The sequence below is a fragment of the Castanea sativa genome, chromosome 1, assembly GCF_040712315.1.
Source record: "Castanea sativa cultivar Marrone di Chiusa Pesio chromosome 1, ASM4071231v1".
Classification (NCBI taxonomy): domain Eukaryota; kingdom Viridiplantae; phylum Streptophyta; class Magnoliopsida; order Fagales; family Fagaceae; genus Castanea; species Castanea sativa.
Genome location: NC_134013.1, coordinates 32966618 through 33038706, shown reverse-complemented (window position 1 = coordinate 33038706; position 72089 = coordinate 32966618). Strand labels below are relative to the sequence as shown.

General features: G+C 36.1%; 3 protein-coding genes across 5 annotated transcripts; 1 reads left to right on the top strand and 2 right to left on the bottom strand.

Annotated features, from left to right (window-relative positions):
* Positions 1-27895: 27895 nt before the first annotated feature.
* LOC142622743 (caffeic acid 3-O-methyltransferase-like) lies at positions 27896-36793 on the bottom strand. Its single transcript, XM_075796269.1, has 4 exons — positions 36278-36793; positions 34878-35188; positions 28446-28510; positions 27896-28339 (listed from the first exon to the last, which is right to left on the bottom strand). The coding sequence occupies exons 1-4, from the start codon at positions 36751-36753 to the stop codon at positions 28043-28045; spliced, it is 1149 nt and encodes a 382-aa protein (XP_075652384.1). The 5' UTR covers positions 36754-36793; the 3' UTR covers positions 27896-28042.
* A 16103-nt stretch (positions 36794-52896) lies between these two features.
* On the bottom strand, positions 52897-60674 carry LOC142621585 (uncharacterized). The gene is made up of 7 exons (XM_075794880.1): positions 60068-60674; positions 58149-58934; positions 56394-56749; positions 55286-55497; positions 53876-54132; positions 53603-53781; positions 52897-53436 (listed from the first exon to the last, which is right to left on the bottom strand). Exons 1-7 carry the CDS (start codon positions 60345-60347, stop codon positions 53353-53355), a joined length of 2154 nt encoding a protein of 717 aa, XP_075650995.1. The 5' UTR covers positions 60348-60674; the 3' UTR covers positions 52897-53352.
* A 2110-nt stretch (positions 60675-62784) lies between these two features.
* LOC142643468 (uncharacterized) lies at positions 62785-69233 on the top strand. 3 transcript variants are annotated; one of them, XM_075818128.1, is made up of 3 exons: positions 62785-63039; positions 65243-65317; positions 68509-69233. In XM_075818128.1, exons 2-3 carry the CDS (start codon positions 65249-65251, stop codon positions 69091-69093), a joined length of 654 nt encoding a protein of 217 aa, XP_075674243.1. In that variant the 5' UTR covers positions 62785-63039; positions 65243-65248; the 3' UTR covers positions 69094-69233. The 3 variants fall into 3 exon arrangements, with proteins under 3 accessions (XP_075674243.1, XP_075674250.1, XP_075674233.1); XM_075818135.1 differs by having other exon boundaries at positions 65216-65317; XM_075818118.1 differs by having other exon boundaries at positions 62787-63039; positions 65247-65317.
* The last annotated feature ends 2856 nt before the right edge of the window (positions 69234-72089 follow it).

The following is a 72089-nucleotide window of genomic DNA, read 5'->3' as shown; positions in this document are numbered from 1 at the left end:
AGACAACCCCATACTCTCAAATATCCCAAATTTGGCTTATGTACTTTCCACATCTCAAAAGGTGTGGTGTGTGACTTTTTATGTCGCACCCTATTTAAAACATGGCATGCAGTTAAAATAGCTTCACCCCAAAAATGTAAAGGTGCACCAAATTTAATCAACATGGCATTTGTTAACTCAATTAAAGTTCTATTTTTTCTTTCAGCCACACCATTAGAAGCAGGTGAATATGGTGCAGTAGTTTCATGGATAAGTCCCAAAGACTGAACAAATGAGTTGAATGCACTTGATTCATACTCACGGCCTCTATCACTTCTTATTCTTTTTATTTTTCTACCGAATTGATTTTCAACTCCTTTTAAAAAATCTTGAAATTTTTCAAAAGAATCACTTTTATTTTTCAACAAATAAATAGTTGTATATTTTGAGAAATCATCAATAAAAGTGATAATATATCTATTTCCTCCACAAGTTAAAATTCCCTCAAATTCACATAAATCGGAGTGAATTAACTCAAGCAATTCGGTATTTCTTGCAACACTTTTATGAGGCCTTTTTGTAATCTTAGCTTGACTACAAGTTTCACATTTTTCAAAATCTTTTGACAGTCTTGGAATTAATCCTAAACTACTCATGATTCCCACATATCTACTATTTATATGACATAAACGAGCATGCCAAAAATTAATAGAAGAAAACATATAAACTAAACTGGTAGATGCTTTATTACTCTCAACATTCAATTTAAACATTCCATCATAAGCATAACCCTTGCCCACAAATAATCCATTTTTAGTGATTACATAATTATCAGATTCCATAATTTGCTTGAAGCCAGCCTTGTTAAGCAAAAAACTTGACATCAAATTTTTCCTCATGGACTGAGTGTAAAATACATCTTTCAATATTAGCACACGTCCAAAAGTGAATTTCAATTCAACCTCACCACTCCCAAGAACCTTGGTTTTGCTAGAGTCACCAAGCATAACAGTTTTTTCTTATTCAAAAGGAGTGTACAATTTGAACCAATTTTTGTCATAGCAGACGTGCCTATTAGTACTAGAATCTGCCCACCACCCTTCAACATATTACACTATATTGATGTCTGTAATCATAGCCACTAAAGGCTCTTCGGTTACGTTAGCCTACGGGATAGATTCACATTTCTGAAATTTGTAAAATCAAGCAATATGCCCACTCTTGCCACAGACAAAACAGGATCTATTAAATTGATCTTGTGAAGGGGGTCCTTGGTTCTTATTGTAATTTTATTCGGGTTTCCCCTTCCTTGAGGTGATCTATTATTGTTTTTAAAGGCTTTCTTTTTTTGCTTCAATTAACCATTTCTAGGAAAATGATTTTTGGGCATATTATTATTGGATGAAATAAGGTTTACCTTTATGGTGGAATTACCATTGCTCTCTTGTGTCATGAGTGCATCTTGTCCTCTAGCCTCCTCCTCTACATGGATGCTTGTGATCAAGGTCTTCAAGGATGTCTCCTTTTGTTTGTGCCGTAAAGTCTTTTGGAACTCCCTCCAAGATTGTGGTAGTTTGTCAATTATGCCAACTACCACCAAATTGTCTCCGATCTTTATGCCTTCAGATCTCAACTCTGCTACAATCATTTGGAAGTCTTGTGCTTGATCCACTACCAATTTTCCATCCACCATTTGGTAACGAAAAAATCTACTAGCAGCATACTTCTTTTCACCTGCCTCCTCGGTATCATACTTGCTTTGTAAAGCTTTCCAAAAAATTTTAGCAGACTTGTAAGTTGTATCATAATAATCATAGAAATGATCGGCAAGAAAATTCAATAGATAAGAGCAACAATTATATTCATCTTTTGTATACTTATCTATTTTTTCTTGATGGAGAATATATTCTTCGTCACTCATCTCATCGGTAGGAACCTTTGACGGATTCTTCTCAGTGAGGATGTAGGCAACTTTGAGAAGGCTCAAGTAGAAGAGGACATTTCATTTCCACTTCTTGAAGTGGGCTCCCTTAAAGCAAAATGGCTTGTTAAGATCTCCAACAAGCTCATTTGGTTTCTCTTGTGTAGACTCCATGTGTTGATTCTCCTTAAAATTGTTGGTGCAAACACAATGATAATGGGAATAACACGAAGAGAAATTAAATAATACTTCTGAATTTTTTATTAATTTAAAAAAAGAGATTACAAAACACTATTTGGACTGAGGCGCGGCACTTGCTCTCTTTAAGGAGATTCAAGCCCTTGGATTTGACACCTCCACCCTTCACCTCCCCCTTGCGCACGTATTTGGCCCAATATTTGAGACAATTCATGTTAGCCCATTAATTACCATAATTAAAAAGAATAAAATAGTCTCTCTCCTTTTCAATATGGGATTAAACATTTTCACTAACTTCTCATCTTCCACATTTACTCCCACATCTTTACATTTATGTTATAAAATTTATTCATTTTAATTATTTAATATTAAAATGCTCCAACACATTAGTAATTTCAGTGTATCGACATATGAAAATCCATTATGCGTAACAGCATAAGCAACAAATTCTGAATTATTAATAGAAGAAAAGTAATCTAATGTGGTACTGGTCATAGGTTTGATATTTAATGTGGTTTGGTTGGGTTTGAACGGACGCCAATGACGTAATGGTGTTTCTTTTTTCTTTCTTTTTTAGGTCATTTTGTATGATTAACAGGTAAGAGCATTATTTTGTTGATATTTGTTGTTTTGGAATAGTCTTCGGCCAGCTATGAATTATCATATTATAAGTTGCTACCATCTCACACGTCAGCCACCAAACTAGAATAAATCAAGGCTTTGATACTATTTAATGTGAAATACGGAAGCGTCAAGAAATAGAGAGCACATTTATCTCTAGAAAACAACAAACAAAACACGTTTGCTTCTAAAAATAATCTCAAATCCACAAGGGTTCCCTGAATCCACAAGAGTTCCTTGAATCCATGAGGAGAAAGGGTCTGGAATCCAGTAGAAAAAAAAAAATCTAAATTTTATTGATTAAATAATTTTTTAAACAATGTGTACAAACTTAGGGTTCTATTTAAGGGCTCCGTAAAACTTGACAGACAAGAAAATATATTCTAAAATAGCTCATAATTGATACCTAACTATAACAGGAACCAAATTTGACCTAAAAAGTATTAATAGCACCTAAAAACAAGGAAATAAATCACCTAAACCTTAAACAATGTTTTTTTTACATAAAAATATCAAAATTAAATAATTACAAAAATTAAATTGTAGATTCTGTCCTACATCAGACCCCTCCACTTGAAACAAACTCGTCCTTAAGCTCATCTTTGAAATCTGAAATCTTCCGCACTAAATAAACAAATACTTTGAATGCTTGAGCCCCTTGATCTTCTTTCCATACTTGCAACTCATCAATGGAATAAAAAAATCAACTTGAATTTCTTTTTCCTTGGAATTCATGAAATTGTAGAGATTTACCAAATAAAAACCCACAATTAAATCAAATCTATCAACCCCAATAAAATCAATAAACTTTGTTTCGATGTCTCCCACCAAAATAATAGGAGCTTGAACATTGCAATCATCTAACTTAACTTCATCAAGATTATTGACAACTTCTCTATAATTTCTTCTTTAATGATCTCTACTATCTCGACCTCAAGATCTTTCTCTATAATAGGGTCTTCATTAATCTCCTTCACAATCTTGATATCAGGTTTTTCTTCTATAACAAGACCTTCATTAATTTTCCCAAAAATTTCTATATTTTCTTCTTTGACTTCTACATAATATTCAAGAACAATTTATTCTTCAACATGCAATTTTTCCTTTAATGGTTGAATATATGGCTTTTCAAAATAATTCAAATATGAACTTTTTAGCCAATAATAATTGATGAGGTCGAAAATATCACCAATAAGTTGCAAGTACTCTCCAACTCGAATCAAACCTGCAAAAAGAAAACAAAGAGACCTAAAAGAGAGCACCGGTGTGGTGCCGGCCAAAAACCCTCCGAAGGTCAAGTTAGAATTTCTTTTCAACCCTAAAGTGCCAGAGTTGAGTCAAATGTGTGTACCTCGAGTCATGGGGATTTTGGATGTATTTATAGGGGTGTAGAGTCGACTTCCATCCCTTGATTATCAAGCTCTTTCCTTTTATGATTAAAACTCTTTCCATTCTCATACCTTCAAGAATTCCTTTCCTTATGAAATTCCTCTGATTAAGGCTAACGTGTAGTGCAAGAATTCTTCGTATTTATGTTTGCGTGAATCACACTCAGGGCCACGTCAGCCCTAATCACATAGCGTGGTTTGAGGTAGCCTGGAGAGCGACGCATGAGTTCTTCTTGTCCGTCTACCACCCATCCGTCCTCTTTGAGTCATATTGCCCGTCACCTTATTGTAATCATACCGGCCATACCGTCATGTTGGTTTTACCCTTATCAGTTGCCCCCTCATTCCGTGATACCGTCATCTCTACGAAGCGGTTTCATGGAATGACGGTTAGAGTCTCTGACGGACAGGCTGGATGCTATCATAAATGCTCAGGGACACGTGGGGAGATTTCAATGGTTGTTTGCTGGAATCGATGCGTCACTTTGTTTACCGCGCTATTACCTCTATATATATCACCCTCAGTATTCACTTTTACACTTTTTAGAAATTTTTCTGCTGTTCAGAGCGCTACCGTCGACCTTGTTCAAAGGGTAACTGTCTCCTTTGGGTAACCGGGAAACAACGTACCGATAATTTCTCCATCGTGTTTTTCTCACCGTTTACTAGTAAGTTATTCTTATCCAATGTTTCGTTATTTATTTTTCTTGTTGGTCCCGTCGTCGGCACAAATCTAGAGCCTTAGGTTTCCTTTACCCGTCATATGTAGGTGTCAGATGTCTAGTGAGGCGTCAAGTAGTCAGTCTTATGCCCGCGAGGGAGCGGGTTACGAAGAGGTGTTCCCGTCAGGTCAAGCAGACCAAGACACCTCCAGTGGGGAAAGGGAACCGTCAGCCAGCTCTCCTTCCCATGAGGAAGATGAAGGGCAGGATGGGGACGGGTCAGAGTATGACTCGACTGACAACCTAGATGGTGTCAACCCACCGGTCCAATCCGTCATAGGTCCTAACGGCTTCAGGGAGTTCGTCCTGCTTCCTTTGTGGAGGGTGAATGACTTCGTGTCAACCATCAAGCCAGCGCATTTCAACACGCTGAGGCAAAAATACCAAATACCCGACACCATATCCATCCGTCTACCATTCAAATCAGAAAAATGCTATTACTATGGTCTTGAAGATGTCGGTGTCTACGAGCAAATGCTAAAAGCGGGTCTCCGATTTCCCCTAAGTACATTGCACCGTCGTCTCCTCCAGTACCTGGGTCTGGCCGTCACCCAGATATCTCCGAACGCATGGAGGATTTTCCTGAGCGTCGAGGTACTATACAGCGTCATGTCTGATGGAGCTAGACGGTTAACAGTGGAAGAATTTTTTCATTGTTACCGTCCGTCCGAAATTACAAAATCAAGGGGGATGTACAACTTTGTGCCGAGGAGTCCGGTACTTAGGTTAGTATCCGAGACCCCAGACTCCAACTGTAACTAGAAGGGTCGTTACTTCTTCCTTCGAGGAGATAACTGGATGTGTCATCCAGGTGACGACGACTACATGCCGGTAGATAAAACGTGGGGGATAATGCCCCCGTCTGGTACGAGTCCGTCAACTCATTAACCGTTATTCATTTTCATGGATTTTCTCTTAACCCCCTTTTTTTTTTTTTTTTTTATAGCGAGGGACCGTCCACCTTTCTCAACCGAACAGTTTGGTTTTCTAGAGAGAATTTTCCAAAAGACGAAGTTGTCTGAACGGACCTGGTCGAAACTCGTCACATTGGACACGTTACATTGGTATTGTGACGGTCTCGAACCTTCACCCGTCGCCAGACGATACGACGCAGGTGTACGCAAACGTAAGTTCTGGAATCCTTCTGTCGATAATCTGGCTTTATGCTATTCCTTTGTTGACCGTCTTCTTTTGTAGAAATGGATGACGCTAGGAGACGGGCTATCATTAAACAGCAAGCAGCAAAAAAGAAGCAAGGGGGCGACGCTTCAAAGGTGGATCCGTCACAGACGGCTCCTAAAAGGCCATCTTCTGAGAGGTGGGACCGTCACTCCAAGAAGCAGAAACTTGTGACGAGTCTACCCGCCGGTCAGGGGTCCGGCATGGCAAAACCAGTTCCCAAGCTTGGAATTGGCAAGGGTAAGGGTTTGATGACCAACCCGGACCCCGTGAAGGAGAAGCCCCCCTTCCTGCTTCGTGAAGACCCCCAATACGCTCTCCATCGTATTAGTTCCCTCATAACCGATGAAGACTATGAAGACTTGGGGAACACTGCCACCGAGGCCATGGGGGAGACATGTCTATTCAGCTTAGGCCAGGTTCGCTTCCATCATAGGCCCATTCCGTCATTTTAACTTCGTTTCGTTCTTTTCCATCCTGAATTTATTTCTATCCGAACCGTTGCAGGGTGTGTTAATGGCCAAGGGCTTGTCAGACCGTTGCCTGGCCCAGGAAAGAGCCCTTGAATGAGTACGTGCTAAGGCAAAGGCGACGGCGGAAGAACTGGACGAGTTGAAGCTATGGAGGGTCCGTCATGAGAAGAAGCTGACGCTCTCCGAGCAGGCTCGCGAGAACTTAGAGAAGGAGGTGGAGCTGCTCAGGAAGACGGTGAAAGCCCATGACGACAATATTCTTCAAACGAAAATTGATGCCGTCAAAGAGTACCGAGACTCCAACGCACTTCTGACGGAGCTTGGTTCCTCCTTTAGCGACGGGTTCGATGACTGCATCCGTCAGGTGAAGGCATCATTCCCTGACTTGGACTTAGCTCACATAACCATAGATGCTGAGGCCCGAACCCCTACTCACCCCGTCGACTCTGAAGGGACGGAGGAACTCTTTGGCGAGGTTCCAGGTGATGACGAAGTCGCTAAAGCTACAGAAGAAACGACCGTCATTAATTCTTTCCAGCCATTGCCTGAAGGCCCTGAGGAACCCGTCAAAATTAAAGACTAATGTAATTTGTAGCGATAGGGAACAATTTCACTTTCTGTATTTTGTTCAACTCTTTTGGACTTTTTGTTATTGAACTGCACTGTATTATTGATACTTCTTGGGTAATCTGTTCATACTTGGACCCGTCGTTTTATGCTTTGCATGATCTCTTTAGTATGTCTTGGACTATCCGTTCACTTTGATTGAACTTTGCTTTTTATTTTGCTTATTTATTTAGCTCTTCCGTGGATCTGTCCACTGTATGGACAGAAGGTTTTTGTCCTTCTGTATGACCCGTCCACTGTATGGGCAAAGGGGTCTGTGCGCTTTGTGGACTCCGAAATTTCATCCTTTGGGATGGTCCGTCCACTTTGTGGACTTGTAGGGTTTCATCCTTTGGATGATCTGTCCACTTTGTGGGCTTGTAAGGTTTCATCCTTTGGATGATCCGCCCACTTAGTGGACTCGTAGGTTTTTCATCCTTTGGATGATCCGTCCACTTTGTGGACTCGTAGGTTTTTCATCCTTTGGATGATCCGTCCACTTTGTGGACTCGTAGGTTTTCACCCTTTGGATGATCCGTCCACTTTGTGGACTCGTAGAACTTCCAACAGCATGCATTTCGTATTTTCTAAATAAAAATTCCTCTCATAAGTTCAACAAACCAAATTTTCAATGGAAAAGAAAACTTGAGTTCTAAAAAGTAAAAGCTATGACTGTCTAAAATTAAACTGAAAATAAGGCAGTAAGTATCGTCTTATGACTGCTGCATTACTGCCAGTACTTCTTCAGGTGCTCCGTGTTCTAGGGATGGCCCAACTTCCTTCCGTCTAATGTCTCCAAGTAGTACATTCCTTTCCTGTGCCATGAGATGATTCTGTACGGGCCTTCCCAGTTAGGACCCAGCTTTCCCAGGGATGCATCCTTCGTAGCGCCAAGCACTTTTCGTAACACTGGATCTCCAACCTTGAAGTCCCGGTGCCGGACCTTGGAGTTGTAGCGTTTTGCCATCATGTCTTGGTACCGCGCCAGTCTCTGGGCTACTGCTGCCCTGACTTCATCTACAAGGTCAAGCTCTAGACGTAATGCTTCAATGTTCTTGCTCTCGTCATAGCTTTCCACGCGGTAGCTCGTCAATCCCACTTCTGCCGATATGAGGGCCTCAGCACCAAACGTCAATCGAAACGGTGTCTCTCCTGTTAGCGTTCTTGCCGTTGTTCTGTACGCCCATAGTACACTTGGTAGTTCGTCTGGCTACATGCCCTTTGCCCCCTCGAGCCGGGTCTTGATAATCTTTAACAAGGATCGGTTCGTGACTTCAACTTGTCCGTTGGCCTGTGGGTGGGCGGGTGACGAGTAGTGATTCTTGATTCCCAGCTGAGAACAAAAGTCTTGGAATGCATCGTTGTTGAATTGCTTCCCATTGTCTGAAACGAGCACTCTCGGGATCCCATATCGGCAAATAATACTTCTCCATACAAAGTTGCGAATGTTTTTCTCCGTGATAGTAGCAAGAGCTTCTGCTTCCACCCACTTGGTGAAGTAGTCAATACCAACCACCAAGAACTTCAGTTGTCTTGCCGCTATTAGAAATGGACCCATGATGTCTAACCCCCATTGTGCGAACGGCCATGGGGCCATCATGGGTGTGAGTTCCTCCGTTGGCTGTCTAATAAGATTGACAAACCGTTGACACTTATCGCAGGCTCTAACGTACATATGGGCATCCTTCTGCATTGTCGGCCAGTAGTACCCTGCTCGGAGTAGCTTGTGCACCAGAGACCTTGATCCCGAGTGGTTTCCACAAATTCCCTCATGAACTTCCCTCATCAGTAGTCTGCTTCGTCATGGCCAAGGCATCTTAGATATGGTCGGGAGAATCCTCTTTTGTAGAGGACGTCTTTAATCAGTATGAATCGGGCAGTCCTAACTTTCAATTTCCTTGCGTCTTCCTTCCTGTCTGGCAGCTTGCCGTCCTTGAGGTACGCCACAATTGGAACCGTCCAATCATCTTTAGTGCTTAATTCCTGCATTCGAACATTATCTAGTAGCGATGAATGTTGGACGAAGGACAATACCTATTCTGGGACGATCATAGGTTCGGCCGAAGCAGCCTTTGCGAGTCAATCCGCCTCTTGATTCTCTTCTCTTGGGATCTGAGCTATCGTGAATTGGAGGTCACTCGTTTGACCCTTCACTTCTCCAAGGTACCTTCTCATTCGTTCATTCCTACAATCATAGCTCTCATTAACTTGGCTGGCTACGATTTGGGAATCGGAGTAGACTACTGCCTTCCTGGCCCCAGCCGCTATTGCAAGCTCCAATCCTGCCACCAGGGCCTTATACTCCGCTTCGTTATTTGTAGTGGGGAACTCCAGACGGATCATGCATTCAATCTTATCTCCTTCCGGGGTGTGGAGTACAACTCCGACTCCTCCCGCATGCTTATTGGAGGATCCGTCTATGTGAATTCTCCATGCGGGCGTCTCTTCTGCCCCCTGCTCCTCAGGTGTAGTGAATTCCGCGATGAAGTCTGCCAATATTTGTCCTTTCACAGCTGTTCGTGGCTGGTATTGGATATCGTACTCACTCAGCTCGATAGCCCATAAAGCCATCCGTCCGGCTGTTTCAGGATTGTTCATTGCTCTCCGCAGGGGCTGATCCGTCAAGATTATTATGGTATGTGCTTGAAAATAGGGCTTCAGTTTTCGAGCTGCAGTTACAAGAGCGAAGGCAAGTTTCTCCATCCGTGGGTATCTCTCCTCTGCGCCTCTTAGCGCCCGGCTAACAAAGTATACAGGTTTTTGTATCTTCCCTTCCTCTCTGATGAGAGCTGCACTTACCGCTGCTGATGAGACGGCAAGGTACAGGAACAATTCCTCCCCCAGCGTGGACGGACTAAGCAATGGCGGGGCAGAGAGATATGCTTTTAACTCCTCAAATGCCCTTTGGCATTCATCCGTCCACTCGAAAGATCTCCTTAGTGTTTTGAAGAAAGGTAGACACTTGTCCGTTGCTCTCGATACGAACCTGTTTAGGGCTGCTATCTTCCCTGTCAAGCTTTACACTTCCTTCACCGTCCTCGAAGGAGATAGCTCTATAATTGCTTTCACTTTCTCGGGGTTGACCTCAATGCCCCGTTGGGACACCATGAATCCTAGGAATTTCCAACGGTCACTCTGAATGCGCATTTGCTTGGTTTCAGCTTCATTTTAAACGTTCGAAGAGTGTTGAAAGTCTCTTGGAGGTCCCTTAGATGATCCGACACCTTTGCGCTTTTCACCAACATATCATCTACGTAGACCTGGACGTTCCGGCCAATTTGGTGCGCAAACATTTTGTTCATTAATCGCTGGTATGTGGCTCCTGCATTCTTGAGCCCGAATGGCATCACCTTGTAGCAAAAAAGCCCTTGGCTTGTCACAAATGATGTTTTCTCTTGATCTGTTTTCTCCAACTTAATCTGATTATACCCTGAGAAGGCATCCATGAAGCTCAACAACTCATGTCTTGCGATGGAGTCCACTAAGGCGTCAATGCGTGGGAGTGGGTAACTGTCTTTAGGGCACACTCTATTCAGATCCGTGAAGTCAACGCACATTCTCCACTTCCCATTTGAATTTTTAACCATTACCACATTTTCCAGCCAGTCTGGGTAGTACACCTCCCGTATAAAGTTCGCTTCTCGTAGCTTCTGCACTTCCTCTACTGTGGCTCGATCCCGTTCGGGGGCAAACACGCGCTTCTTTTGTCGAACTGGAGAGAAAGAAGGTGACACGTTCAATTTATGAACTATGACTGCTGGATCTATTCCCGGCATGTCGTCATGGCTCCATGCAAACACGTCTTGGTTCTCTTTGAGGAATAGTAGGAGCGCATGTCGAACCGTTTGGTCAACCAAGGTTCCTATCCTGGTGGTCCGGTCGGGCCTCGAATCATCCAGTTGTACCTCTTCCAATTTCTCCACGGGTTCTGCTACTGTTCTCTGTTCTTCGATCTTCATTGCCTGTACATGGTCATCCATCTCCATCATGGCAACATAACATTCCCGCGCAGCCACCTGATTTCCGCGCAGTTCTCCAACTCCATATTCGGTGGGAAACTTGATCATCAGATGGTAGGTAGAGGTGACGGCCCTCCATGCATTGAGAGTGGGTCGTCCGAGTATGGCGTTATACGCTGAGGAGCAATCGACCACGAGAAAGGAAACATCCTTGATTATTTGTTGCGGGTAGTCTCCTACTGTCACCGCTAACGTGACGGATCCTAAAGGATAGACCCGAGTTCCACCAAAGCCAACGAGGGGCGCGCATGTCGGAATTAAGCGCTCTTTGGCAATCCCCATCTGTTGGAACGCGGGGTAGTAAAGGATATCCGCCGAGCTCCCGTTGTCCACTAAGACTCGGTGGATGTTGAAGTCCCCTGCCTGTATGCTAACTACGAGCGCGTCGTCATGGGGGTGGTAAAGGCGCCGGGCCTCCTCTTCCGAAAACTCGATGCTGGAGCTGTTCCGTCGTATTTCTTCCAATGAGGAGCCCGTTGACTGGACACTTTGCACCGTCCGTAAATAGGTCTTTCTAGCTTTTTTAGACGACCCTGCTGAAGTACTGCCCCCTATTATCATCCGTATGTCCGCTACCGGTGGTCTGGGCCGTTCGTTTTCCCGTCGGGGATTTTGTTCATGGTTTTGATCCGTTCTCTCCTTCCTGACGAACCTCTGCAACCTACCCTGCCTAATGTGGGCCTCAATTTGCTGTTTCAGATCATAGCAATCCGCCGTATCGTGACCATGATCGCCATGAAAGCGACAGTACCTATCTCTTGGCCTTTTATTAGGATCTCCCTTTAGCTTGCCAGGGAACGTCAAAGTCCCTTCGTCTTTTATCTGCATCAAAACCTGGTCAATTGGGGCGGTTAGGGGGTGAAGTTTGTAAACCTTCCCGTAGGCGGCTTGGGTCGCCGATCCTCCCGTCGTTCTGCGGTTCTTGCCCTTTTGTGCCCCTTGTTGGGTTGCATATCTTCCGGTATTTCCCTCTTTTTGGGCTTGTCTTCTCTAGAGAGCAAGGTGTCCTCTGCGTTCATATATTTTGTGGCCCTGTAATACACGTCGGACATAGTCTTTGGGTCATTCTTGTGTAAAGAGAACAGGAACTTACCCTTCCGTAGCCCGTTCGTGAATGCTGCCACGAGTATCTTGTCATCGGCCTCGTCTATCTGGAGGGATTCTCTGTTGAATCGGTCAAGGTATGATCTCAAAGTCTCGCCCTCTCGCTGCCGGATGTTCAACAAACACGCAGTGGATTTCTTGTGCCGGTGACTCCCAATGAAATGGGATACAAACTGCGCGCCGACTTCCTTAAAAGTGCTGATGGAGTTAGGTGCTAGCCTACTGTACCAGTCCCTTGCAGGTCCTTTCAATGTGGTGAGGAAAGCCCTGCACATGACTTCGTCTGGCACACCCTGAAGGTGCATTAGGGTCTTGAAAGATTCCAAGTGATCCAAAGGGTCTTTGGATCCGTCATAGTTCTCGATGTTTGGCATGCGAAATTTCGCAGGAAGGGGGCATGAAGTCACGGGCGCTGTGAATGGCGAATCTGTTCTATGGACTAGGTCGTCCAAGTCGGTAGATATTCGTCCCTTCAAGGCGCTCATCATTACGTCCATACGTTCCCTCATCTGCTGCATCTCGGCTGCGATATGAGGTGGTAGGGAGTCCGAGACGGATGGCGGGTTTGTCTCCGGCCGCTCCGGCCTTGTCGGTACGGTGCTACCTTCAGGCCCGACGACGTTCCTCCCCTCCGGGCTCGCGACTTCCTGGTCCTCCTCTGGTGCACTTTGGTGCGCATTCCTCTGCCGTAGTTACTCTTCTAAATCGCGATTCTGCTTAGTGAGGCGCTCAACAGCAGCAGCAAGCGTCTGAACTTGCCTTTCTAGCGCTGTAGCATGCGGTTCTTCGCCTTGATTGTTGACTGTCACCATCGATCTGGTGAGTACCATGCAACTTTTTGTCTTTGGAATAGAGCAAAGGCTGAATTAGTTTTCCTTTCACTCTCGTTTCCCACAGATGGCTCCAACTGATGAGGTCAAAAATATCACCAATAAGTTGCAAGCACTCTCCAACTCGAATCAAACCTGCAAAAAAAAAACAAAGAGACCTAAAAGAGAGCACCGGTATGGTGCTGGCCAAAAACCCTCCGAAGGTCAAGTTAGAATTTCTTTTCAACCCTAAAGTGCCAGAGTTGAGTCAAATGTGCGTACCTCGAGTCATGGGGGTTTTGGATGTATTTATAGGGGTGTAGAGTCGACTTCCATCCCTTGATTATCAAGCTCTTTCCTTTTATGATTAAAACTCTTTCCATTCTCATACCTTTAAGAATTCCTTTCCTTATGAAATTCCTTTGATTAAGGCTAACGTGTAGTGCAAGAATTCTTTGTATTTATGTTTGCGTGAATCACACTCAGGGCCACGTCAGCGCTAATCACATAGCGTGGTTTGAGGTAGCCTGGAGAGCGACGCATGAATTCTTCTTGTCCGTCTACCACTCATCCGTCCTCTTTGAGTCATATTGCCCGTCACCTTATTGTAATCATACTGGCCATACCGTCATGTTGGTTTTACCCTTATCAATAATCTTGTTTTGTATACGACAAAAGTTCGTCACAATCCAAAGGATAAAATTTGATAGCAAGCATCTTTTTCATCCTTGGCCATGAACGAATTTTGCTTTTACCTTGTCGGATTCTAACAGTTTGTATTCGTTCCCACCAATGTAAGACATACTCTCTAAGTTTATACAAAGCGAGTTTAACTTTCTCACATCACAAATATTCTCATAGTCAAATAAATCCCCTAGATCAAGTAACCAATCAAGAAAATCTTCTTTATAAAAATAACCATTAAAACTTGCAATTATTCTATAAGGTCTATATGAAATTTGCTTACTAATAGGTTGCCCATGAATTATGTCTCCATGACAGTTATCCCTATTGTTTCCATGCTCCAACGACAGCATTCTAACAAAGATATTTGTGAGTGCTAATTGTACGTCACGTAATACTTGCTAAGTTTTTGTCACCAGATATGCTATTGTCTCATACATTAGTCACCAGACCAAGATAAGTCAAGGGTCTGATACCAATTGATACGGGATGCAGAAGCGTCAAAAAGCAGTACACGTCTACCTTTCGAAAAAAAAAAAACAAAACATATTTGCTTCTGAAAATAAATTCGAATACACGAGGGTATTTTGAATCCACAAGGTGAAAGAGTCTGGAATCCACCAAAAAAAATAGAAAGACAAAAGTCTGAATTTTATTGATTGAATAACTGTTAAAAAACGTGTACAGACTTAAGTGCCTATTTAAGGGCTCTGTAAAACTTGACAGACAAGAAAATGTATTCTAAAACAACTCCTAATTGATACCTAACCATAACAAGAACCAAATTTGACCTAAAAAACATCAAAACACCTAAAAACAAGGAAATAAATCACCTAAACCTAAAATAACATTTTTTTACATAAAAATATCAAAATTAAATAATGACAAAAATTAAATTGTAGATTCTATTCTACAACAGATTTGGTTGGGTTTGAACCAATGTGGCTGATACCGTACCGATACCGGGCGTACCGGCCGGTACATACCGTACCGGCCAATGCACCGGTACCGGTACACTTCTATATTGTACCGAAAAAAATACCGAGCGTATCGGCCGCGTACCGGCCATACCGGCCAATTTCGGGCAATACCGGGCGTACCGGCCGGTACAACAAAAAAAAAAAAAAAAAAGCTTTTTTTTTTTTTTTTTTTTTTAGTTTTGTAATTTTTGAATTTTTGTAAAAGCATAATGGTAACTTATTTACATTAACTTCTTAGTATTATTTGTTTTCTTAGTATGCAATGAACAACTAAGCTTTCTATTTCTTATATTGTGTTTTTTTTTTCTTTTATTTAATACTAAAGTCTAAAATTATGAATAATTTATTTTGAATTGAGATAATGTTTTATAATAAACTTTTATATTTACTATAATAAGTGAAATATTATATGTTTATAAATATGGTTCTAGAGATTTTGGTGTGTGTGTGTGTGTGTGTGTGTGTGTGTGTGTATATATATAAAAAGTAGCGGTAAACCCGAAACGGTACACCGGTATTGACTGGTATCCGAAATATATCGTACCGGTGGCCAAACCGGTACAGCTTCCGGTACGGTATTGACTTCCTTGGTTTGAACTGAGGCCGATGATGTAATGGAGTTTTTTTTATAGGTTATTTTGTATGATTAGTGGGTAAGAGCATTATTTTGTTGATATTTGTTGTTGTTTTGGAATAGTCTTCGGCCGGCTATGAATTATCATATTACAAGTTGTTTTATTTATTTTACTCTTCCGATGTATAAGCTTTTAATGAATTGCTTTGCAAAATGATTCTACATTACTGTCTTACTTCTTGATTGTATTGTTCTTTTTAAAGTTCTAGTTTATTGCTTTTCATGGCCAATTCTACACTGCCGCTGCTATTTTCTATTGACATTGCTTGAGTTATGGTGAAGATGAAATATTCTAGCCTAAACAGATACTGAGTTGGTATTAATGAAACATGATGTATTTCCTTAATTCTACCAAATACGTTGTATATGGTGACCCTTTCGCTGACATACCTTGCATCTATTGTCTCTGTCCATGTAATGTGTTTGTTATTAATGGATTTTAAATAGTTTGGGATGAGGGAATGGAATGGAATGAAATAATAATTTTATAATATTCTTCATTTTCCTTATTTGGGAGTTTTAATAGAGAGAATAGAAAGTGCATTCCATTGTTTGGAAGTTCAAATGGGAGGGAATGACATGGGTAGGAAGGAATGCTCATTCCTCTTTATTCTCTTAAAACCTTAAATTTTCATTCTCCCTGAAATTGAGAGGAATGAGAGAGAATAAAATTATATTTAATGATTTTTTTTACTAAAACTCTCAAAATACCCTTATATATTTAACCATTTATTTTAAAATATGGATCCAATAGTAATATTTAAATAAAATGATTTCATTCCTTTTCCTCTATGCTATTCCCAAACAAAACTACTTACATTAAATTCGTTTTCATTTCTTTCAATTCCTTTATTTTAAACTTCCAAACAAGATTACTTAATTCCATTTCATTAATTTCTTTTCCATTTATTTCCCCTACTTAAATACATTTCATTCCATTTCTTTCATTTCCTTCCAATTCCTTTATGATCATTCTATTTTATTCTCTTATGAACTCTGAAATGAAGCTTTTTTTTTTTTTTTGAGAAAAAATCACACACACATACAAGGGATGTGAAAAGGGGTTCTAACACAAGGATACATCACAACTCCACTCAAAAGCCATAGTAACTTTTAAAAGAGAATGTGGCAAGTTATACTACACACAACATACTCTTAATTAGGAATGACAATGGGTTGGGTTCGGGCTGGGTTTTTGCATACCCGAACTTGACACGAGGGTCCGAACCTGCAATCCGAACCCAGCCCGATTATTAAACATATTTTTTTACAGGGCCCAGACCCGCCCCGCCGGGTCCCGCGGGCCCCTTTTTTGAAACATGCCCCAAACTCAACATCAAACCCACGACCAAACAACCAATCTCAAAAATCCCTTCTTTTCAGATCTCCACAACCACACTAAACCAACGGAGGAGATTTCGGATCAAACAAAAAATAAATATAAAGAAGAAGATAAAAATAGAAATGGAGAGAGAAGAGAGTCGTGGCCCTGAGTTGGAGATCAAAGAGAGAGAGAGCTTGAGATCCTCGACCTTGGGTTTTAGATCTAGAGATAGAGGGAAGAGTGCTTAGGTTCAACCATGGAGGCTTAACCTGGGACTGGCTATTGAGCGAGAGAAAGAGACGGAGCTGCCTTAGATGGTGGCTTGTAGCGACGGCTTGTGGTGGCATCAAGTGGGGATGGGACAGCAGAGAACAGATCGGCGGTGCAGAGAACTTGGACAGTGCCGCGGTAGTGCTTGAGAGTGAGTGTGTGAGCTGTGAGATTGAGAGTGAGTGACAGAGTGCTCTTGTGTGAGGCCGTGTGCTGTGTGAGGTATGAGGCCGTGTGCTGTGTGAGGTTTGAGGTGTGTACTTTTGTGAGGCAGTGAGGGTGAGAAGCGTGAGCTGCTACTGAAAAATGAGAGAGTTAGGGTTAGTAAAGCTATATATATATAGGGGGTTTTTAGTAATTGCATAATTAATGGGCCGAGTCCGGGTCCGGGTTTGGGCCGGATTTTTTATAAAACCTGGACATGCTTCGGGTTTTTTTTTTTAAAACCCATATCCGACCCTATTCCTTATTGGACCGGGTAAAACCCGACCCATTAGGGTCCGGCCGGACCGGATACCCACGGGTCGGGCATAAATTGTCATCCCTACTTAATTTTTTCCTAATATCTATGATTTATAATACTATTTCTTCTCTACAAAAAGGACAGGAGATGCCTTGTTTACGTATCATTGGGAAGTACATTAACTATACAACAGGATTTGACCTTAACTAGTTGCTAATCCTTAACCATACTTGATACTCCCTACCAAACCTAGATACTTAAGTAAATATATATATATATGAACAAGTTTGGCAGGTAGGTTTTAACTAATTTCAAACGAATTTAATATTTAGTATGGCCTGTGGTAGCATGCAATGATTCGAAACAGGTCATTCAGCACCCAAAAATAAAATTCCAAACAGGTCTAGCCCAATGGCTGAATTTAGGACCAAATTAAGGAAACAGTGTTGCGCTGGAGAATAGCATGGCCTGGATCTTCTAAAATATCTCGAGGTACCCTGTATGTTGATTATGTGATGAATTATCTCATGCACTATTTTAATTTTTTAATTTTTTTACCTAGTTGAAATAAAATTTAAATTTCAGTTCAATAATAATAGTGCATGAGTTGGAGAAAAATAAAGAAAACCTCCACTACCAACCAGAGCATAAGCACAACAAAACTATGGAATGTATAGCTATTAATATGTGTTTATTTATGAAATTCAATAACCACATAGAGAGTACACGCACAACCACCAACTATATGAGATGGAGTTCGTAGATATAAAATACTATACCAATAAAGCATAATTGTGGCAAAGCTACGGAAGGTAAAATTATTTATGGAATTCCATGACTGCCCAAAGAATACAAGCACAAAACACAAATTGAAAGTTTGAAAATCCAGATTCCTTGCACAAAGCCTTAAATTATTTCTCGGTTCTCTCCTGACCTTCAAGGTTCAACAACATGCCACTGTCAAGACGAGAGATATATTGAGAAGCTATACGTGACTCTGTGGCTTCTGGCATGAGTAGTTCAATAATAACTACCGTCCCATTATCTGGTAGTGCTCTATATATAGCAGGTCCTCAAAAGTTTCTTGCAGTTTTCGTCATTCCAATCATGGAGTATATTCTACAAGTGAAATGCATGCACAAAAATGATTAGTTTTGAAAATATTTACCTAAAAATTTCAGTTATTCTTTATCATATGCATCTACTTTAAACATAAGTATCCAAATTCTACCTTCATTATAATTGCATCCCCTTTAGGTACATTGTGAAACATAACTCCTCCCACATGCTCAATACCTGCATAGAATATGAGTTGTGCTCTTCATTTAGGAAGAATCCATATGAACGTGGTCAGCTTGATAAGAGCATAAGACGATAACTTTAAGTGATATATATATTCATGAATTGTTGTATTCAAATCTTTCTAATATTCAAGTTTCAATTGATTATATGATTAATTTACTTAAGTATTCATGTAATAAAGTTAATCTTAAGTAGGATTTCATAAATTTTAATCGTAAAAAGCTTCTTTATGTATAAACAATTGTAACAAGTGTTATCAATAAAACTTTAGTGATACAGGCATTTGGAAAATAATTAATCTACTCTTTTTAAATAATTCACTTCATCAATTGGAGTATTTTCTAGTATTTGTAAAACTTCTTTAAAACTTATGGTTTTGGAAATAAATATAAACCATCAAAATTTTCACCTTGATTTTTTTATTATATTTAGTTTATTGTAATGAATTTCTCAACATATCTTTTGAGATTCAATTCATTCTTCTATTTTTCTTATTTTTGCTTTTAAAATTTTTCATATCTTGATTCTTATATTTCATTACTTTATTTTCAAAAGAATATTTGCAAATAAAAAAGCACTAATTGCAATATAAATTTATAAAATGACTAGAATAAAATAAACTTTAAAAATTAAAACAATATAACATGACTTATCAAATGCAGTAACTTATCAATAGAATCACTCAATAACCCCAACCTTCGCAAGATAATCTCAAAGCCCTTCCATCACTTTCCCTTTGCACAACAAGCACAATAAGTTTCTTAACCCTCTAATAATACCTTTTTTTGGGTAAATTACAAAGTTGATCCTTATCCTCTAGGGCATATCTTATTTAGTCCCTAACTTTTTAATTGTGTCAATTTGGTCTCTAACCTGTTTAATATTGTGTTAATTTGGTCCTTACCGTTATCCTTTGGATGAGAAAAACTGATGTGTCAAACAGAATAATAAAAAATAATTTTTCATACCACATCAAGTGCTAACTACACCGCCATGTCAGATTAAAAGAAAAAATCAAATTGAAATGTTAAATGACACATGGCAATTTACTAATCCTACGGTTTAAAAAAAGCCCACTTAATCTGTGTAATTTCCTCATCTTCTTTTCCTTACCTCACCTCTCTCTGCGACATTGCCACCAACACCTAAGCATGAGAGACCCATCGATGCAAGCTTTGATTCAACCCAAGATTCCAAAGAAAATAAATCCAACACCGTCTCCCTTCTCTAGACCTATTACCTAGTAAGATTAGAATTTTAAATAAGAAAAACATTAAAAACAAATTTCCAGATCTGTTAATATTAATCATTATTAAATATAACAATATAAAAATCTGAAGACAATACTAATATCAATTCATTTAAATCATATATACATTTACAAATATAGATCACAAACAATAGGGAATATCACTACATTGCAGAAGCATTATGCCTAATCTCCAACAGCAAACAATCCCAATCGGCAACCTTGTTGCTCTACTTTGCATCCTATCGTACTAGGTAATAAAGTTTAGCTACCTAATCGGCTTTTTGGCACCTTCTATCTCTAGCCGCAAACCTAGCCACACCATCTTATAATTTCCACATCTTCTTATGATCAACCCAATGTGTGTTTCGAAATTTCCTGGCATTGGTGAAGTGGACGATGGGGGTGGACCGGCGGAGGACAAAAACTTCTGAATTACTAACTTTAGAATTACTAATTTTAATTTGGTTTTTTTTTTTTTAATTTGATGTGGTGGTATAGTTAGCAGTTGATGTGGCATGAAAAATTAATTTTTATTATTTCATTTGACACATCAGCTTTTTTCATCCAAAAGATAATGGCAGGGACTAAATTGACACAACATTAAATAGGTTAGGGACTAAATTTACACAATTAAAAAGTTATGGACCAAATTGAGATATAGTGTAAAGGATAAGGACCGACTTTGTAATTTACCCCTTTTTTATCATTTGAAGAGTTTTTTCCTTTTAAAACCCATTTCACTCTTAGTTATTACTATCTGATCCCCTACTTGGCACCACAAGCATAGTGAGCTTCTTTTTCTTCTTCTTTTTTTATATTTTTTTTTTATACAAGATAGAATTCTACTCTACCCTAATCTAAGTGTATATGTGTGTGAAGCTCCCTCCTAGAGACTTGAACCCCGCCCTTGCCCCCCACACTCCACAAGCACTTATACTTGTGGAGTGACCATCGCACCAAGGGTGTGCAGTGGTCATAGTGAGCTTCTTAACCCTCTAAGAAAACTTCTTTTTTGAATTTATTTTTTCTACTTAATTAAGTTTCTTAATCTGTTTCTCAAAAAAAAAATTCTTAATCCTTGAATAATTATTATTTTTATTTGTTATTGTTTTATGATTTTTTTTTTGTATCCACTTTTTTTTTCTTTTTTTATAGGAGATAGTTCATACGTTATCATAATGAATGGTAAGGCATTATTTTGTGCATTGATGGTATCATTTATTGCAACAACAACAATAATATTAATAATAATAGGCAAGTTTTTTTTGTCATTATTATTATTATTAATAGTATACTCGTATGACAACAAAATTATAAAATGCCAATAATAATAACAATAAATTATTGAATAAATGATGATTATATACTTCATATACTTTTTTTATGTTTTACGCTTTTATTCAAAGGTAATTAAAACCTATAACAGTGTCTTTATTTTTATTTTTTTGTTGTCCTTTAGCAATCAGCAGTATAATAGAATCTGACACAGTCTAGTTGCTGAGCCTTAACAGCACTTCCTTCCAAATAGTAGGGTTGTACACGGTTCGGTTCAGTCAGTTTTGGAGAGGTTTTTTGCACCACACCTATAGGGTGCAATTTCACCCTATGCTTGACCACACCTCACTTTGGAAAGTAGAAACCGATCTACATAAGGTGCGGTTAATCTTAGTGGCTCGGTGCGGTTCGCTCGGTTATATGAGCTGGACTTTTAAAAATTACTATTCTAAGTTTTGGGCCTTTAAAAAATAGCATTTTGAGCCCATTTTGACTTTTTTTTAACTGAGCCTTTCTTTATCAAGTTTCAGCCACAAGAACACAAAATCTCAATTTGTCACAAGATTCACAACGTACCAAATCAAATACACAATTATCGAGTATCAAGTCTTAACTATAATATGACTTAAATCTCAACCTGTCAAATTAAACATGTGTTTATTAAACATATTAACATATATTAATAAATCTAAACCTGTCACAAGATTCTAAATCAAACTCAAAATTATAAAGTATCAAGTCTCAACCATAACAAGAGAAAATAACCTTTAAAACAAAATCAAATAGCATAGAAAAAAAAAATCAAACATTAGTGAACTAAAAAAAAATTATAAATAGTATGAGAAAATACCTAAGAACTCTTTAAGCCTTTGAGATTTAGTCTTTTACTAGGCTTTTACTAGGCTGAAGCTGAATCTCTTAAATTACCCCTAAAATTATAAGAAAATAACCCAAAAAAATTAGAATCAACAAGAAACATTCAGTGAACTCAAAATAAAACCAAAAAAATTAGGGTTACCAAAGACAGAACTACGTAGTGGCAGAGCCATGGTGGAGAATGGAAATGAGAAGGAGACAGACTGAGGGCAAAAGATTAGAGAAAAATGGTTAGGTAGGAACCTGAGAATCTGAGATTGAGAGAGATACTTTACTATTTGTTCGGCAGGATTAGGGTTTGGAAGAAAAATTACGAACTGAGAGCAAAAGAGGAGAAAAAAGGTTAGGTGGGAGAATGACATTTTGAGATTGAGAGGGAAACACTAGACTTTGTTTGGCGGGATTAGGGTTTGGAAGAAAATGAAGGTGAGTAGGTGACTGAGTTGAGTAATTGAGTGAGTTGAGTATGAGAGCAAAAGTCTAAAAAAGAGAGAAAGAGACAAGTTAGACAACTCAATCTCAGGATACCGGGTACGTGTGTGGCTGAGAGTAAATAAGAAAAAAAAAATCCTACACAATGACTTTAACACTAACCAAATGGCATCATTTTTTTCTTTTCAGTTTTTAAATGCCAGACAACTATTTAGACTTTAGGACTAACACACACTAACACTTTTTATTTATGGATAGGCACACTAAGGTTTTTTTTTTTTTTTTTTTACTTTGCACGCAAGTGAGAAACTCATCAAAAAAAAAAAGAAACTGAGAGTCTGAGATGGCGTGCTTAGCACGCCATATATTTTTAAAAAAACAAAATTATATATATATTAAACATACTCGGTGTGGTTCGGTTCTCGGTGGTGTGCACATCTCGACGCCGATGGCCGCACCGATCTGACGTCGGTACTGAAGAGATGCCGCCGACTACCGTGTTGGAAACCTTCGGCGGAGCCCTAAGGGGGGTGGATCAGTGCAGTCAAACCAATTTCATTCGGTGCCAGTAGATCAACGAACAGGCCTACCAAATAGATACCATAAGTTTAATAAGTAGGTTTTTAATGAATTATAAACAAAATTTAAAGTAATATTATTGTTCGGGGGCCTTTTTCGGTTGCTTGGCCACGTGTGGTCCTTTGGAGGGGTGACCTTGCTAGACCCGGGTTCGTTTGGAGAGTTGCATCCCAGAACTCAACATTGGGCCATGTGGTCCAACGGCTACCGGTGTACTTTTAAGCCTACCAAACCATTAAAGCCAAAGTCTAAGAATCATGATAATGGTCGAATAAATATACAATATGTGTTTGATATGATAGCTTTGATTAGTAGTTGAAATAAAGTAGTATTTATTTAGAAGTAAAGTAATCATGTACTCAATGATGTAAATTTAAAAATATGGAAGCAAAGTCACTTATCTTCACATGGTTTGTAGCCCAGCTGTGTAGCATCAATGAGCTGATAAGATTCCAGCAGAATGCCAGCGGTAGAGGCTAGTTAAGCTTGCCCCTCTTATCATGCATTTAAATGAGTTTAAGTCTTAGTTAATAGTTGTAATAGTAGTTAGAATAAAGTAATACGTATTTAAATGTGAAGTAATCATGTACTCAATAATGTAAATTTAAAGATAAGGAAACAAAATCACTTATCTTTGCATGGTTTTTGTAGCCCAACTGTACAGCTTCTGTGAGTTGACGATATCCCAGCAAAGTGACCCCAAAGGTAAAGAGGTAGTTTGCCATGACAACTTCAAGATTGAGGGGGAAAAATGAGTGCAACTGGAGGAAAAGATAATATGCCCAGCTGTGTGTAGGGGCTGGTTAAGCTTGCCTCTCTTATCATGCATTTAAATGAGTTTTTCCCTTGACAATGCTCTTTTAGTTGTTGTGAAGTTATGAATAGTATTGCCTTCCGTGAGAAGGGTTTTTGTATGAAATATTTGTGCCTTCTAAGAAAAGGGCTTTATGTAAGATGGATTTGTGCCTTCCATGAGAAGGGTTTTGATATGAGATCTTGGTACCTTCTAGGAGAAGAGCTTTAATAATAAAAGTTTATACCTTCCATGAGAAGGGCTTTTATAAAGAGAGATAAAGAAGAGTATTGATATGCGTTTATGAGCAGCAAAATAGTAGAACTTCAAAGTGAGAGAGTATGAGAATGGAGTTTAGAAGAGTGTAGTGAGTCATATGAAATGGTGTAGTAAATGTGTATGAGATTGTGTAAGAGAAGTGGAGAAAGAGATGTTTTGTGGGATGTAGTATTTGTAATATGTATATTATATGGAAGTATGAGATATGTGGTGGTTAAATATAGTAAAAATATGAGATTATAACCATTATAGAGATTGTTTTCCAAGAGGAAAGATTTTGTAAGAGAAGAGCATGGAGGTGTTTTTAGGTATTTGGAGATGAGAGTAGTAAGATAGGTGTATTTTCAGAATATAGAGAGTGAGAGAATGAGTATATGAGGGGTAATAGTGCTGCAATGTGTTTAGCAATATTGCTGGAATTTACTACTGGGCTTTTCCGCTTGTATGTACTGCTGGGATTTTCTGCTGGAGGATGGATGAGGGCTTATGAAGGCATTTATGAGCTAAGGGATGATTTTGAAACTAAAAACTCGGAACTTCATTAAGAGCTTAGGGAGAGAGAATAAAGAGGTTTGTGAAAGAGTTTTTCTCCCTTTGGTTCCCCCCTTTGAGGTGTTGATGAGGGTTCCTATTTAGAGCTAAGTTTAAGGGGGTATTTTAGCAAATAATCTCAGCCAAAATCTGTCCCAAATAGCAATGAATCTTCAGAAAATCCATCTTAAGATTTGGGCAAAAATGGTAGGCTTAGCTTTAAGGTATTCTTGCTATTTTTGGTAAAAGCTGCTAGGGAAAGAGCAGCAGAAAAGAAAGGTATTTTGGCAAGAAAAAGATTGTTAGTTTAGCTGGTTTTGGTTTTAGCCAAATGTGGAAAAAACAGTAATACTCAAGCTGTTGGATCAGCTGTCACAGCTGTTCTGAAAAGGCTGTCCCAGCTGTTAGGAAAAGTTGTGACAGCTATCATGAGACAGCTGTCACAGCTATCATGAGACAGTTTTCACAGATATCATAAGACAGCTGTTACTTTGGGTAGAAGCAAATGAGGTCAGCTGGGTGGTTTCAGACTGTTGGAGAGGACATTCAACATTTACTTTATAGATTTGGCTGAAAATAGTAAGATATCTTTCAAGGGAATCTTGCTATTTTGGGTATAACAGCTGGTAGCTGGGATTTTAGCATTAAATGGCTGATGATATCACTCTTAGCCAGGTGTCAAGTGTTGAATACACTGCTAAGGCTCTGCTGGAAATGTTTCCTCTTTTGGGTGTTTGTGTTTTTGGTGCAAGGTTCCATTACAACACATTTCTAGTAAGTAAGAGAATGATTGGTTGAAAGTTAATGAAGCTTTAGAGATTTAATCAAGGTCTCATTGTGTTGTGACATAATCTTGGTGAGCAAGATGAGTATTTAATGCTCTGCTCTGGCAACTGGCAGAGAAATAAATGGTCTAATTGTGGCAGGCAGCAGTTGGAGATTAAAGATATCATGAATATTTTGCATATAGTTGGAGATTAAAGATAGCCAATCGGATTAGGCCATGTGTTTGGGTTGGATTTTAGCTGAAAGTAGTAATAAGATTTATGTAGAATAATATAATGAAGTTTCCAAATTTGTATAGCAACAACTGGAGATTGAATGAATAGTTATTTTCCTAGCAGTTAGATGGTTGGGGATATTGAGCATTTGTCACATGATAAACATTAAATTTTTAGGAAAAGAGCAATGGGGAATTTATCATCTAAAGTGCAATGTGATAAGGGATGTTTACCATATGTTACCTGCTACACACAGACTCGTCAAAGTTCAGGGAGTTGGAGAAGACACGCCAAGCAACATGCGTCTTTTATCAACTTTAAACCGCTGGAGCTTTACTGAAAATACCTCTTGACCCTCCAAACCACGACTCCCAAAGTTTCCCCAAAGAGACTTATGAACTTGGAACATCAGCCAAAGATGAGATGACGTACCTTGGGTTTTGTTGTCACTTTGTGTAAATATTGGCTCTTGTTGAAGAAGCCGCTGGTCATGAGTGTAAGAGAGGTAATATGGGCCGTGAGCTTTGATTCATTGCTTAAGCTCGATCCATATGTTGATGTTGATGATGTCGTGGGGTTATGATCCCAATTGATGAAAAGGAAATGTAGACCATGAATTTGTCTCTTGAAGTAAGGATTTTATGGGCCATGTGAGCTCAATCCATGAGATATAAGCTTATTTTGGGCTTTAAAGAGATTTACCCAAAAAAATCAATAATATTTTGATATGGCATGGGTTGCCAATGAAGTAGTGCCACGTGGGGCGAAAAAAGAGTCCTCAACAATTATTAAGTAGACTAATCCTACTAAAGTTTCAACTTATAGCATTTAATTCTATGATTTTTGTTTCTTTATAATCAAGCTAAAACATAAAAAACTCCACTTATATCAAAAACCAATTGGTATATTGATCTAATGATAAAAAGTTATTATCAAGAGAGATGTTATAGGTTGAAACTCTAAAAAAAAAACATTTTGATATAGATATGAGGTATAGACCTCCAATTATATATTTTTTTTATCAAAAAAAAATCCTACTAAAAAAATTAAGAATTTTACCGGGATAGCTGGATCCTTGTCCATATATTGGAATATGGACATTCCATGTACTTTTTCAAATTGATTACCACCTTCAAGAATGGAATCCTTGAGGTATAAACCTCCACTTATAAATTTTTCTCATTAAAAAAATCCTACTAAAAAAATTAAGAATTTTACCGCGATAGCTGGATCCGGGTAAGGCTTCTGTCCAGTGGAAATTTCCACTGGACACATCCGGATTGGACACGTGTCCAAGAGTGGACATGTGTCCACCGTCCAACATGTCCAGTGGAAACTTCCACTGGACACAAGCCACACCCGCTGGATCCTTGTCCATATATTGGAATATGACATTCGATGTACTTTTTCAAATTGATTACCAACTTTAAGAATGGCATCCTTCATATGCAGGCTATAACGTAGAAACAAAGTAAATAATAGGAGATACAAACGTATGGAAAAATATTATTCATTTCTCCAAATATATCATTTATCAAGGATTAACAAATAATATTTTCTTTTATCTAAACTATAGCGGACGTCAGAGGTTGAAATTCTCTAAAAAAATAAAAAATAAAAAAAATAAAAAACTATAGCTAGTATTGCTAGGGACACAAATTTTTTTTTTTTTTTGGAACTTTTGAAATGGTATGTTTTAATAAGAGTAACATCATTTCTACCTATGTATACCACGAAGTCCGCTTTTATTAAGTGTTAATCACAATAATTCATATTTGTATATTGTTTGTCTTGAAAAATAATGTGGGCATGGGGGGAAGCTCTAAAGCCCTATCCATAGGTGTGGAGAGCACGCGTCGAGGTATTGACAACCCACATATGCAAGTTTTTCATGTAACGCGTATAAACTAACTTATATACTAAGTTAATAAGGATTATATTAGGGATACAAATACAATGATTTCTAGTTTTCTTTTCAGGGTTCACATAGACAACCAACAATATAAAAACTAAAGTAAAAAAATTCAACATTAATCTCCACACAGGAAAAGTAGGACAATAAATAACTACCATAAAACCGGTGTTTTGGGTTTCTGCCTTTCTAAGTTTCTGACATTGTGTATGCAAGAAAATAAAAGTACATGACTTGGAGCGAGGAAAAATAAAAGAAAAAAAAAATTAAACTTTCACCACCAATAGAAGCATAAGCGCAATTATACAATGAAATGTATAATAATTATTTATGAACTTTCAGGCACAACGAACATCTACGTGAGATGGAGTGGACAAAGAGACGATACAATACCAACCAAAGCATAATTAAGCGCAAAAAACTAAGGAGTGTATAATTATTTATGGAATTCCATGACTACCCAAACAAGATAGGCACAACAAACAACCTTAAACTTTGAAAATCCAGATCCCTTGCATAGAGCCTCAAATTCTTTCTCAGTTCTCTCCTTCCCTTCAAGGTAAAACAACATGACATTGTCAAGGCGAGAGACATATTGAGAACTCATACTTGAATCTGGTGCTTCTTGCATGAGTAGCTCGATAATAACTACCTTCCCATTATTTGGTAGCGCTTCATAGCAATTTCTCAAAAGTTTCATGCAATCCTCATCACTCCAATCATGAAGTATATACTACAAGTGAAATGCAGACACATCAATGATTTCTTATGAAAAATTTTGCCAAAATGTTCCACTTTTTGTTTATTATCTAATTTAGACATTAGTATTCAAATTATACCTTAATTATAATTGCATCTCCTTTAGGTACATTGTGAAACATATCTCCTCCGACATGCTCAATACCTGCATAAAATATGGGTTATGCTATTCATTTAGGACTCCGTAAACATGGCTACCTCGATAGGATAAATTTAAGTTTTATATATATATATATATATATATATTATTTATTGTTTCCATTTAAAATCTATTTTTCTAACCTTTTGAAATGCTAAATTAATAATTAAGATTTTGCATTCAAGTTTTGTTAACATCCATATTTCAATTCATATAAAATGGTAATTTTCTTGCCACATGGTCAATTAAGTAGGATTTTTAAAATTTTATTTTTGAAAAAAATAAATTATGTATAAGCAACAGTAACATGTACTATTAATAAAACTCTAAGCGATAAATTCATTTGGCAAATAGTAATCTACTCCTTTTATACGTTTAGTTCATCAATTAAAGTGTTTTTCTCCATTTGTAAAAGTTCTTTAAAAGTTATAGTTTCAAAAGTAAATCTATATCACTAAAATTTTCACTTAAATTTTTTATTATATTTTTTTTGCTGGTAAAAAACTTCTCAAGAGATCCTTTGGGGATTCAAGTAATTCTTCTCCTTTTTTTTTTTTCCTTTTTAAATTTTCACATTTGGGTTCATATTTTTCTAGTATATTTTTTAATTAAAAAAATATTTATAAATAAAAGAAACACGACCTACAATATAAATGTACAATTTGATTAAAATAGAATAAAGTTTAAACAGTAAAACGCTAGAACATGATATATCAAATACACTACATTAGTTTTACTTATCAAGAGAATCACTCAAAAACCTAAAACTTAACAAGAGAAGACAAATTAAAATCAAATTAATATTAGAAATTTTCACAACAATTGTAATTGGGTAAAATAATATTTTAGTCCCTAAACTTTAACAAAAGTCTATTTATCCCTAAACTTTTTTTTTTAAATCTGATTTTTTTTTTGTCTCTAAACTATTGAAAATTTCATTTTCATCCATAAACTACTGAAAATGTTTATTTTATGTCTTTAAACTCTTTTTTTTTTTTAACATTCCTAAAATATTGAAAAAAGTTCATTTTTCATCTTTATTTTTGTCTTTAAAATATTTTATATAAAAAACCTATTTATAAAGTTTAGGGATGAAAGACCATTTACAAAGTTTAAGGATGAAAAAAAATAACTTTTTAAAATTTAACAATGAAAAAAAACTTTTTATAAAATTTAGAGATCAGAATATTATTTTAGCTTAAATTATATATATAAAAACAAAATAATTTATTTACGTTAAATGTGGCTCTTGACATTAAGTTTAGGAAAAATACAAAAAGTGTGGGTTCTGTGGGGAGTAAAAGGACATGAGCAAGTATTTGGGCATTGGGCTTTGTTGACGGGTGCCAATCCATTTATGACTAAAGGCCTTTAGGACTATAAGTCGGCCCACAGAGCGAAGGTTCGAGGATTCATCCGAGGATGAATTTTCCCTTGGACAGACCCGTGATGACCCTGGGATTGGCAAAGAAGATTAAAGGCAGAGTATTAGAAAAACTGTTGGTTAAGAGGGGAATCCAAATACCTTCTAGACGCAACAGTGTGAGAGAAATATCTCAGAAAAAGGCTGCTACCTCCACATTAAAGACGCTGCACCTACCTCCCTGACCGCATTAATGGGGAAATGACCCCTGAACAGTAGAATTCACCTTCCTGCTATCATTTAAAGACTTCAGGAAGGTGGTGGAAGTAGGGGGAATCTAAGGATAAGAATTGTGTGACACGTGGACAAAGAGGGAAGAAGAAGAAATATTTAAGAAGAGAGGGCAGAGAAAAAATGGGATCGGTCAGTTAGTTGAAGGAGGATTAAGAACTGTAATCTTTGAAAGAAAAAGAGAGATAATACACAGATCGTCCTCGGCTTACGTCCGAGGAGGTTCATTTGTCATACTTGTTTATTATTTGCAAATACTGTAACACTCAAGCCTGTTTACTACGCTTCTCGCCTCCCTAACCTAGATTTCAAATCCACACTCTAAAAATCTTATTGTTTAAGGCTCATTGGGCCTGAGCCCACGTTTGTCTTTGGATCCAGGCGCAATTGTGCACTTACAGGTTCGATATTAGAGCATCCACATCAATGGAGCCAAATTTTTAGCTTTTTAGCACCACAAAAAGTCACTTTATCTATTTTAGCTTCTCACATCCAACAGTAGTAGTTTTATTTTAGCTTTAAATGCAATAAAATAATATAAGCACTACAATAAAATAATATTTTATTCAACTACCAAAACACAACCACATCCACCATCAAAGCCATATAAATCACTGCACAAAGTTCACACGGAAAGAGTTCATTCAAAGCCATATAATATTTTATCTATTTTTCTATTCTTATTTTCTGGGTTTGTGATTTTTGGATTTTAATTTTGTGTTCTTAGATCTGGGTTTGTGTTCTTGTTGTTCTTGTTCAAGACACACTTCGATCTCAATTAATGTGATTTTTTATTTTTATTTCTGTTTTTTTATTTAGTTAAAATTAATATTTTTTTTAATTTAGATGCTGACATGACATTTTTTTAATGACAAAATAAAATTTTTAATTATTATTTTAATGATTCCGTTTGCCATATAGGTTAGTGCCGTTAGGTCACTGACGAAAGGACTAAAATAGAAGGCGTTTTTCTAAACAGTGACTAAAAGCGGTGAAAATAAAATATAGAGACCAAAGTGGGACTCGCGTGAAAATGTAGGGACGAAAATGTGGTTTTCGCCTTAAAAAAATATGTATATTTCCATGACACATCTGATGACACTTGTACTGCCATGTGGAATAAAAATAAAATAATGATAATAATAATTCAAAAAAAAAAAAAAGGAGAAGCAGTTTATGATTATTTGACACAAACATTAAAAAACAATATTAAAAAAAATAGCCTAAAGAAAATCAATCAGTATTAATAATAAATAAATAAACAACTGTGAACAACTATAATTGTTATAACATTTAATTGTGTCTCTAAAATTACTAATTATTATAATATTATATTATGTATAATATTAATATAAGGCCCATTGATTGAGTTGTTGTGGCTGGTTTGAAGGAAAAAATAAAAAGGGTTGGGGGAAAATATAAAAGAGCAGCAAGAATAGTGTGGTGAAATTAGGTGTGACAAAGACTTTCAAAAAGTGAGAGCTAATACCTTTTTTTTAGATGCTAGGCTTATTGATTAAGTAGAATAGGTTTTTGGCTTTTTCCTTATGTCAGTGGTACAGTTTGGTTTTTGTGGGAATGCTCCTTTGTTTTTTCTTTTCTCATGTCAGGAGGGGCAAGACCTTAAAGAGTTAAAGTTGTTCATTTAAAAGACATTTTCTGAGGAGCCAGGGGGGCACTTTTCCCCTCTCGCCCACCCTAGCTCCGCCCTTGGAAAGAAGAGAAACCTATGAGAGAGGGACAATTTGGGGCTAAAGTTCTTTGTGCCACCATTATCACTGTTGCGACATCCATCAAGTTCAAGGCTGATAATCAAAACAATGAGTCGAGTTTGTTCACCGAGAAGGATTTGTTCGCACAAGTTTATGACCTAATTTCCATATTTTGTTTTCTTCATGCCCTCCGTAAAGTTCATAGTGGTGTCCAGAAACTGGTGCAAATGGCTAATGGGTTTTATTAGTTGGTATGTGGCTAGTTAATAATAGTGTATGATTTTGCTTTTCTAGTAGGATTTGTTTGAACATAGGTATTTGAGATTGAAAGAGGAATGTTCGGTGGGCCATGCACTTTTGCAATTAAAGGCTGCTAGAATTAAATTGTTGTATTCAATTGAGTTTTCGTTGTAGTTTCATGGTCTGGTTTAATTTTTGAGGTTGGGGTTTATGTGAGTGTAGACACCTCATGTTATATCCGGTTAATAAACTTTATTCCCTAGTCCTAATGATTAGCTTGACATGTCTACAAAAGGTAATTAAAGTTATTTTGATAGTTTGGATGTAATCACAACTCAAAAGTGCTCAAATCGCTTTGAAAACGATGCTGAAAAATGACCTTCGCTCACTGTTTTGATCATAAATTTCGATCCACAAAGCATTTTTGGGTGAGGTTTGATTCATTGGAAAATAATCATCCTGGGCTTCAATTTGAATACATATTTTGCCTAATTTGGACTTATATTGGGTGAGTTATGACCGTTTGAAGTCATACTAACCCAGCAATCAAAATTAGGGTTTTTGGGGATGCATTCGTACGCATGCACGTACATGCACGTGCATGGGCCCAAAACATCATGCTTTGACGTGGGCCGGCCCCTAAACCCTTGGGAACGTCCAAAGAAGTCTAAAAAGCCCTAAAAACCCTAGTTTAAATATATAAATACAACCTTATGCTTCCAAACTAAAACTTTAGCTAGAAAGAGTGCCTCTTTACTTTCTAAACCCTATTTTCTCTCTTGAAAACCCTGGGGCAGCAACTAGCACCTTTTTTTTACAGAGATTCAAAAACCTTTTTTCTACAAAAAACTGAGGTAGAAACTTGTTCTTAGGGGGATTTCTCAAAACCTTTTCCAAACCTTTTATTTTTGAGTTGTGATTACCTATGAACTATTGAATAATTTGATTCCTTTGATTATTACTTAATCTTATTGCGTAGGCACTGAGGGGTTTGTTAAATATCGACCAATTGTGTTCTATAAGCAAGGTGAGTCTCTCTTTGTGGCTCTTCCTTAATTTAGGTTTTACAACTTGTGTTGTTTTTGTTCTTAACTTTATTTACATGTTATATGCGCTTAGAAATATGTTTTTCTTTGTTTGATTTTGTTTTGTTGTGTCTCACCATGTTTTGATTAGAGAGTTGAATTATTGGATGTATTGATGAACATGTTTTGATGTGTTGAGTGTTGCTCTTGTTTGTTCTTAAATCCATTGCATGTTTAGGAATAGTTTTTTTTTTTTTATCTTTTATATCTTTGTTGTTAGTTTAGGTTGGCTAGTTATATATCAAAAACATGTTAGATTTTGTTTAATTGTCGTTTTGTTGTTTGCTTTAAAATTGTGTTTTTGGGCATGTATGCATGTGCATGCTCTATGCTTGCAAATGCATACTCAAAGTATGCATACGCATACAATTTGGTTGCACAATCATACCCTATGTGTGCGCACGCATACTCATTCCCAGAAACACATATTTATGGTTTTTGCTTTTTATTTGTTTTGCTTATAATAATCACATGTTTAGGTTTTGTTAAGTCCGGTTATGCATATGAATATGCACATGCATCTTTGAATATGATGATTGGTCTCCTTGATTGATGAATATCATGATGCTAGGTTTGAATGATTGAATATACTTAATGATTAATGCCTTTTTAATTTTTTTGCCTTGTGATACACTTGCTACCCTTGGATATATATGTGATAGATAAATAGTAGGGTTTTTATGATATGGATGAGTGTGGGACATTTGCCATGTTTTGCATGTTAATTTGTGTGAGTTTAGAATAACATGTTAGAGGAACCTTTGATGGGATTAGGATTTGGAACACAATGAGTGGAGGCTGACCTACGGGTCAGGTGGAGTTGGGTGCCTAACACCTTCCCATCCTCATACCTAAACTGTAGACACGTGCTCTAGAAAAGACCAGTCCTTCCACAGGAGCGCTATATTTATAATTCTTAGACCTAATCTAGATGGCAACTCCATTTTTCTCCGCCATGGTTCATTCAGCTGAGGCGTACTTCCCCGTTGCGCCCATAGTGAGCTTGTTTGTTTCATTCAAGATAATGGAAATTAGTTACAAATGAGAAATTAGAGGTAAGTACAGTTTATAATCTGGGTTTGTTTTTGTAGTAGTAAGAACAATTTATAATCAGGGTTTTACGGGATTGAATTTGGTTTTTATAAAAGTTAACATGCTTGTCATGTGACTATTTCTTTAGCATATTAACGACAGCATAACAAGTGCATCTCTTTGGCGGATGTGTGGATTTCAAAGAGTAAATTGGCTTAAATAAAAGTTTAAGGGGTGTAATGACCACTACTTCAAAATTCAAGGGGTCTCTTAGTATTTTTCCCTACCAAAAGGTTATAAACCAAATTAACACATTTAAAATGTCAGAGTTCAAATTGACACAGAGCCTAAATTTTAGGCTCAAATACATAATTTATCAATTTATTTTTCTTCTACTATACTTTTTGATGTTTATGTTTTTATATAATCACTTAATGAAAACCTTTTTCTTTTTCTTTTTTTGGTGTGTGTGTGTCTAGGATTTGACCCACACTGGTTGCTGATCCTTAACAGAATTTCCTACCAAACTAGGATACTTGTGTAAATAGGCATGATTAAGTTTACTGTTATAATTTTTAATAAATTTCAAGCACATTTTATAATAATATTATTAACTAAATTAATCTTACTAAAGAAATTAGGAATGTTACCGGGATAAGATGGTGCATTTTGTATCACATGTGGCAAATCAAAGTTAATGCCTTTAGTGGCAGGGTTCTTGGAAATGATCATATTCATGCATTTCCCAGTTCCACCACCAACATCAACCAATGACTTTAGCCCCTCGAATCCTTGGTATACCTCAAGAATTTTCTTCATAATTATTGTGGAAGGATCATCCATTATCTTGACGAACATCTCCTTGAAAGTTGGATCCCCGTCCATATACTGAAACATGGGCATTCCATGGACTTTCTTAAATTGATTCCCACCCTCAAGGATTGCATCCTTCATATGCATGCTAGAATGTAGAAACAAAGTATATAACATGAGACACAAAACACAATCACTATTAATATATCTCATCATATATGTAATAACGTATGACAATCTATGATTTCTCCAAACATTTCAATTATCAAGGATTAAAGAATAATATTGCCTTTCATTTAAGGCACCCTAATATGGAAAGAGTTAAAGGCTAGTGATTTTTTATAACTTTTTTCATAATTTTAATATGATTTATTGTGATTAGAGTAACATTATTTTCACTTGAGTCTACTATTAACATCATTTTATCATGCATTAATTACAAAATGCCATGTCAGTTTTTTAATGAAAAAAAAATGTGAAAAATATTGGTTTCCTATACTTGCAAATGGACTCATATACACTTCTTTTTTGGTTAAAAAAATAAAAATAAAAGTGAGGAACCAAAAGTATAGTAGCTCAACTAACACCTAGTGTTTCCTATAGAGATGGACAAGGTTCAATCAAAAAAAGAAGTGACTAACAACAAAAAATTATCCACCTATAATAAAATGTTGCTGCACTTTTTTCCCCTAAAGAAAGATATTTTCGTGAAGATTATTCTTCCAAGAAAAAACATGGCTCCAATGCTTCTATATGCAATGGATCTATTAGGTCACGGACATGTGACAAATCTAAGTGCAGTAATCATTCCATCCAAGCCGTTTTCATTTTTGCATTTAGAGCATCCACCTTCTAAAATTATATCTCATCCTCTTTTACCATCTCAAAAAGTTACTTTATCAATTATACCATATCATTTTACAATACTCTTAGCATCCCAACTTTTATTTTATAATACAACACATTAAAATAATATTTCTACACAATAAAATAATATATCCCAAAACTCAAATAAAAACAAAAACCCAAAATCCGATGAGAGAGAGGAATTGATAAAATGAATAATTTTTTTTTTTTAAATTGAGCTACAGTGCAATTCTAAAGCACTATTAATTGCAAAAAAATTTACAATAATTGATTTTTACAAGTCCGGATGCTAGGCTTATTTGGTGCATTAATGCTAAAATTCACTTACAAATGCGAATGCTCTTATACAAAACACAATGAGAGACCATACCTGACCTCGTAAATGGCTCGGTGTGAATTGAAAGCTGAAAAACAAGCCATGGACCCTCTATCCTCTTTTTCAAAAAGGAACTGAGAGGCTGGTGTGAGTCCATAGAGTCTCTCAACCCTACCATCTTCAAGCGTATGGATAGAGCATGTCAAAACGGAGTGACTAGCAAGAAGGCGCAGCATACGATCCAACCGAGAAGGCGCTTCCGAGTCCTGTGTTGGAAGCTGCGAAGCAATTTCTGTGGGTGTCATGCAACCAGCGGGGCCTGCTCCGGCAATGATCCCAAACAGGTCAAGCTCAGTGGCTGCTTTTAGGACCCAACCAAATATTTGCGTGCTGGAGAATAGCATGGCTTGGATGCATGCCTCATCCTCTTCACTAATTCCGGGTACAACTTGGTTTTCTATGGTTCCAGACATGTTTGCTTCCTTTTCCTTTTCTTTTTTTCCCTCTTCTTGAATAGGTCTTGCCGACATTTGTTTTGTGGTGTAGATTTAAAGAGTTCTTCTAGGCTGATTGCTTATTTATCACTTTCTGAGAAGCCTAAGTACAAGCTAGGTATCATTATGATACAATATAGAATATTTACGGAAAAGACAATTCTTGAAAATTTAGGATATAATACAAAAGAGATACATATATTAATCAATTATTAAATATATATTTATATATTATGAAGTGTTTATTTGTAATATATTGTTTAGCATATATCAATTTAAGAATAATAAAGTGAATCCGTGACTATTAAGCAGTGATGTTTTAAATTCAAAACAGAATCTCAAAGAGGAAATAAAAGATAACTAAATAAATGTCTAACATTGAAACCAATATATATATAAAACGATCCTCATAGTTTTAGTATCTATACACTACCAAGGCATTAGGACATGACCATGTATCTATGCCGTATCCCACACTTAAATAATATATATATATAATAAAATAAAAAAGACACACCTAGAGGTATCTCAAAAAATATAGGATATGGAATTGGATAGGTATTGACTATGAATACTTGAGAAAGAATGGAGTCTCAGTGTGTCCTAATTTCATATAAACCATCATTTGTTCTTCACTCATGGTCTATCACACCCACTAGTTTAAAGTCTCAATGTGGCCCCAATCCACAACATGCTTACAATTTTTTGTTAGGAAAATTTATTAGATTTTTTGGGAGCACAGATCCTCCACACGAGGGGTGGGCCCCATGAGCAATGCTCCTAGGCTACACAAAACTTTTTTCAGCCCTTTGTGATAGTCTCAAACTCAAATGAAATGAGATTTTTTTTTTTTTAAAGTGTTACGTCTACAACATTTTCACAATACATCATAGAAGTTGTTATTAGTTGTTCCGTCTACAACTTGTCATTTAGAATTTGTTATGAAAATGTTGTGAACATAACATTTCTCTTCTTTTAGTTTTTCTTGGAAATAATCAATGTGTGGTTAACTGGCTACTACACAAACAACAAAGATGATGATGACTACCCACGAGTGCATACATGGGAAAGAGCTAGGATTTCAATAATTTATAATTGACGAGAATGCAAAATGGGTGCTATAGATGTGGTTGAAGGAGACAACCAAATATTGACTTGGATACAAAAACTATTAGGGAAATAAGGATTTTGGGTTTAGTTTTGTGAGAAATGGTAATGGAGCTGCTCACAAACTAGCCTCCTATGGGGTGGAATGTAAAGACTTTGTGTGCACTAAACTTCCTCCAAATTGGCTATTCCCAATATTAGATGAGGATGAACATTGCGACTGATTTTTCGAAGATGTACGAATGTTTCTACCATTTGGAAAAGAAAAAATGAATGTAATTCACTGTTCACCAGAAGATTGTTAACTGAATTGTATCTTTCTAAACAAGATGACAATCGCAAAATTACACTTCAGATTGGCCCAAATATCATACAAACCTAAATGACAACAAAATTTCTTACAAAGCCCGATTTGGCAATATAATATCAAAGAACGGTTGGATAGAGGATTGGGGAATGCCAACTGGAAAATGTTTTTCTGGCTACCGAAATACACCATCTTCCTAGGGTTAAGTCTAACCACTATCCCATTTTGTTTATCACTGACCCCTTAGAGCCGAAATCACCCAAGACGTTTTGATTTGAGCAATTGTGGCTTACTAATACTACCTTCCCTTTCCTAGTGGAGGATAGCTGGAAAGCATCTGAAACGATCCCATCTACTTCCTCCTCCTTATCTAGGTTCCCTCGCCGTCTAGATTTTTTAACAGACAACATCCGTGCCTGGAACAAATACCATTTCAGAAATTTATTCCAACGCAAAAATCATCTTTTAGCTAGACTGCGGGGACTCCAAGCGGGTTTAACTAGGAAACCATCTGCATTTTTATATCCCTCGAACAACAACTTACACAAGATTATAACAACATACTCCACCAAGAATATTTATATTGGCAACTCAAATCAAGAATCATGTGGTTAAATTATGGGGATGCTAATACGAAATATTTTCACCTTAAAACCATCCAACTACAAAGTCAATCGCGGTTTATTACCTTAAAAGATGACACGGGATTATGGCTTACTGGAGAACCATTAATTCAACATATTAAAAATGCCTTTGAAAAATTGTTTCAAGCTACATCAGCACATATGCGTCCTCCACCTAGGAGTGGGATGCAGTACTATCAAAATAGTCTTTTCCTTGAACTTGCCTAGTCTCTATCCTGTATCCCCCAACTTGATGAAATTATTAGAAATATTAGGGATCTCCCTCCTTTGAAGGCACCAGGGCCGAATGTCTATCATGCGCTTTTCTTCCAAACAAATTGGCCCAGCTTGGGCCCGAGTGTTATTCAAATTATTCAAGAAATTTTTGAGCAACTTAATATTCCACCCACATGAGGTACAACAAACTTTGTCCTTATACCGAAAGTAGCACATCCTGAATCAATCACTCAGTTTCGACCAATTAATCTTTCTAATACCCTATACAAGTTACTTTCTCATATCATTGTGCAACGGCTCAAACCTTATATTGATGAGGTTGTTAACCCCTATCAAGCCGAGTTTGTGCCAGGATGTAGAACAAGTGATAATATTATCCTCGTCCAAGAAGTGATTCGAACATTAAAATCTAGACGGGGTCAAAATGGGTACATTGCTATAAAATTAGATCTTGAAAAAGCGTATGATCGGTTAGAATGGTCTTTTATTAAGGAAACGCTTGAATTTTTTCAAATGCCACCCCACGTTAGTACACTCATTATGAATATAATTTCATCCACTCGATTTCATATTTTATGGAACGAGACCCCTCTCCCGAAAATAGTTCCAAGTCGGGGTGTCAGATAGGGCGATCCTTTATCCCCATATCTTTTTATCATTTGTTTGGAATGGTTGTCGCTCAAGTTGGAAGAGGTTGTTTGCAATAGACTTCTCCACCCTATAAATTTTAGGAATAAGGTATGCCTCTCGCATTTATTTTTCGCTGATGATATCTTTCTTTTAACTAAAGCCAAGGCCAAGGACTGTAAGAATTTACGCAGACTTCTCCAAAAATTTTGTGATTCTTCTGGCCAACTTATGAGTGTCACCAAATCGAGATTATGGTTTTCTCCAAGTACACCTAGGCGTATAAAAGAGCAGGTGGCTAGCATATTTGGTATCCCCACCACAGACCACATTAGAATATATCTAGGGACGCCCATTTTTACCGTAGAACAGCACAATCATATCAATACTTAGTGGACAAAATACGAACGTGAATTGAAGGATAGCAAGCCAAATATTTATCTATGGCTGGCCGGGTCACCCTCATAAAAGCATCAGTGACATCCATCCCAATCTACGCCATGCAAACCCCGCTCCTTCCTCACAAGATTAGTCACTAGATAGACAAAATGAGTTGCAACTTCCTATAGGGGGATAACACTCATCATCAAGGTTGTCACACGGTTAAATGGGAGACTGTTACTTTACCCAAAGAGGCTGGTGGGCTGGGAATCCCATCCACCCGGCATAGAAACAGTGCGATTCTCATGAACTAGGCCTGGTGCCTCTATACCAATCCTAATACGCTCTAGGCCCAAGTGCTAAAGGCTAAATACTTTCCACACACAACCCTGTTCACTAGTCCACAAACTTCAAAAAGGTCCCATATCTAGACAGCTTTCTCAATAGGAGCCAAATTGTTACTTGAGGGCATAAGCTGGATTGTCGGGGATGGGCAAACTATTCGGATTTAGAAGGACCCTTGGCTTCCACAAGGCTCCCTTCATAGTTATATCGAAGGTCCCCTCCTCCGTCATGATGAAGACCGTAGGGTTAGTTTGTTGCAGACTAATCACTCTTGGTCATTTGACTCTCTCAACCTCCCTCTTCCCCCCCCCCCCCCAACTCCAAAATCTTATTCAGGGTATTCTTGTGGCTTGCTAACACTTTTCTGTGGCCCTACAATAATGGTACCTGTTCAATTAAATCTGCTTCCAAATTCCTTTTTCAACAACAACAAGTACCTTGGAATAAATCGGTTTGGAACTGGATTTAGGCATTACAATGCCCAAAAAAGATCCAAATTTTCTTCTGGAAAGCTATGCATAACTGCTTACCCACCAAACAATTCCTAACTTTTGGGCATAACCATCTCGATAACCAATGTCCTCGATGTCACACCCCGAAAATGACCATACACATTCTACGAGATTGCCCTTGGGCGAAAGAGGCCTGGAGTCATCCCCTGGGAATACTGCCCTTTCACCTATTGTTGCAAGAATGGTTCCAGTGCAATGCAACTGCAGATATCGTTATCATGCCCCTTCAACTCCCTTGGAAAGCTTATTTTCCTTTTACTTGTTGGAATCTCTATTTAGCTCGCAATGAAAGGATTTTCAAGAATCAATCTCGATCCCAACATAGCCTTATCTACTCCTCTGTGCAAGCCGCTACGGAATTTTACTTCATAGCAGGCACTACAAGACAGAGCAAGGTTAGAATCCCGTAGATTATACGATGGAATGCACCCCCAAATCCTTATATTAAACTAAATATTGATGGGAGTTCACTAGGTACTCCAGGTATAGCAGGCGCAGGGGGAATATTAAGGGATAACTCAGGATGATGGATATCTGGTTTCTCACTTCATTTGGGACTGGCAACAAATAATATGGCTGAGCTGGCAACTGTCTAGTAGGGTTTGGCAATGGCATGGAATATGGGCTTTAAATTTATACAGCTTGAACTTGATTCTAAAGTAGTATTAACATGGTTAACAAATACCAATGCGAGTTACCCTATTAATATGATGTCTTTAATTTGTGATTGCAGAAGCCTCATGGATTAGGACTGGGAGTTGCAAGTGCAGCACATTTACCGTGAAGCTAATGAATGTGCAGACGCTCTAGCGAAGCGGGGAACTCACCAACAGAACCTTTTGTCTGTATATAATAATTGGCCCAATTTTGTATATTTGTACTATGTTTGGGATTTGGCCGACCTTGGGGTAACTAGACTATGTGCCCGAGAATCGGCTATTGGAGATGTATAAGCTTTATATTATATAAATAAGACCTCTCCTTTCCATAAAAATAAAAAAATAAAATAAAATAAAATAAAAAAACTCTCAGTGGGAAGGGAAGATAAGGATTTGAAAAAAAAACGATAGAATACAAAAGCAAATTATGCATTTCTAACCATAGTAGGTAACTGCCAATAAGATTATGCATTTGTATACTCTTTTGGTTCCACTTGTAGAGAAGGCCCACCCATTATCTCCCATTTATTGTTTGAGATGATAACATATGAAGCGTGTAATAAGATTTTTTTTTTTTATTATTTAATGTAATAACATTATCTTGAAAGAATATGCTAGTGCCTCAAGTCAAAAGGTCAATTAAAATAAAACTACTATTTTACTCATATGCTACAATGACATAAAATAATTGAAACATAAGTCATGACAAGTATTTTGGTTTAGCGACAGAGACGAAGCTAGGGTGGCCACTGGGGCCATGGCCCCGCCTGACTTTTTAAAATTTCTATTAACAGTGCTCATAAATTCCTAAATTTTTTGCAATCAGTACAATATCCCAGAAAGGAATAAATAATAATAATAATGACAAATAAATTCTTTGTCAATTAAGAATCATCTTCCAATTAGAAGTACTCCTCCATTCCTCCTAATGAAAAAAAATAAGAAGACAAAAAAAAAAAAAACCCCATACACCATGACCACGAGCTGCTTTCAACCTCCACTCGGTGACTTGCGCCAACTCTATTCACAGATGCAACACCATTACAAGCTATCAAAAATATCATCAACATACAAAGGTGAAAGGTGTAAAATAATCATACTCATCAAGTACACACTGCCAAATAAATTGAAATAGTGTTGGGGCCTAAGTCGATAAATTTAATATTCTTTATTTATATATCAATTAAATAAGTTTATTAAATATTAAGGATCTCAAGTTTAGTTTTGAGATAAAAGATAGAACTTTATTAATATATAAGTATACAAACACAACAGAAAAACAATATCCTGACACAATCCAGGGAAATTGCAATTACAAAGACAAGGAAAGAGAGGCCATCCAAGGCTATAAATAGTCATGTGTTGAAAACAACTAAAAGAAAACATGATGAATAGCATATGTATGCAGCAAGCATTAGTAGTAAATATATGCAGCACCCATGAACAGTATGTCTGTGTAGTAGCATATGTATGCAGCAAGCATTAGTAGTAAATATATGCAGCACCCATGAACAGTATGTCTGTGTAGTAGGCATCTTTTGTGCAACAGCCTGCCTCTGATACTCCTCCAATAGACCAAGTAGCTCCATCTTGTATAGACTTGGGATGTACCTGTACCTCTCTTCATTAGTAGCATATTTATGCAGCAATCCTGACGAGCATCCTTATGCAGCAGCCAGCCTCCATGCAGCACCCAGCCCCTGATACTCCTCCAATAAACTGATAGCTCCATCATGTATATACTTAAGCTGTACTTGGAACCTCTCAAAATAAAATCTGTTTCTAGCATTCCATATAGCCCACGCAATGACAGCCCATTTTTCTAGATCCAATTATGGAAACTTATCTATTAAGTAGCAAAACAACCAGAAAAAATCCTGAACATTATTAGACAGTTTTTGGATCCTTCCTCTTCATAAAGCCCACACATTCCTTGCAAACGAGCATTCCCACAAAATATGAGCAACTAACTCACGTTTCTGGCAGCAACATTCACACCACGGATCTATATGTATCTTTCGATGATGTAAATTGGCTCTAGTAGGAAGGATATTTGAACATGCTCACCAAATAAATGTTCGGACCTTTGGGGGTACATTCAAAGACCAGATTTTTATTCCAAATTTTACGTTGAGATCCCACTCTCGAATGTTCAACCCGTGACTGATTCTTCAAACGCTGGGCAATCTGAAATGCAGGTTTGACAGTGAAAGTTTGGGACTGATTCTCCTTCCAAACCAATTTATCACGTACTGATACACTCGACAAAGGAATTTGCAGAATCTCCATACATTTCTTTTGAGCAAAAAGATCAAAAAATTTCTCCCTATTCCACTGCCCAGAGACACTATCAAAACCCTAATTCCATAAAATATGCGAAATCTCTTAATTGCCATGTTTGCTTGTTTTGTTTCCCCAAATTCTTTGTTTGTTTTTTCGGAAGCAACACAGAAATCGAAGATGGTAGACATTGAGATCGAGTTCATGTATTATCTACACTTTATAAGTTCGACCGATTTGCTCTCAACCTGTTTGTTTTTTCAGATAGCTAGTCATGTTTATTATATTTGGATTTTTTAGGACTGGAGTCAAATATGTTGATCATGTAGCTTTCAACAATTAAACTTTGCAAGCTCAATTTTGTGCTTGGCAATAACATTAATAATTACCTCTCCATTACAGAGGAAATATAATTATGGCTAATAGGATTGCTTTCTAATTAATGGTCTGTATAATTAGGAGTAAATGTTTGTTAATATTGTTATCTTTTCAGTATAATGCTTCTCCACCCCCTCTCTTCACATCACCTTAAATCTAGTCACCATTATTGTAGCTGATTTGGTTGGGTACAGTATGTTAGAGCCTCAGTTTGTTTTTCTAAGTACAACTATAATTTTAGTCCTCATTTTTAAGAAGAGTAAATTTCATCTTAAATTGGGTTTGACTTCTAAATGGGAATATATATATATTGCTAGCCCAGGGCGGTTCCCTTCAAGAGCATATATATATAGTTCAGTTGGAGAAGTCATGCTTCAATGTAAAATTATGCTTCAGGCTTTATTTGGTGTGACGTGCTTTTACGTTGGTCAATGAAATGAATTTCTTTGGGTAATGATTGTTTATTAAGAACCTTGTTTAATCTTTTGGATCTTATTTGATACAAATAGGTTTTTTTTGGCTTGAACTTGTTGTCCATATATGCTATTGAATTCTTGATAATTAAGCTAGTGGCAGAACAATTGATGATTATGCATGAAGAATACTTGCATAGAAATCAATAGGTCTCAGCTGTAAGTTAAAAGATTTTTTCTAAAAGCAAAGAGGTAACCATAGTTATAGCCATCAGACTGAAATATTCTTTACTTCATGTCTTTGATATGCATCTTCTCATGTCATATGGAGCAACATTTCATTCTTTAAGGTTTCTTTTTGTTGAAAATTTAAAAAGTTTTGATGCCATGTTAGAAGATTTAAGTTACAATGTAAAATAAGAGGTTGAGACTGATTATGTTTTGAAAGTATTGAATTTCTTATGGAAACAAGGTTGATTGGGTTACACACATATTTGGCTGGTAAGTCCAACTTTTTTGATGTCTAACGATTAATTACATGCGTTTCTTGATTAATTGTCCCAGTTTAGATGATGTGTTTTTCATCATCCTCTCATTCTATTTTTTCTTTTTCTTTTCTCTTTTTGTTGTATACAATTTCATTAGACAATTTATAGAGGTAGAGAGTTAATATGCACTAAAGTTTCATATTGTTCAACCAATTTTTGGGTTCATTTTGATGATAGTAGGTTCTAAAATAAAATTGCTATAGGTCACCTTTAGTGCATAATTTGATATATCCTATGCCACTATGAAACCTGCTTATTGGAAGGCCAAAGTTAAGTCTTACTTTTGGCTTTTGTTCTTGCAAATAAACTAGTTATACTATTGTTTTTATTTTTTTAAGAAGAAAAAAGAAAAGGGGGCTAGTTATATTTGTCCTCTGTGGTAGGAGAGGCAAGTTTGATTTTTTATTCTGCTATGTTGTTTATTGTTTGTGTGTGGGCTGCTGTAATATCCTGACAAACTATGTTGTTAATTAATGAGGATTATGTACTTATTCAATCTTTGGAAATCTGATTTACTTAGTTTTATACATAATTCCTTGAAGTTAATGAGGATTTACTTATTTTTATATATAACTCCTTGAACTTATAAGATTCAGCTTTGAAGAATGTGAATATTAATTTTCATGCACTGATTGAAGCTAAGTCCTTGTTTTAAGTTTTAAGTTTAACCCTAAATGACTACACAAAATTGTAATTGCAATGACTGAATTCTATGCTGCCTTATGGCTGCCCAGGGGTATTTTGGTTACTTAATTAAGAATGTTAATGCAAGTAAGAAAATCAAAGAATGGCTTGTTGATACTCTGCCATTTGGTTATTTAGAAAATGTCATTTTGGAAAAAATCATTTATTTTTCATTTGGTAGACAAGCTGTAAAAACCTAATGAATTATTAAACCCTTGCAATTGAATTGAATGTGTTTCCTTCATTATATGATTGAATATGAACGTGAGTATAATATTTTTTTTCTTGTGTTTGGGGAACATCTTTGAGGTAGGATTAGGATTTCCTTAATTTTGAGAGCTAAGTTTTCAAGATGTATGTATAAGTTTATGCTAAGGTAGAATTAATAGTAATAAGCTTTGATATTTGGTATAGGTATTACCAACGCTCAAGTCTGAGCTCCTTCGACCCTTGGCTCTTGGTTCCTCTGCGTACAGGTAAGGGATTAGTGATATGAACATTTGGTAAGTCATGAGGTTATTTTAAAAAGATTATTATGCATTAAAAGGTTTTGAATAGAGATATTGCATACAATCATGTTTTAGACAAAGATATGTATGTGATGCTTACAAAATCTAAAGTATATAAAATAATATGCATGAAATTAAAAGATGTTCTTCTATCTAAATATCCATAAAATGAAATGTTTTGGTTTACATGCATTCTTATTAAATTCTCGTGCAACTTACCCTTATTGAGCTATTTAGCTCACCCCTTCCACTATTTCAGTCAACAGATTTTATTTTGGAGCAGAGGGAGCCTTAGGCGAGTTTTGGGAAGAATTGGTTTTTGTTTTAAAAGTATAGCCCTTGTTTTGGAAGTTTAATGCTTAACTTTGTAGTATTGTGTATTTTAGGATCTAATGAAAGTTGTGTACTTAATATATTAAGAGATGTATTATGTGAAATTTTGAAATTAAATAACTGGTGAATTAAGTTATCCCTTGGAGTACAATATAGATGCTCTGAATATCAAGTGAAAAATTATATATTAAAGTAAAGAAACAACAATGAAAAGAAAGAGGAAAGCTTTTGTTTAAAAGTTTAGTTGGTTCTTGTTAATATCATGTTCAAGCTTGATATTAATATGCTAGTCATGGTCATAAATCCAGGTATCGGGTTTGGGTCGTGACAGCTGCTCTTACTTCTTGCACCTTTTTTCAGGTTCAGTATCAGTCAAATTAACTTCTAGACAAAAACAAAGAATACGTTATTGTTGAAAATCAAAATTTGTTAAGTTCTTCCAATTTTCTATTTGTAGCAAGCCTTTTCCTTCTCCTTCTAAAGAGGCAGCCAAATCATCCAAATTCCAACAATAGTGTTTAGCAGCTGAACTTCAAAAAATAAGCTTCTAGGGTTTAATGATTGCCTTGGTTGTTTTAATGAGTTGGCATGCTCTTTTTAAGGATAACTCTATCTGTGGTTTAAAAGGAAGGCATGACAAGTGCTTGAGGAAATTTCTCATAGAATTTCAAATAGGGATTTCTCAATTCAACTAGTTATATGATAAATTCATATTTTGCAAGCCCAAGTTGTTACTAGTAGCAAATTATTAGTTGGCTATGATGACAAATTTTAGTTATCATTTTGTCAATTGGATTATCAATGGCTTTTTCATTACCTCATGTATTTATTAAAAATGTTACTAAAATTAAAATGTAGAAGGTTTAAGAAAAAAAATAATTGGAAAAAATATTTTATGATCTTAATTCCAAATCCAAATCCAAATTTAGGTATTCCAACAATGGAATTTCAAATAATGAATTTCAAATCCTTCGTTGTATAAAAAGACTCAAACAAGGAATTTTAAAATCAATAGATTTCAAATCAAGGCATTTAAATCCACTGATTTATAATCCAAATCCAAATGTTGCCATATAAACACAGCCCTAAGTTTTTTTGTAGGTCAAAATAAAACTTAAAAAAATTTAAAATCATAAGGTTTAGGTCAACACTTGGGCACTAACTTGTGGTACTAACTATTAAATATATTAGTTAAGACAACCTCCCACACACATGCATAAATGCGTGTGTGTGTATGTGTGTGTGTGTAGAAGATAGATTTTTTAAGATAACTTATCATATCTTAAATTTCAATAAATTTACAACAAAAAATACAACAACTTAATGACAAGAAAATTTATAAGTTCCACCGAGACTTTTACAAGAGGGACGGGGGAAAAGCAAGTAGAGTGATTATATAAATTTTTTTGTCATTTTGGTTTTGCAAATAAAACTTTTATGGGGTATTTTGGTCATTTGTTAAATTTCAATGGTCTTTTAGTCATTTTATAGGTTTCTAAAGGTAATTTGGTCATTTTTTAGGTTTTAGGTTTCTGGTTTTAGGGGTATTTTGGTAATTTTCTAGGTTTTGGGGGGTATCATTTTGTCAATTGGATTATCAATGGCTTTTTCATTACCTCATGTATTTATTAAAAATGTTACTAAAATTAAAATGTAGAAGGTTTAAGGAAAAAAAATAATTGGAAAAAATATTTTATGATCTTAATTCCAAATCCAAATCCAAATTTAGGTATTCCAACAATGGAATTTCAAATCCTTCGTTGTATAAAAAGACTCAAACAAGGAATTTTAAAATCAATAGATTTCAAATCAAGGCATTTAAATCCATTGATTTATAATCAAATCCAAATATTTCCATATAAACACAGCCCTAAGTTTTTTTGTAGGTCAAAATAAAACTTAAACAAATTTAAAATCATAAGGCTAAGTCAACACTAGGGCACTAACTTGTGGTACTAACTATTAAATATATTAGTTAAGACAGCCTCCCACACACATGCATAAATGCGTGTGTGTGTGTGTGTGTGTGTACAAGATAGATTTTTTAAGATAACTTATCATATCTTAAATTTCAATAAATTTACAACAAAAAATACAACAACTTAATGACAAGAAAATTTATAAGTTCCATCGAGACTTTTACAAGAGGGACGGGGGAAAAGCACATAGAGTGATTATATAAATTTTTTTGTCATTTTGGTTTTGCAAATAAAACTTTTATGGGGTATTTTGGTCATTTGTTAAATTTCAATGGTCTTTTAGTCATTTTATAGGTTTCTAAAGGTAATTTGGTCATTTTTTAGGTTTTAGGTTTCTGGTTTTAGGGGTATTTTGGTAATTTTCTAGGTTTTGGGGGGCATTACAATCACTTTTTAAGTTCTAAGAGGTTTTCAATCATTTTTTAGGTTTCAACATTCTGGGTCATTTCGGTCATTTTTAGGTTTCACGGTCATTTCTGTCATTTTGTAGGTTCTAAGGGTATTTTAGTAATTTTAGAGGGTTTCAGGTGGGTGTTTTGGTCATTTTATAAGTTTCGAGGGTATTTTAGTCATTTTTTAGGTTTCAAGTGCATTGCAGTTATTTTTTAGGTCCTAAAGGTATTTTAATCACTTTTTAGGTTACAAGGTCATTTTAGTCATTTTTTAGGTTTCAGTGTCATTTTTTAGATTCTAAGAGTATTTCGGTCATTTTTTAGGTTTTAGGGCCATTTTAGTCATTTTTTAGGTTCTATGGGTATTTCGGTCATTTTTTAGATTTCAGGTGCATTATGGTTGTTTTTTAGGTCCTAAGGGTATTTTAGTAACTTTTTAGGTTACAAGGTCATTTCAGACTTTTTTTAGATTTCAAGGTCATTTAGGTCATTTTTTAGGTTCTAAGGGTATTAGAGGGTATTTCGGTCATTTTTTAGGTTTTAGGGTCATTTTAGTCATTTTATAGGTTCTAAGGGTATATCAGTCATTTTTTAGGTTTTAAGGGTATCACAATAATTTTTAAGAGTTTCAGGGGGTATTTTTGTCACATGCGATGTTTGTACCGTCTAATTTGACAATAAAACTGTCAAATGTGAGAGAAAAAATAAGGTAACCATTGAATGTGATAAAAGTATAGTCACATAAGATGTTAGTACTACCCAATGTGACAATGAAATTGTCAAATGTGAGAAAAAAATAGGGTACCACCAAATGTGACAAAAGTACAGTCAAATGTGAAGTTAGTACTGCTTAATGTGATAATGGAATCATTAAATGTGAGAGGAAAAAAAAAAAGGAACCACCAAATGTGACAAAAGAACAGTCACATGTGATGTTGGAACTACACAATGTGAGGATGAAACCGACAAATGTGAGAAAAAATAGAAGAACCACCGAATGTGATAAAAGTACAGTCACATGTGATATTACTATTACACAATGTAATGATAGAACCGTTAAAAGTGAGAAAAAAAAAACCACCAAATATGACAAAAGTACTGTCAAATGTGATGTTGAAACTGCACAATGTGAAAATGGAGTTGTCATGTGAGAAAAAATAAGAGAACCACCAAATGTGACAAAAGAACTGTCACATGTGATGTTGGAACTGCAAAATATGAGGATGAAGCTGTCAAATGTGAGGAAAAAAAAAGAACCACCAAATGTGACAAAAGTACTGTCAAATGTGATATTAAAACTGCATAATGTGAGGATGGAACCACCAAATGTGGAAAAATAAATAAATAAATAAGGGAACCACCAAATGTGACAAACGAATAGTCACATGTGATATTGGAACTGCACAATGTGAAAATGGAACTATCAAATGTGAAGATTTTGTAACCTGATATAGCAAATTGCATACTAATGGGTAGCATACCCCCCAAAAAAAAAGGGATATGGTAGAATTACCCATTGTTATAAATTTTGATTTTGGTGTTAAGACAGAGATAGAGATATTGTTTGGTGCAGTTAATGTTGACAATCAAGCATGTAAGATATTAGTTTACAAAATTAAAGCCTCAAAATATTTCCCCCAAAGAGTGTGGTTTTCAGTTGGGTTGAGCTTTTATTAATCTAATGTTTCCAAGACCCTTTTGGAAGTGAAAATAAATAATGTGCGACCTTTTTTCCACACAAAAAAAACAAAAACAAAAAAACAAATAATCGCTTACTAATTATCATATTGAAGTAACAATGAATGTGATTGGTAGACATCGACAATAAAATAAAATGAATGTTTATTTTTTTTTTTTTTTTTATAATTGATGATGCGTCACTTTGAGCTTTATACAATAAAATTTGGATTTCACTACCTAAAATTTAAGGGTGTTTGGATTTTATACCCTAAATTCTAAAACTTCAGAGTGTAAAATTTAAACCTCCCCAAATTTTTGGGATGTTTGCAATTTAGCTTCTTTTTTTTCTTCTGTTTTTTTTAAATAATGGAATGGGCCTTTTTATAGAGGAGTAAAACCATTGAAAAATGGGGGGCGCCACTATAATTGAGTTTCACATTGCCCAACAATCTCAAATCATAAGAAACCCTATCGGCCCTATTAAATTTCAGGTGGCCCAACGTTTTCAAAATTTATCACAACTTGCATCATTGCATGAAAGTATGAAACACGTGGAACGAGAGTTTTCGCTTCCTATGGTCTACATTACTTCAAAATTGATTGCAAAGTTGTCAATTCTGTTCTGATTTGATCGGAATAAGCGAAATATTTCATATCAATTATAAGATTGGTATACTGAATTCCCTCGTTCCACCTTGGTTAAAATTTCCAAGTATTTCAGTGCTTGTTCTAGCCGGTTTCTGCCAATTTTGTGAAGGGGAAATAAAATGAGAACTCTTGAAATCAAATACAGAATATTTAATATTCACTATAACAGAAAACGAAGAGATGTAAATTAAATAGTTGTTTGGAGTCTTTTAGTGGCCATGACATACATCGTGTTTTGATAAGTTAGTGGTTAGACCTGAATTTCACCTATTAGCCATAAGAAATAATTTTCTCGTATGTAAATTAGGCTAAAACTTATTATACACATCTTATCTCACACAATTGTATACACACATTTTACACCAAACATTTGACTTCAAATCACGATTTCAGTGCAAAATGTGTGTGTACAGTTGTGTGAGATAATATGTGTATAATAAACACTACTCATGAAATTAAGAGAATAAAATATGTTTAGCGAGGCTTAATAAACATATTTATCAAAATTAAATGAATATAAATTTGTCAAATTCTAAGTTAATATATTTGGCATTAAATTTATGCCAATAGATGCAGGAAGCAACATCATAAGATGTATATAAAAACCAAATTAGTAAGGAAAAGAGTATTCTCATGTATAGGAAATTTAAACCATATGGCATGTACAAATAACTATGGAGAAATATGTTAGACCAAGTAAGTGTATTTGCCGATAATGTATCAAGTTGATATAAGCATCAAAATCATGCCAATAATGTATCAAGTTGCATCATATGAAGATGTGTAGAGAAATATAAAGAGAATGAGGTATTAGAAACTTATCTTAGTTACAAGCAACTCACACTTCTCTCTTGGCCTAGTAAATCATGGATTCATGAGGCATTTGCAATAGATCAAACTCAAAGAATTCATGCTACAAAGTGTGAAGTGGCAATGACTATAATAGCTTTGCTAAAACAGCTTCCATAACTTAAGAAAGACAGATGTTAGCTCCAAGAAATAAGGAAAAGAGGAAGTAATGATTTGAAGGAGAAGGGGGCACTCATATTTGTGTTGTTTAGAACTTATAAACATATTTTGTACACCTGCTCAATGTAAAAAAATGTCCCCGCAAATATGAATGATTTAAGTGTTTCAAATACGTGTCTCTAATATGTGCGTTGTGGTTTCTAGTCCGGAGCTGATATAATCTCCATTTCTCATGTTATGGGTTCCTTCGCAGTTTATATTAATGTTGGGGTCACTCGAAAACATGCTAAATGATGGGAATATCAGTTGTGGCCATTGGGATTAACTTTCTCCTTTATTGAGCAATGTTCCTCCTTAAAAAGGTGATGTCGCAATAACATGGTAACATTGTGTTTGGTATACTATATACCAAACAGTTTGTTGCAAGTCTCGTAAGCAGATTTCAAAGTAATTTAGGTGACGTGCATTTAAATGTTAATTAAAAGAATTTTGAGATATATTAAAAGGGAAAAAAACTGTATGCTAACTTGTAATTGGGAAAATATGAAATTTATTGAATACTGTGATGTGAAGGTAAACAAGATGAGAATCGCAAAATAACCAAAATATCATACAAGCTGACAACAAAATTTCTTACAGATGACAACAAACTAGTGGTATGAAGGTAAGATACATAGAATAGCTACCAATACTGGGTGCTTTGCTTGCATCCAAAATAATGGAAAAAATGATTACAATGCGGACACTAAAACAGATTGCAATTATCAGTTTCGACAGAGACATAGCCAGTTGAAATAACTGAAGAATGTTGCGCTCACCACAAAGGCTAACTGCCTATAAGATTATGCATTTGCTACAATCTTCCCATCCATCAATCACAAAATTTCATGCATCACATCCACAAGCCGCACTTGTGTGCAACATTGAGAACTTTACAGGGCATTGCCCCACCAGGCATTCAAGAAGTGTATTGCCCAACACAACATATAGAATCTAACTTCCAATAAAAAGGCTAGCACATATTTCACTCTGTCGCACTTTTGCGAATACTATGCTTTTCCTCCAACCTGTGATGAAACAGCTTAGCTATGGCTCTCCTCTCACAATCCTGCAATGCAAGGAACCAAAGAGACTTTTGTTATATATAAAAAATTCCATAATCTTTTAGCATCACATTGATTTGCCCCCCAACAGCCAGTTTATATTAAATTCAATCTGCCGTCACTATGGTTTCGATTCACTTTGAGATGATAATATTCCATAGAATTATTTACCTTGAACATATTAAGATAAAAAGGTTTGTCAGGATTCATCCTTCTCAACTTTTGGTGTGTATATGCAAAGCTCAGTTGATCACGAGGAGTGAACCGTTCAACTTCATTGAACCAAAGACAGGAGAACAAATTTGACATTGGAGTGTGTGCCCTAATGATGAAAGATCCTTCAGGTACATCTATAGACAGCACAGCACAAGGCAAATTATGTTTTAAGTTGGAGGAGGAAGTTAATATAAAGTTTGGACAATGAAAATTTCTTATTGAACATACTGCTAGGGAGAAGTTTGTTTGGATCTGAGGCATTAAATCTTTTCAGCCCATCAGCCTGATAAAATGCAAATTGTTCATCGATGACACTATGGTTATACTTGTTCAGTTTCTTATTCTGTGCAACCTCTTCCCACACACAATGACGGTCATAGTGATTAGAAATTGCATATTCATGACCTTTTCTCCACAAGAAGTACTCCAAGATAAGAAGAGGATCGAGTTGGAGACGTAATTTGCTATCCAGCCAGATCGAATACCTGAAAATATTTTTAAAACAGAGGATTTAGATTTAGACATAAGAGCCATGACTTGGTTGCATGGAATAGCCACCTATCCAGCAAACAGACTATTCCAACAAGAAACATATACTGTAAAAATCAGTTCCCTAAAAATGTATTTTGACCATCAGCTCCATATGAACAGAAGCGGACAAATTTTTTTAATTTAATTTATAAAAAATTAAAGTCAGAAACATGTTGACAGCACTGACAACTTCAAATGAGTAACTAAGACAAGCTGCATGAACAATTTTTTCTTTTGGTTGCCAGGTCTTAGATAAAAATAAAATACATGACATCATTGTTTTATGCACAGAAGGAACTTAAACACAGGCTATAATAAACATATAAATAAAAATTTTATATTAAAAAAAATCTATATTTTCTTCTTAATTAGATTACCTTGGAAGGCTGCCCTAAGCTGATAACCCTTTTAACCAACTATATAATTACTGGTAATTCAAGTCCGGTAGGCCTTATTTAAATTTCTAAAATCATTAAATAGGGAGGGCAGCTTAAAGTTATAACCCAAAAACCTAGTGGAATGATGCACTCCTCCCCCCTTCCCCCCCCCCCCCCCTCCCCTTTCTCCCCAAAACACAAACCCCCAAAAAATAGATAAATAAATAAGTGGAGGAAAGAGGAAGGAAGCATTAACCAAGAGCACTCTAAAGCCCAGTCAGGGCATCATAAAAGATCTGGACCGAATACCTAGCTAAATGATGCAAGTCTCATGATACAAGTACCTCTACTACTACAATAAGTCTCATTTAATATTCAAATTAGCATATTGGAGACAATTTCGGGCGTAACCTAAGCCTTTTGTGAATTTAATTTATAAATAAAAGTTCATTCCCCAGCTAAAATTAAGACACACTAATAACCATTAAATCCCACAGGTAATTTTGTAATCAGAAAAAAAATTGAAACCAAATTCTAAGATCCTTCACTAAAATATGATGGCTAGTGCAAATAAATTTTATACATATGAACTAAGAATATATTTCAGTGTGTGTGTGTGTGTATGAACACACCCAAATTAGTTCAGTTACACTGCTCGGGGATACAGCGTTTTATTATTAACTGCATCACAAGATGCACAGTGGAGCAGTCTAACAAGTCTTGTCCTCACCTTGCAGAAGGAAAAAGCCGATGTGGCAGTAATTTAGGTATTTTGCCCACTCTTCGCATATCAGAATAAGGTAGATTCTTCACCACCACAACCTTCCATAAGCCAATAAAACCCATTCTATCTGGCACTTGACCTTCTGAAGAAAGTGTGTTCAAAGTAACTTCATCCATGAACATAACAAAGCATACATTTTTCCTTGACAATCGAGTCACCTGGAATAAAGACAAAGTGAGATGATATTGACAAGCTGAAACCACACTTTATAAAGATTCAGACCACAGATACAGAAAAGATTCAAGATAATATTGGTATTCAAAATGACCATACTAACTCAATCACTGTAATTTTAGATAATTCCATTTCGTTATCATATCTAATATCCAGATTAATTCATAAAAGTGGAAAAAGAATTCTGCTCCATTTGGTTTTAATTTGCGTCAATGTGAATTTCTAGTTTTGTATTATTTGAGTTCCTGTTAACCCTGAGGTGCATATCATTATATAATTAGTATTAAAAGGGTAACACTAGGCAATCCCTAAGTTTTTCCTCTTCCAAAAAAACATTGTACCCAATGCACAAAGTTCCCACTTTTCCTAGGTTTGGGAGAGGTGATGATGAAGGAATGGTAACATGGTGGCATCTATAGGCTCCCTAAGGCCTACGGCACATGGGACGATGAAGTTACAGAGAACATGAGGTTCAGGTAAAAAGCAAACATTTTTTTGGTTTCTTTTTTTTAATGACTGTAAAAGGCAAACATATGAATCTAAGAAGTCTACTTGATTTGGCACTTTCCAGGGACCATAGATAATCAATTTGAGGCCGACTAAGTTTATGTTCTCTAAGTTTGCAGGAGGTAGGTATAATTTTTCTCATATTAATATAGGCTTATGTCTCAAGAATTCTAATGTTTTCTGAGCATGGACAGCAGGTTTGGCCAATGTGCATGAATTTTGATTAAGATTTGTCACTAAGTTTTTATGTGCTGTTCAAAGTGCAATTGTTCCAAGAAGATTATATGAAAACTCAACAGGTCAAAAGAAACAAAAAATAATGGCATAGAGAAAGTATAGGAATAAGCATAAAACTCAAGAATAAATCCTTTACCGTTTTACCAGTTGGCGTCCTCAAGCGATCTGAATTTCCAAAAATGCAAGAACTTACAGCAATGTGGCATGTACTGATGTAATTTGCATCATCTTCTGCCAAGTCAAACCCTGTACTTGGGGATCCTTTGGGACCTTTAACAAAGCCACAATTTATTTTCTGATCACGTGCCAAAAATGAATTTTCCCTTTCTTCCAAACTCTGATGTCCAGCAAACCTGGGCTCCCATTGCTCCTGTCCATCAGGCTTCTCCTCTACTTCTGTGTACTGCAAGGTAAATCTTGCAAACTTTCGACTTGCTAAAGGCTCCACAAGCTGAGCAGTAGAGTTTAAGAACTTCATCTCACAAGAGGAACCTGAAATATTTATATATAACATTTCAGTCAAGTAACAAGAACATTTCAAAGCTAGTGAACAACCAAAAACGTAATTTATTACCAAAATTTACACAACGCATTATGTCTTTAATATTTCAAGAACCTCCCAAGCACTTTTTTAATATATAAGTACCTCCCAAGTCTCAAGCACATATTGTGGACCATGTTAGAGTTACTTGTTATTTTTTTATATTAGCACCTTATTTTACATTAGCATAAGGGTATTCTTAAAATCATGCCATAAACTGATGCCAGAAGTGTGAAGAAAATTTTATTTTAATTTAGTTTTATTTAATTTTGAAATGAAATTGTATTTTTATTGACCAATTAGATTTTCATTTCAGGTCTTATTAGTAAGATTGATTATTAGTATTTTTATTTAATTTCCCACACTAAGGGTATTTTTGTAATTTGATAATCAGGCTTTCCCAAGTAATTTAGAATAGGTTTCCAAAGTCAATTAAAATCACAACTACGGTTTTGTCCTAGTAGTTTATACAAACACATTATTGTACTTTTTTTTTTTTATAGGTAATAAGAGTATTATTAAACAAACTGTAAAACTGAAGAAAGCAAATACAAGGTGTTAATGATGGTGAACACAAGAAAAAGCAACAAAACAACAAACAGCAACAAACAAGAGGAAAAAACTTAAGGTGCAATACTAGAAGAAGAAGAAACTCAATGATAGAAGAACAATTCGAGAAGCCCAACACCTAGACCAATCAAACAGAGTCTTCTAGCATACAGCTTGTAACTGAACCAAGGATTTCTCCATATCCTCAAAAGAGCGCCAATTTTTTTCCGTCCAAACAATCCACATCAAACAGCCAAGAACCAAATACATCAAACCCAACCAGGAAACTACACATGCCACCTAAGCACCAGCTCCTGGCACTGCATTTGACCAAAGGAGGATTCACAGCAGGGAGGATAATGAGAAGGTTCAAGGAAAAGGCCATCAGGTTCATTCACTAGATGTTATATTCAAGAAGTGGTAAAAATAGCTTTAGGACTGGATCTCTCTAATTATATTTGGAATTAAAGTCTGAAGAAGAGTATCCAACACCAAGTATCAGCTATCAGTTACAAGCGCAGTTGGTATCATAGGGATCCTATTCATCATCAATGTCATTTGTTTGCAAGAAGATTCCAAAAAAATGTACGCTTAAAATAAGAAAAATTTACAGGTATAAAGTATCCTTTGGATTGAAATGTCTGCACCAACTAGCAGTTAGGTGTCAAAATGATCTCTAATTTTAGAACCACAAGCAAGTTATAATTTTTGTTAGCACAAACTAATTAAATTTTCAGTGAGTCAAGAAAAGAAATATTAACATGTACCCAGACAATTATCATAAGAAAACAGAAATTTTACCAGAGAACTTGCGACGCTTTGGTTTTCTTTTTGAACCTGAACGTGTCTTGGTAGATTGCTTTTCAACGAAATTAACATGTCTGGAATTTGTCTTAGATTTATCAATATTTCGGGAGTTTAAAGAGGAATCCTCATGTGGATTGGTAAAGGTTTCATCCAAATCCTCAGCCGCATTCTGATGCTTCCTTCTGGCACTAAGAAAATCAGAGGACTCCCTAGAGTCTCCACTGTCTTCATTGTGCGAATTTGCTACATCTAAATAGTCCCCTTTCCCATGTCCAGTGTCATCATCCATTTGAGCATCATGAAAATCAAAACCATCATCATACTCATCAAAAGCTTCAGCCACATCATCCTGCTTTCCCAAATCCTCAGGATCAAATAGCTGATTATTATTTTCATTTTCCATAGATAATTTCCCCACATTCTCCAAAGAGGCCTCATATTGTGCTTCATAAATTTTCAACTCATTACGCCCAGCTTCATTGTACAATCCAATTCCTCTCCGATCTGAACCCTTGACAGAATCATCAATAGAAGACTTCTTGTTGCTATTCTTCATTCTCATCAGATCATCACCCTTATGAGTTTCATCACTTGAGTCCACGCTAGAATGCTCCACCACATCTTCATTATAATCTTCATCCCTTCTTCTATCATCTCTATCCCAATACCTTGAATCTCGACCATGCCCACCTGAACCCTGGCCAAACCCGACTTCATTCCTCTGTGTCCGTGTCACATTTCTAAGAAAATCATCATTCTCAGCAAGATAACTATCTATTTCTGCACAAACACATAAAGAGTCATAAAATGCTTAGATAAAACTCCAGCTTCCATAATCAGAGTATAGAAAGGGATTATAAATCAAGCTATCATAATCTATTTTGAAATAAAATGATTATACAGTGATAAAAGGTTCTTGTGTATTGGGGCTCAGGAAAGCACGTTCATCGCACAAACATAAATGGAAAAATTACAAACATATTAGGGTTTGACTACATCAAATTCCCTACCACTCCAATTGTTGGTTGTGAAGAAAATAGGGGGGTTTTTTTTCTCCTTTTGACTGGTAAGTTACATACGCACCCAATGACTCTTGAACCCACAACCAAACCCTCCATCCCATTATTATAGGAAAAAGATGTGTCAATTGAGCTATAACTCATTGGCGGCTGAAAAGAAAATAAGTTAAAGGATTTATGTATTATTTGATTATTATGCACTGAAATTAATAAACTCATCAAAACTTGCTTCCATATAAAAAAGACAATAACTCTAAGATTTTTTCCCGCTGATACGGTTTCTTCTTTCTTCTTTCTGCTTTAGTTATTCAGTAGCAAAGGTGCTGGCAACAACCAAATATACAGTAATGTTGGTGAATTCAGTAACCCCACTCTCTGTCCCATTGTTGTGAGAGAAGGCAGTGCCATATTAGCTAGAGATTATTGGGCATTCACAGGTTTGGAAACGACAACAACAAGTGACCACGGGTTAATGTCAGCAGCAATGGGTGATTGCAGAGGGATGTTGCTGTGACATTTATAATGTTAGTGATAACAGTGGTCACAGCGAGTTGGTTATGATAATAAAGATGGTGATGGTACAGTGTTGGATTGTATATTTTCCTAGATGTATCGTGCTCATCGATTAGCAAAATGATCAGAGATTAAGAACCATTTCATCTGCAAATTGTTCAAATCTTCAATCTTTTATTATTTTAAAATATACAAAATTCGTGATTGCCGATTGACAAGAAAATATTCAATATGTATGAAGAGAAAATGCGATCTAATGGCAAGATTAGCACAATATTAACTTATACTATGGAGTCATCTTACACCAACAGTAATTTAAACCTAACGCACATGAACTGTAATATAGAGAAAAAAAAAATGCAAATGAGGAGTGAAAGGGACCTTTGGTGTCTGTGGAAAGGTAATAGTAGGCCAAGACGGTGAGGAGGAGAACGAGCGAGAGGATCAAAACGACGGCGCACACGGAGACGCGACGGCGGAACTTGTCGGAGCGACCGGAGCGGCGAGCCCGAGACGGTTTACTGTGGTGGAGCGATGTGGAGCGAATCCCGATGGCGACGTGATCGCCGGCGCCGCCGTTGGACGATGAAGGTGAATGGCCGCCACGTGGATTGGGGAACCTGTCCGCTCCTCCTCCTCCTGATTGCCTGTACTGAGCCATTCATTCTAGCATTGTACTGTACTGATTCCAAAAAGAGAGAGAAAGAGCGCGCGAGGTTTCGTAAAACTCTCTCTCTCTCTTTCTCTCTCTTTCTTCTTTATTTGGTTTGGGGGGGAGGGGGGGAAAGAGTGAGTGCGAAGGAAGTGATAGATATATAGATCTTTTGTTTTCTCAATTGGAAATGGAGTTTTCTGTTTTCTGTTTTCTAAAAGCAAAAAATTTATAAAAAAAAATATGAATTAATTTTGAAGAAGAGGGAAAGGGCGGCGGCGATGGAGGAGAGGAGATTTTGACGGTCCTGTCTTGTTTTTGTTTTTCATCCATGGCAGTGGCACTAACCATTTTAGGCAAGTATACCAGCATCCATTATTACAAACCTACCCTTTTACCCGACCCTGACCCGGATAGCGTCCAGCGTTCAGCGTTCAGCCTTCAGCGTTTTTTCTTTTTTTCTTTTTTCTTTTTTTGTCCCCTGCTGCCCGTTTCTGCTATTAGGGGACAGTGACTGTGCGTACACAGTGTACGCACGGTTTATATACTGTGCGCGTTATGTGTGCGCCCTGTTTACCCATTTTTTAGTTTTTTTTTAAAATGAGATCCGCGGTATTATTCATATATTTAAAAATTATTTTGTTACAGTATTTTCAGTTTTCAGTTTTCAGCTGTATCCATACGGACTCTACACCTCATTTATCATCCAAATTTTTCAAAACTATCCAATTTTTTTTCCAAAATTAACTCTTCTAAAAGAAAACCGGTCACTTAACACACTAAAAATTCTACTCTTATCTTTTTTTCCTTATTTTTTGCTCTCTTTCCCAGCTCTAGCTCATATATGGTCATACTAATGACTGCCCTTAGAGCATAAGTTAATAATCTATTTTAGGAAAGTTTTGACACCACTTTTATGAGAAATGGAAAAAAAAAACTGTTAAAACATTAAATGTTTTTCTTTTCTTTTTCTATAAAAACTTTCTTTGAATTAATTGTTAATTAATATTTTAAAAGCATTCGTTAGCATTTTTCCATATTTATATTGGTACGGTGTTCTTGAATTTCTCTTATTCCAAAGTTCTTGGAAATCATTATTTTTGTGACTTTGCCCACAGCCAATCAAATTCCCTCGAGTCCACCAATCATCCACAAAAAGTGGTAGGAAATGTCATTAATTGAAATTATATTTTAGGCGGATCACCCCAACTAGGTCTCCTCTTAATGGTTATGCTGCTTATGCAAGGATCATTTTATGTGGCTTACATGACTATCTCGTTGAATGCCCCAGACACCCGACCTCATGAGTTTTGATTAATTTCCATTCAAACTTGGTTTTCATCCATTGATCTCAGTTCTCATCCCTCCATAGGATGTTAGAAATTGTAAAGTTACCTAAGAACTTTAGAATCCCATTATAAAAATGCTTTATACTTTTTCTTATTCTTCTTCTTTTTAATTATATGTCATCTTAATGTTCAACGCAACTTTAATCAAAACATTCTTAACAATATGTAAAATTGACAAATTGTGATTTGAGCAATATAACTTTTACATGAATGTATATTTGACATTATTTTTATTATGTATCGATTACAATATAATACATAAGTTTTGGGAGGGGAGAAAAAAAAAGAAGAAGGAAAGATGCATCTATACTTATTGTAATAAAAAATTAAAACATTAAAAACTTCTAAATTTTAATACTTGGGTCTCGTGGTCACATCTCATTGTTTGGGGCATTCTAGGATTAAGGAAACTTGACTCCAAGTGGTTACATGAAACTACACCAGATAGCTTCAAAGGAAAACGGCTCTCTTGAGGTTCTTTGTGTCTTGAAAATTCACTCTTTCTTCACTGGAGCTATAGAATGATTTTCTTGAAGGGCCACCACTGAACTATATTCATAATTCACTAAAGAACCATGATTCTATATAGATCACATGTTGATCTCTTCTCAATATATATAAATACATATTATGCATTTGTTATCCGCATGTCAATGGTCTTCCATCATGACCTGTTGGCGTAAAGAGTAAACAAATGATTCAAACATTTGAGTTTGACCCACCATACTCGGCTTATCAGTCTCAACTTCTTTAAAAATTCATGGTCCAGTAAAATTCTGGTCGACATCGATCCACTCACTTTCTACTCTACATTATGATCAAAACTAAATTAATGGGTGCACTTTTTATACCCAGATTAAAAGAATAGCACACTCTAAGTCTAATACCCTAGTGTTCAGGTTTATCCTTAATGGGCTACAGTACACTCATGAGTGCAAACTTGGGTTTGTTCAAAGCCCAAAGGCCAACAGTCTGTGAAAAAAAATTATATCTTCTTGGTCTGATGATAGTAACAAAACAATCACCATAGACCCCATAAATTTGAAATACTATCTATAACTATAAATTAACTTTTATCATGATATCCTAATTCCTAAACGAGGTTCAGGATAACGCTAGTCGCATGGGGTGTAGGATCCAATTCCAACCAAACAATCCCATTGACCACAACAGCAGTTATTTGAGGACAGAGTCAGAGGTGGTTGCCTTCTGATCCCTTTTAACTGTGGCTGTGGCACATGTTTTTGGTTAGGGGTCCCACTTTTTCGTTGCCACCCCTTGCACCGGAAGAACTAGCATTTCTCTCTCTCTCTCTCTCTCTGCATTAGTCAAGGAATCACCCTTGTATTCAGGTATTCACCACACCAAAATATTATGTTCAATTCCTAGTCAAACTCAAACTCTAATTCTTGCTTCTTCTATTTTTTTTTTTTTTTTTCATATTAATTCTAAGCGGTTTGGCTTCAATTAGTTTATTTATAATTTATCCCATTCCACAAGTTTGCTATCTGAATTGTTTTTTAATTAATGTGCGATTGCAAGTTTGCAACTTGTGTGTGTGTGCTAATGCATAATTAGACTTGTTCAGTATTAAGTTGTGAGACAGTTGTTTGTTTCTTCCAATTCATTATCTGCTTTGATGATTTACTTTGCACACTGAATGATTACGTTAAGATTTTGCATTGAATCCCATTTGAAAAAAAATAAAATAAAAGGACCTTTTGGTATTCGGTACATTGTGTTGTGTCACAGAGAATGCCTTTGAAATGCTCACCTCCTTACAATTTTTTTTTTTTTTTTTTAATATATATAACGTAGGGAACCTTTCTAAACAACAGCCTTTTGGGCATACCTCTGGCCGGTAAAACTTATGGGCAATTGATCCCACCCTCCGGAACTAGTTGCCAGGTAATTTAGGGGCTTTCATCCCTGACGGGCTAATTAGTTTATGCTCATACCCGGGAGCAACTCACCTCCTTACATTAACAATGGAATCTGATTAGGTGTTTAGCTCTTTTTTCTTTTTTCTTTTTTCTTTTTTTTTTAATGAGTGAGTGGCCACAGGTAGGGGGAGATTTGAACCAATAACCCTTGCATTCATGATGGGCTATCCATGGCCAAGTATGCTACCCCTTGGGGTTTTTACTATTTTGCTTGACACATACTCAAATTCCGGTGTGACGCATAGTCTAATATCATGTGTTATTGCATTGTATGCTGTGCTGTTGGTCAAGAAGAATATGTGGGAAGACTTGGATTGTGCTCTCTGCTGCTCTCATTACACATGGGGCTGTTATGAGTTATAGGGACTGTAGAAGTACATTCGTGGGAAATTTCAAAATGATTATTGGTGGATAGAATTGTAGAGAGAATTTATAGAAAAGCGGAGATCTGCTGTTTATATCTTTCTGTAATTAAGTTCATTATTATTATTATTATTATTACGAAATCACTGAATAAGCTTCACATTGATGAATTAAGAATGATGGATTTTTGCATTTTTGGGTTGAATTTTGATTTTAGCAGGATTTCATTCTGACTGACCCATAATCACTCGTTTTCTTTTCTGTCTTTTGGTGACCTTAAAAGAAGAATAGGTATAATATTGTGACCCAAAACAGTAGAACTAGGTAATAATATGATCCATAACAGTTTGTAATGAATGGGTTTTGCTTGGACTTTCTTATTTCTATATAGTCAAAGTATTTTGAGTTGTTCTTCCGCAACAACACTTCTTAAATTTCATTAGTTAAGGGCTAATCTTTGAAAAATAAATTAGATTTCTCAAACCTCGAATAATGGAAATTTTAGTCGGTGAGTTTGCTATAGCACAGGAAACTCTCAAAGGGAATTTGTGTGTAAATAAATGAAAGAAGAACAAAAAAACAAATAACCTTTAGAAGCCAATACCTAGAGTTGCTTGGGGTTAGCATCAAGTGGTGACTTTAGGCTTCAGCACCTAAGGTTGCTCAGAGTTACCATTAAGCGGTTCTAGAAAAAGTTTTATTACTCAAGTGAAACATACACAAGAATGTGTCTTTCAGCAGTTCTCTCAAATTGCATCAAATATGGAAGTGAAATAACTCCTAATCAAATTACATTAAGTATTCAAATTTGAAAATAAAAGTCAAATCAAATCAAATCAAATCCCTAAGGTTTATCAATCAATTAGCATCAATCTAGTCCAATGGAATCAATCAGCATCAATCTGGTCCAACAGGTATTTGTTGTCCACACCAGAGTCTATTTGAAGAAATAGAAAAGGCTCATAGTCAATTCTTACTGCATGAATGGTGAAAATACCTTATTTTTCCTCAATTAGAAAGAATTTGGTATTAAGTTCTTTAATCAATGAAGGTCAGATGCTGAGTTAAATGTGTTGGGGTCTGTAAGCCAAGTACTTCTTGGTGAATAACTATAATCATAGTTTACCAATCTCATTATACCTTTTGTAATTTTGTGATTTTATTTCCTTAGTCAATTAATGTAGTTCCTTCTTTAGTCAATTAATAGTTCCTTCTTTGTCAGCTGATATGTATTTAAACTTCTGACAAGGCAGGGATGCTAGGGAAATCATTGGCTTCTCCTTTTTTGACCCTTGGTTCTGCAACACCCTACTGCTTTTCTACTGTGAGTACCAAATTACCAATTCATACCTTTTCTTCTAAGGGATGTTGAATTAATGAAACTGAAATGAATTCTTCTATGGCCTCTGTAGTGTATGGAAAAGCCTGACCATGTAATCAAGTTAGTAAACTGGAATCTTAGCCATATGACATAAATGTGCATGGGCAACAAAAGTTCAGCTTAACATCTTTACATCACTCTGAACTCTATTTTTATTTAGTTTTTAGAGTAGGATACTTTGGTTGATATGAAAATGAAATAGCCTTACTGGCTGCATGGTTCACTTGTTTAGGGTTCAGGGATTGGCTGTGTTTTTAGTCTAGTGTTTTCAAATTAGGTGCAAAACCAGACAGGCTGGTTTTATTTTGGGCTTCCAAGTACTTGTTGATATTTCAAATTGTTCCTCAAGTTGTACATCACCTGCTAGAGATCAATGCATCAACAGGGTAATTAGGTTTCAGATTAAGAGTCTGAATTGAGTTTTGTAAATGCAGGTTTTGGTTCTTAGGAGACCTAGGAGAAATAAATGGTTACATTTGCCTCCTTTCAGTCATACATAATTTGGCATAGGTATTAAATCATATGCAGTCTTTATTTAGCCATTCAAAAGTCTTATTCAATATGATTACCTGTTGGTTTTGATTGGAGTCTGTTTCATGGAGGTTTGATTTACAGTCCCAAGAAAGTATAAAGAGAACAAGTGTATGGTTCATTGAATGAACATATTCAATAACAAAGAAGTAATAAACTCTGGATTTGTACTGTTACAAGGTTGGTGCACTTGGCCTGTATGAACACCTTTGGACCGAGTCTGTGGAAAACTTTTAGGAATGAGTGTCCTCAAAAAAAAAAAAAAAGGACTTCTTGTTGGGAAGTACAGGAGATTTTTCCTTTTGAGGTTGGGAGATGGTAGTGGGGAGTTTTTTGGTAAAGAAGTATTTCATGAGGTGATTGGTATAGCTTTAGATGAGGGGGGCAATGATGCGAAGTTATAGGGGACCTGGAGGACAGACATTTGAACCCTTTTTCAATTAGGAGTAGTGCCAGATTGAGAAAAGGGAGTTAGACTTTCAGTAGATGCTTGCTTTAGAGTTCTCTTTGCGATGCATGAGACAGCTACAGTGGATCATGGGACTCTTTTGGGTTAGGTCAAGCAGAGGGGTCTTTTTGGCAGAATGTTTGGCATTATGTTTTTACATGGTGTTTTCTGGACACTTTGCAGCATTAGGAATTTAACAGCAAATGATCTGATCAATAGGAAACAATATGTTACAACTTGTGGTTATGTTCTTTTGCATTGTTTGATAGCCAGGAGTAGGTGGTTTTTGGCAAGCTTTTTAAATAAGCACTGTTTTTTCCCCAAATCTGGAACTTCAACTTTTTGTTTGATACTTCAGTCCAAGGCTGAAGAATCTGTGAAGTGAGCTGGGGTTTACATTGGAGCTCCAATGGTAGGATGAAGGTATTAATGAAACTAATTTGTTTGAAAGGAAAGAAAGTTCTTTATCATTTAAAACAGAACCTGATAACGGATGAAACCATATGAAAGATGAACATCTATATTTTACCTATATTCCCTAAAAAAGGAAAGATAAACTTCTAATTAGGCCATTATTTTAATATCTATCTAGTTTCATATATTTGAAAATATTCAGCTTCACTTACCTTAGTGTTATGAATATCCATCTAAGCAACAAAACAAAATAAAATTAGACCACTTGGTATAGTCCTAATTACTTTTCAGCTTTTATCAATTATGTTGCTAAATGGTGAAGTATATAGACTTCTCAGAAGATAGCAATAAGTATTTCTATATACTAAGAGGACTCTGAAAGTTAGTTTTGACTTCAAAAAATATCAAAAATACCTCTAATCTAATTAGATAATCCTTATTTTTTTAAAATAAAAAATGGGGTTAAAATTGTAATTCAACAAAATTAAAAAAAAAAAACTACTCGAGAAATTTTTTTCCTAAAAACTAGGACACACTAAACCTAGCAACTTACTCCATTTCAAATCTTAAATTTTAGTTTTTTTTTTTTTTTTTTTTGAGATAGATAGAATTCTACTCTAGCTGAATCTAAGTATATATGTGTGTAAAACTCCCTCTTAAAACCTTGAATCTCGGCCCTTACCTTCCACACCTTACAAACACTTATATTTGTAGAATGACCATTGTGTCAAGGGTACTCAATCGTTAAATTTTAGTTTATTAAAAATTCATTCCTGTGTAACCTCACTAATTATAGATAAATTCAAATTGAAAAATTACATCACACTCAAAATAAAAAAAGAGCCTCATCACGCGTGCGGAGCATGTGTGATGAGGCTAGTTATTATTATTAATGTTGTTTTTATTATTATTATCATTTTTATATTTATATTTTTAAAAGGTAGCAATTCATACTCATTTTCAATTCTATGTGAACTTGATTTCTGTATGACATCTTTATATCGATAACCTTATGGAAGTGAACTTGCATATATTTATATAAAAGTGTAATGATAGAATTCCATCAACCTTATGGAAGTGAGCTTGCATAGTTTCTCAAAATCTGATGCTGTCATATCAGACACTTGAGATTGAATCCCTTTAACACAGATGATGGTTTCAAGGGATGCTGTGCAACTAATAGGATCAAGTAGTATTCCTGTGGAACCCCCTTCTAAACCAAAGAAAAGGGAACAATTATGTGGATTTTATCATCTCATGAAGGGTTAATGGACTAAGTTTTGAAGTCTAGTTAGTTTTGAGTGACACTTGTATTGGGACAGTTATAGTAGGAATTCCAACAACTAAGCTTTCCATGCAGTAATGAACAGTTGGACTTTGAAACATTTAAAAGTAATCTACTTATGAAACCAAAAAAATTGAAAGTAATGAACCCATGATTGCAAAGCTAGCCTCAAATAATAACCAATCACACACAGTCAAACAAGTTTTGTGGAAAACTAATTCCTAAAAGATGCATAAAATAATATGACATTCAAATCATACTTGTTAATTGACAGGATAAATTTTAGGTACTCTTCATGTTTATCAAGTTTTCCTGCTTAAATATTGGACCTTCCTTTTAATAACATTCTAAATTGTATGCTTGTAAATATTCAAGTTATGAGTTTATCTTCATTTATTTTATTATATATGTTAACTATTAAATCTAAAAAATATGATCTGCAATTTCTCATTGCAGCCTCCTGATCTTGCAACATCTACACCAAATATCGTGCTGATAAATGTGAACTTCTCCAATGGTCTTCCACCAGATGTGCTCAGAGGAGCTTGGTCCACCAATTTTTCTTCTAAGAAATGGGAAATACGTTCAACCGCACAAATTGAAAATTTAACATTGAGTGATGAAGATAGGAAGGCATGGGAAGCATGCAGGCAAGCTCTATCTGCATTTAATTTCAGTGCTGAGGAGGAAGACAAGATACTTGGAAAAGCATTTGGCCAATTTCATTCACCTTACTGGGGCGAGGAACGTCAAAGAGAAGTACCAAAATTCGAAATTGTAAATGAAATATTGGACTATCTTAGGGGTTTAAGCCTTGCCAATGATGATATCTGCAAGTTGCTCAAAAAGTTTCCTGAAGTTCTTGGATGTAGTCTTGAACATGATCTGAAAACCAATGTGCATGTGTTAGAAAAGGAATGGGGAATAAAGGGGAAATCACTCCGTAACCTTCTTCTTCGAAATCCAAAAGTGTTGGGTTATAATGTCGATTGCAAGGGAGATTGTATGGCAAAATGCACTCGATGTTGGGTTCGGTTTTAGCTGTTAATTATGTATGTTTTTGTTTGTGTACAATAGGGGCATGTTAATGTTCTTAATTTCATATTACGGTTGATTGATTTATATTTCAAATATATATTCAATGATTAATGTCTATACGAGTTCATTGCGTTTTAAGATTATCTTGGTTAATTACATTTTTACCACCTATAGTTACACTAAGTGTGTGTTTGGCTCCAAATTAAAAAGTCAGCTTATTTTACTATTTAGCTTATTTTTACTATTATTTATGGATTCCACTGCACTTTTTGGTTCTATTCATGGGTTTCACTGTATTATTTTAACTAACTTTTATCTCTATCTACAGTATTTTTAGCAAAAAATTTCAGTTTCAGCAATATAAACGAACTTTAAATAGACCCTAAGTAGGCGGGTTTGAAAACGTAGTAATACCCACCACTTCTGGACCTAGTGGTAAAAGTCTAGTGGTCAAGCCCTTGTCTGCTTTGCTTTAGTGCTTCAGTTCAAGTTGTGCAGGAAGCAATAGTACCAGGGTTGGCAGGATCATCTAACGCGAGAGTTTAACTCGCAGCAGTAGAAACTTGCTCTTAGGATTCCACCTTTTTTTTTATATATTTTTTATTTAAAAAAAGAAAGAAAGAAAAGAAAGGAAAACCAACTTCTGCTTCTCCCTTATGAAATTGTTAGCCGCCTATGCATCGGGTGGGCCTAACAACTATGAAAATGTTATTGGTAAACCAAGAAGGGCTGGAGGGGGAGGCATTCTTAGAATTTGGCAACGCCAATGGATCAAAAAGGATTACCTATCAGTCTAGGCACCACCACAAATAATATAGCTGAGTGTGCATTATTATTTTCTAATTATAGTTTTTTTTTATGCAATTTTCTAATTATATTCATTCATTATAAATGCACATGCCATTATGGCCATAGACAAAGTAGTATGCATTCTCAAAAAAAAGAAAAATAATAATAATATTACAACTTTGATACACATGAATCTTTTCGCAACTAATTGAAATGATATGTTGTGACTTGTGAATGATGGATAATTAATTTTACATAGACTTACTACTAATATCACTTTTAATTTTACAGCTCACAAGTTCTATTTCAACAAATTGCAAAGCTTTCTTGACATATTAATGCTGGACATCCAACCCCAATTGGGTTTCGCGGACTTTTTTATTTTTTTATTTTATACAAATCAATTAATTCATTAAATGTAAATGGTAGGTCTAAAGCTAATCTAAACCCCTTTCTCGAGGAAAAAAAAAAAAAACTAATCTTAACCCTTGGGTTGGAGGTAATATACGGTATTTTTAATGTACGTATCTTCTCTTTCATATGAAGGTAAACCCCGCACTTGTGAGATCCACTCTCATGTGAGAGAGAAGATGCATGCATCAGAAACATAATGTATTTTTTCCTTCGGTTGGGGATGGTATTAGATCAGAAACGACAATGGCTGGCAAGCTTTCCTATGAATATTAGCTACAACTGTAGATTCATTGAATAATGGGTAATGGGTTGTCCACCACGAAGGACTCAATCTAGCCTGACAAATGGGTTTCAACGATAGGAGCTAACTCTCTCTCTGGATGAATAGAAGAAGTTAAAACTCTCTTTAGTTTTTAAATTAATTTCTTACAAAAAATATTTTGATCTCCACCTAGTATATTATTTTGGCTTCTGATTACAAGGTGCAACTCACTAAGAATTGGCGAGGAACAGTAGGCCATGTATATCTATAAAACAACATTAGGTCATGGGTGGCAATCTTTTGGAACCTTGCCGTTCTTTTTTTGGGAACTGTTTTAGTTTTTTTGTTCTTGACTTGTTAAGTGATGTAGAACGGAAAGCAGCACCTTTTGTTATTTTTTTTTGATAAGTATGTAAAACTGCACTTCAGTTGTAACCAATTTGGTACTTATCTTATATACCAGTGTATTTCCTTAGGAAAAAAAAAAAAACAGAGTTACTTTCTAGAAAAAAATAAAAGTTAAAAAAGATTAATGTATTCATGAAGTTCTAGATGTAAAGCATTGCATTTCACCTAAACAGCAATGGTGCCACCAAGTTTGGATAATTTACTTCAAGGATCAATTGCGAACTAGAAATAAAAAGGAAAACAGTAGTACTATTAACCTAGGAAGCACGGATGCGGCGCCGGAGGTGCCGCACCCGCGTCCGACGCGGTGCGATGCGGCGACGCGCGAGGGACGCCGCTGCTCGCGCGTCGGGCCGCGTCGGCCACGTGTTGTCCTTTTTTTTCCAGCCGACTCGCGCCGACGCGGCGCCGATTCGAGTAGATTCGGGCCGATTCGGCCAGAATCGGTCTATTTCGGCCGTATCGGGACGTATCGGCCGGCAACCGAAACGGCCGAAACAGGCCTCGAATCATGCTGCAACAACCGAAAACAGCTCTAAATGAGACCCAAAAACCCTAAATCTATCCTTCCTTAATTTTATTTTGAATATTTGTTGCTTTTTTTGTGTTTTCTTTTTGGTTTTGTGTTGTGTTTTGTGTTTCTTGCTTTTTTCTTTCTTTGTTTTGTGAATCAAGGCATAGTAAATTAGTAATATGTTTTTTAAGAATATTTTAATAGTAAAAATATATAGAAAATATAAATAAAAATATTTTTAATAATTTTTTAATTGCCGAGTCTCGCCGCACCCGCACCCACCTTTTTCAAAAATTGCCGAGTCCCGCACCCGTACCCGTACCCGCACCCGCACCCGCACCCGCACCCGCACCCGTGCTTCATAGCTATTAACAGATAAGAGGTTATATTAGATTTTTCATTTGAGATCAATACCTACAATTTGGATATGGTTTCTGATGGGATACACTATCAATATGTGATTATTTTAGGACGTTTGTTGTATTTGTGTCGCGTATAGTACACAAGAGTTCTGGATTCGATCCAAATTCATACAATTTCTGTTTAAAATATCTGTTTCTTTTTTCTTCTTCTTTTTTTCTAGGTAAGGGGGTTGGGGGTTGGGGATTGGAC

Bases quoted from the DNA above. Each gene is read 5' to 3' on its own strand.
- LOC142622743 (XM_075796269.1), bottom strand. From the start codon at position 36,753: ATGTCGGCAAGACCTATTCAAGAAGAGGGAAAAAAAGAAAAGGAAAAG. The intron at 35,189-36,277 runs GTATGGTCTCTC...TCTACATTCTAG, and splicing joins CGAGCCATTTACGAGGTCAG to CATGCATATGAAGGATGCAA. The intron at 28,340-28,445 runs GTATAATTTGAA...TTTCACTTGTAG, and splicing joins GAGATGCAATTATAATTAAG to TATATACTTCATGATTGGAG.
- LOC142621585 (XM_075794880.1), bottom strand. From the start codon at position 60,347: ATGGCTCAGTACAGGCAATCAGGAGGAGGAGGAGCGGACAGGTTCCCC. The intron at 55,498-56,393 runs GTAAAGGATTTA...TCTTTATTCCAG, and splicing joins GGACGCCAACTGGTAAAACG to GTGACTCGATTGTCAAGGAA. The intron at 54,133-55,285 runs GTGAGGACAAGA...AAATATTTTCAG, and splicing joins CGGCTTTTTCCTTCTGCAAG to GTATTCGATCTGGCTGGATA.
- LOC142643468 (XM_075818128.1), top strand. From the start codon at position 65,249: ATGCTAGGGAAATCATTGGCTTCTCCTTTTTTGACCCTTGGTTCTGCA. The intron at 65,318-68,508 runs GTGAGTACCAAA...TTCTCATTGCAG, and splicing joins CACCCTACTGCTTTTCTACT to CCTCCTGATCTTGCAACATC.